Source organism: Camelus ferus, chromosome 11 (assembly GCF_009834535.1).
Source record: "Camelus ferus isolate YT-003-E chromosome 11, BCGSAC_Cfer_1.0, whole genome shotgun sequence".
Lineage (NCBI taxonomy): Eukaryota > Metazoa > Chordata > Mammalia > Artiodactyla > Camelidae > Camelus > Camelus ferus.
The window spans coordinates 19,082,043-19,154,131 of NC_045706.1; the positions used below are offsets into that span (position 1 = coordinate 19,082,043).

The 72,089-nt window shown below is 37.1% G+C and overlaps 2 long non-coding RNA genes across 2 annotated transcripts in view; both read left to right on the forward strand.

Moving 5' to 3' along the window:
* The first annotated feature begins 4,110 nt into the window (after positions 1-4,110).
* Positions 4,111-40,467, forward strand: LOC116667018. The gene is made up of 3 exons (XR_004323795.1): positions 4,111-4,183; positions 13,960-14,020; positions 40,368-40,467. It is a non-coding gene; the product is annotated as an uncharacterized LOC116667018 (long non-coding RNA).
* A 28,461-nt stretch (positions 40,468-68,928) lies between these two features.
* LOC116667019 overlaps positions 68,929-72,089 on the forward strand; it is a 22,172-nt gene continuing 19,011 nt past the window's right edge. The window contains exon 1 of the long non-coding RNA XR_004323796.1: positions 68,929-68,994. This is a non-coding gene — a long non-coding RNA (uncharacterized LOC116667019). The remainder of the gene's footprint in view (positions 68,995-72,089) is intronic.

Below are 72,089 nucleotides of genomic sequence, written 5' to 3' on the forward strand. Positions count from 1 at the left end.
CATAAAAGGATGTTGGTGCTTTTGGTAATTATACTAATTAGAATATTTTAGAACTTTAATTTAGAACTTTAACTTCATAAATAATATGATATTTATCAAGGTACTTTCAGCTGAAATGCTCAGTGGTCATTTCTTCTCCAGGAAAAAAAAATACTGGTTACTTCAAACTTTTTCTATGGAACATTTGTAAGCATTCCACACTAAGGAAGTTTCCTTTGTGAATTATTAAAACACACACCCCTAAAATTATTCTTTTCCATGCTTATGATGATTGTAATAATTTAACCTCGGTGAAAACCTTTTAAATCAATTTCAATTTTCTCATTGGGCTGCAACCTTTATTATTGTTCCTTTAGAAAGATATGATGTCATCAAACATATCTAAGCATAGAGCAAATTTTTCCTTCCAGTTACCATATTTTGAAGGATGCCTAGTGGGCTACTGAAAGGGAAGGATATATTTTTTTTTTGTTATTGTCATGAGAAAGTAAAATGAATCATCAGACTTCTAGAGATATATTATCTCAGAATGAAACTGATTCCCTCTCAAAGACTGTATAGAGTAAGAACATGACCAATACTACAAAGGAAACAAATATTTCCTTTGGATACTTCTTGGGTGAAGATAGAATCCCTCTCTCATGTGCCCCAATAAGACAATACTCAGTGTTCACCAGGAAGGGCAATGGGAAAATTAACTGCAGGAAAATACATGATAATTAATAGGAACTAATCTGGAATAAGTACTGAGCCCAGGTTAGGCTCAGAGAGGAAGCAAACAGAATGAGATTAGTCATGACACCTAATGCTTGTACAGCACTTATGTGCTAGATGATGTTCTCAGTTACCTATGCCATTTACTTCAACCTACCCGTCAGATGGATAGAATCTATTTTATTATGCAGGCATACTTTAGAGATATTGTAGGTTTGATTCCAGACTACCTCAATAGAGCAAATATCACAATAAAGTGAGTCACAAGAATTTTTTTTTGTTTTCCCAGTGTCAATAAAGGTTATATTTATAGTATACCGTAGTCTATTAAGTATACAGTAACATCATGTCTGAAAACAAAGTACATACCTTAATTAGAAAATACTTTATTTCTAGAAAATGCTAACCTTCATCTGAGTCTTCACTGAGTTGTAGTAGTAACGTCAAACATCACTGATCACAGACCACAATACAAATATAATAATAATGAAAAAGTTTGAAATATTGTGAGAATTACCAAAATGTGATACAGAGACACAAAGTGAGCAAATGCTGTTGGAAAAATGGCACCGGTAGACTTGATGATACAGGGTTGTCACAGACCATCAATTTTTGTAAAAAATTGCATTATCTGTGAAGTACAATAAAGCAAAGTGCAATAAAATAAAGTATGCCTGTACCCATTTTGCAAATGAGGAAACTGATGCACAGAGATGTTATGTAACTTTCTCAAAACTACACACATGGTGAGCTGCTAAGTTGAGGTTTGAAACCAGAAGGTCTGATGACAGTTTCTGTGTTGTGATTGGCTGTCTGTTGGGTTACAAGTAAATTGTTACTAATTATAGTTCTAAAAGTTGAGTCAATAAAGTATATTTAATTCAAAACCATCTTTGTATATCACATCCTTTGACCTGCATTCTGATCCATATTTCTACTTATTACATCTATTATGAAGAAGAAAATGAGTTGAATTAACTCCTACTTGTGAAGGGCTCAGCATAGATGTCAGTGATTAGGAATAGTATTTCCCAGTCTTCCTGAGCAGTAAGATTACCTAAGACTCTTGTTAAAAATGTGCATATTGGAGCCTTGATTTCAGAAGTTCTGATTTTAAAGTCTAGTTTAGAGCCTTGCAATCAGCATTTTTAATCATCAACTGAGGGGTTCAGGTTCAGTTTGGAAAGATTATTTTATTAGATACTCTTCCTGGCACCAAGACTGCTTAGGTGGCCCACATATGGCTCTCAAAACATTGACACATTTAACTTACTAGAACACTTTCCACACTCTCGAGTCATTGCTCAGATATCGTCATTCTCTCCTTCTAAAGGCTGAGAACTTTAAGGGCAAGGATTGCATTATACCACTGATGTATCTCTAATACACTGACCCTCCCCCAAATAGGTGCTTAATAGTATGTGTTAAAGGAATGAACTGTAGGCTGTGTAGGATGAATGAGTGAATAAATGATTATGAGATGGTCTTAGATTATACAAAGTGATGAATCATTTTCAGATGACTGGGTTTAGTATGCTTCATTGTCTCACTTTGTTGAATACATGTAGACAAAAAAAGATGAAATATTTGTTTCAATGATCTGTTCTGCTTAACAAACTATCCCAAGACTCATTGGCTTATGTTTCTCTTCTCTCTCTGCTGGCATTGCCCAATTTTAGCCTTTCCTTTCAAATTCAATTTCACTTTGCAGAGTTTCTCAGAACTTCCTCATGAACTAGACTATGGCACTCACTGAAAATGGATACACTTATTTGGCAATTCCTTTGGATGAGTCACAGTTCCAGAATGTGGAATTTAATATTGTTCATATTGGATGGGAGACAGAGTCTTGGATTTTTTGCAGTAATGTCTTCTGTCCTAGCATAGACCTTGATCAATAATGGGTTTACATCATTCATTTTAACAAGTATTTAATAGTTTGTTGATATGATATTAAATATCAGAGAAGAACAACTTACTATGCAGAGGGATTTTCAATTTTTATAGCATTTTCCCATACATAATCCCATTTTATTCTTGACATAATCATTTGGCCTAGATAGAACATTTGACATTATTCTTATTTTAAAAAAAATACTAAGCCTCCGAAGTAGAGTGATTGCTCAAGGTTAAACACCTGCCTAGTGACTCAGCTGGGACTGGAACCCATTTCATAAAATTGGACAGAGAATTCTATCCAGATTCTCTCTCAAAAACTCATTTCATTAAATCAACAAACATTTACTGAGCCAATCCCCATTGATGGGTGGTGAGCTAGGAACTGGGAATTCAAAGATGAAAGATAAATTCTTCTTGACCTTAAGTAACTCAGATTATTACAGGAAAAAGACTTGTAAACAAGTACATTAAAAAGCAACATAGTAAGTGATATTATAAAGATACGAACTGTGTGCAGGTTGCAGAGGAAGGAGTAAAACTTGCCCAGAGCCAGCAGAAAAGTTTTTTGTTTTATTTTAAGTTCAGTTATGAGCATGAGAAAGGCAATTTAGATTTGGGTGCCAGCAGAAAGGGGAGCAGTTGAATGTGGGAGTTGAAATGCTCCTAGGAAGAAGGAACAGCAGGGCAGAGTCACAGCCTTATAAAAGACTCAGCTTGTTGAAGACAAGTGTTGGTTTGTAAACTGGCCCCCTTACACAGAGGGCAAGGAGAGACCGAAGAAAGGGGCACACTGAATGGGTAGGGGGCCAGTTTTATGAGTAAGGGGACTTACATATGAGGCTCGTCTCGGGTGGCCATGAGGCAAGTGGATCTCTGCTCTTGCCCACCAGAATCTTAAAAGTTCATGTACAAGTCTTACCTAGGTCATGTATACCATCTAGATGATCTCAATAACACATTGCTCTCCCAAGACTGTATCCTTTAAAATGGCTCTCATTGTGTAAACGATGGGCAGAGTGTACATTCCAAAAAAGAAGGGAAGAGTCAAGGAACCTTCAGTTGCCTGGATCCAGCTCAGTTCAACCACCAGTCATGTCTCCACCAACATCAAAAGAGATTTTCAGTGCAACTGTACCAGGGCCAGACAAGACAGGATGATGTCAGGAAAAATAAACATCTTGGTGTTCCTTTCAACTAATATGAATTTTCTTTATTCATTTAAAGTGATTCACTGATATTCTTGTAAGAGAATGGCTGAGAAAGAGGACTGTTATGGGACTTCTTGGTCTCTATTATTCTTAACAGTTTGTTTGAACCTTAACTGTGCATTCCCATTTCAGCATAACAGATCTTCAGAAGGAAGGTTAGCCAGCATGTTTTATAACTCAGCTTGTCCTTTGGAAGTGCTACCACCCCAAACAGCTTAGCAAAATACTCTTTTGAATGACATGTGGTATTCCTTTTTCTTAATTAAAAGTATATTTTTGTGCCCCTTAGGTTGGTATTCTGGAAACTTCTTGGCTAAAGGAATCCTCCCTGAAGAAGTAGCTGGAAAGAAAGGTACAGGAAGGTGTGTATAGCCTTAGATGACAGATTAAAAATGACTGGACTTAATTATGAAGGTACTGTGAAACCAAGATAACTTCTATGCTTGGGGCTGTGAGGACTATTTTTTAGTTTTAAGAAGCTATTTCCAGAGGGGATTTCACCTTACTAGTTAGATGAGTCAGAATAGAGAGGCACTGGGATTGGAGAGACCAGAAAGAAAACTGTTGGGGGAGTGTAAGAGACCAGGACCTGCTCAGGTGTTATTGCAATATATTAGCAAGAAATACCTGAATTCAGGGCCATTATGAGACACAGCCAACTTCATTTAAAGATTGATTTATTCTGAGGAGTAAAAGAGGGGCAGGAGTTTAAGGGCAACTCCAGGGTTTCTAACTATGAAGACTGGTTTGCTTGTGATCAACACTGAGACAAAAAGAAAAAAAATAATAGAGGTATGTATCTGGGAAAGAGGATAATGCTTTCTCTTGTGGGCATACTAGCTTTGAGGACCCCCTAAGATATCAAAGTGAATGTATCCAGTATGTAGCTCTGACTACAGGTTCAACCTCTGTTGGTGTTTTAAAATGAAGTAATTTCTGGAATTGCCCACTAGAAGTTAACAATATGATTCAAAAATAGGGGAAATACTTGAATTTACTGATTTAAAAATGTTTGTCCTCATTTTAGAAGATGTTCTGTGTAGATAGTAAAGAGAAGCCTGGCTAAGTGACCCAACCCACTTCTCTGACTAGCCTTTAAGGAAGAAGTTCATTTATGAATGATCCCAAGTATAATGAATAAAGCTAGCTACAGAAGAGAAAGATAATGAGTCTTAATTAAAGAATACATGACTCAGGCTGAGATGATAGCAGGTCTTCTCTGTGTGCACAGATGAAGAGGTTAACATTGTCTAGGCAGGAGTTGGCAAACTATAGTTCATGAGTTGCAAATCACTTTTACATTTATGAGGGGTTGAAAAAATCATAAAAAGATTATGCAGGTCATATGTGGCCCACAAAACTGAAAATATTTATTATAGTATCCTTTACAGAAAATTTTGCTGACTGTTGTTCTGGGAAGTCCGTCTGTTGATTTAAATTTGTGAATGAATGGATGTATAACTGAGTTTTTGCTTATTTTGATGTAACTACTTGCTCTGTTCCCCAACTCATTCCTGATATTTGGTGTTTGGTCTTCTTGCTTCAGTTTGAGCATTCTTATTAATGGGAAATCCCATTTTTCAAGGCCACATCTATCTATCTATCTATCTATCTATCTATCTATCTATCTATCTATCTATCTATCTATCCATCCATCCATCTATCTATCTTCCTTTAGAGTCAATTAAAATTGGCTACATTTTTTTGCACCTCTTCACTTTCAGAGGTGGAGTTTAATTCTCCAGTCCTTAAATATGGGCTGCTTTGAGACTTGATTTGGCCAGTAGAATGTGGTGAAAGCAATTTTGTTCCAAGTTATGAGTCTGGATGTGAAGGGGCTTTTGCGTGATTCTGCTTTTTCTTCTTAAACTTTCTCCACTACCATAATTTGAATGAATCCTTGGTATCCTTCTGTAGAATGAGAGCATACACGTGCAAAGACCAGCTCTCCCAACTGGGCCATCTTAGTACATTCAGCCCTGAGCCAACTCGGGTATTGACTACAAATGGTAAGAATGAGCTGGAACAGGTGAGCCCAGCCCAGATTAGCACACTGCTCAGCTCACCTGCATACTTACGAACTAGTAAATGCTTCGACCCACTGAATCTTGTGGTGGTTTGTTATACAGCCATCCATAATTGTTACAATTTGTGATGTATGCTATGTGTAGAAGGTAAGATTGATGTACATTTTCCATCAATATCGTAATTACCTTCATTTCTTTGATTCTTTCCTTTGCTTTATCCTCTTTCCCAAGTTCACAATTCTAGTTACATAGTGCTGAAATTCATGGAATTTCTTGCGACAGTTGAGACCCATTCTTCTCAAAATTGCAAAGTTGGGCTGGAGGCTGAATGCTCAGGCTTTCTGTTAGTAGAGTTTGTGTCTCTGTTTTCTGAGTCTCATAGTTTGGAACTCTGACAGTCTGTTAGCTTCTCAGTGCTCATTCCTATATGTTACCCTTACTTATGTCATGTACCATTGGTGGGAAACCATCCATGATGAGGGTCCACTGGGCCCACATAACTTGTAGACTGACAAATTTAACACAATAGCAGGTGCCTTTTACCTCTCCCTGGTGTATTTTAAGTATAAATTCAAGTGCCCTGTTGGAGAAATAGAAACAGTCTTAATAAGTGATCAGTTAAGAAAACCTCACCATGGATGGAGCTCATGGAGAAACAGTGGGTACAACTTCCTCTGCTGGTTCTTCATTTGGATATTTTGAAGCCTGTCCCACATGCTTGCCAAATATTGAAGGTGCCACTAGAGAAGGAACAGAGGAAGGTGAGCAATCACACAGAGCCCTCCGCTCCCTGAGTGGATGAGAAATGAACTTTGGGCCCTAGAGGCAGCATCACATATCTTACTGCAATTCTGAGTATTTCTGGTTTCTCTGTATGTGGTTTCTGCCCATAGCAATGGCCCTACTCATGCCAAGGAAGACATAGTGACAATGGCAGCTCTATTTCTAAATCTTGCCCCTATAATTATGAAGGCTTTTGAAAGTATTTGCCTTAAGTCTAGATTCGGAGTCCTCAGAAAATAGCCTCTTTTCCCTTCTGAAACAGGCTAAGTAAGTGATTCACATAGGTAAAAAAAATAATTTTCTGCATGATATTTTGTAGATTAATGACTGTATTGAACCATTCTAATGATAGGGAAATTATTTCCACTGTAACTTAAAGAACTAAAACTGCTCTATCTTAAATTAAAGAGGTCTAAAATTTGTCAAGCTTATCAAAAGTGCATGAGCGATGAAGAAGTGCAAGTTTATAACCCATTATGGGGCGTATTAATTTCTTAACATGCATAATTTTCTGCTTCATTACTATTGATGTGATTCTTGTGGGAAACAGTAATTTTGGAAAAAAAATAAATATAGGTCAGAATAATAGCTTTTTAGGGGAATGCTGAGATTTCTCCACTTGATTAATATGTTGCAAATTAATTTTATTTTCTTGGCATTGCCCTCTTTTAGCCTCTGCTCGCTAAGCTAGAAACATGATCCACTTTGTTCAGTAATGAAATCCAGATTTTAACACAATTCACTAAAAATGTTAGCCAAGTCTGCAAAAATGGTAAACAAATGTCAAAAAAACAGTGAGGAAAAGGTGATATCAAGCTAGGAAAAAAAATTATGTAAGTGAAACTATCTTCAGTGGTAACCCAGAAGTTTAGAAATTTACATGATGCACTTGTGAGCCTGGAAAGGATTATTTCCACGCAGAGTGTTATAAATTGGCAGTTGGCTTTGTTTTACTCCCTATGAAAATTTAGCAGAAGAGAGAAAGGATGTAGCTCAATGCATGTAGAGAGAGTCCTAGAGAGTCCAGAAATTCCCAGTTATTTTTCTTAATACAATTTTTTTGTTAAGTCTAATTTCGTCTGTCCTCTGCTTCCCAGAGAACCTTTTTTTTTTTTTTTTAAGTTAAGCAGAAAGAGACGTTCTATGTCCCAAGAACTGCAGTTAAACATCTAGAATTGTGTCTCAGTGATTTAGGTGGCGCTGGCTTGGGTCATGTGACTAACCTTAAATCAATCACTATGGCCAGGGATATGACACTAAATGATAATTTCATCCTTATATTCCGCTTCCCTTCCAGCCCCTTTTTCAGACTACCAGCTTTTGAGTTGTATTCTTCCCTATCATGCTGTCAGCCTCCAGATAACACAGACAGTCCTTCTGCTTGGCTTCTCACTATATTTCCTACCTCCCTTTTCTGGGCAAACACACATCTCTTTCCAAACACTCCATTAGTTTTGATGTTTGTCTGGGTGCTCTGGTCTGTTTAAAGGATTTCTCTAAGGCCTTCTGACATTTCCTGATTGCTTGAGATGCATGACTTCTGTTTTTCTCCTGGGCCATCACTCATGGAGAGACATCCACTGCATCAATATCCTTTAACACTGTTTGGACTTGTGGGTGTGCATTGAAGCAGGAAGGGAGGCCTATTGAGGTGAGCAGAATCTCACTGATATGTTTTGTCAAGTACCAGGGAAATTTCATGGTCAACAGAGTAGCAGGCTTAGACAGGCAGGCTGCCCCTTCCATCATGGAGCTAATTGGACAGAACTGGTGGGGTAATGGAGGACGTGCTCAGGAGAAGGAAGGGACAAGTGGTTGAGTACATGTAGGTTAGACTCTTACATTCTGTTACTCTGGAAGAACATAAAGTCTTGAATATCATTATCGGAGGATAAAAAGCTGTTGCCACCACTCTACCTCGGCTCTCAGGAAAAGGTAGTATTTGATGTCTATCCCACAGCTTGCCAACTGTTCATTATGAAAACTCTCAGGTGCCCTTGACTGGTACAGGCATATCTGCCCAGACTCATAGGGATGGCAAAGTTCTGTCTCAAAAATGCTTATATGTATATATATATGTATGTGTGTGTGTGTGTGTATATATGTGTATGTATATATATATGTGTGTGTCTGTACACACACACACACACACACACATATAAATATAAAGATGCTGTTATATAGATGCAGTTTTTCATGGCTAGTGTACAGTTCTGAGAGCATAGTGGTAAGCTTAAATTCCTGGATAGCTCCAGGCTGTAGCTCAGATCATTGGCAGTCACCTTTGTAACTGTTGTCACTTGATCACCCTGTGGATTGTAAGAGATAGGATATGTGATACAGTACAAAAGATGCCTCTTTTCCCTTTCGAACTTTCACCAGCTTCTTTTACTATCCTTAGATGAGCCTTGCCTGAATTATCTATTAACATTGGCAATTACAAAATATTAATTTTCTACCACTATCATTCTTCCCATTCTTAAAAACTGCTATTCTCCTTTACAGTGGAGAATTGACTTGGGAAGGTCAGTTTTTAAAATGTACATTATGAAATATTTATATTGTCATTGATGTAAGCATCCTATGAAATATTGTCATGTTTGGTAAATAGCCAAGAAAAGCCATGTGCTCTACAGGCCTGTGGCAAATGTATGCAGCTGAGTGCTTCTCATTTTTGGACAGACAGAGAACAGACTAGAATTCTTTTTTGCCAATTCACTTGTTGATCATCTTTCACCATATTTCTATCAGTACTGTTTCTACTTCTATCCTTATGATGTTAATTCTACTAAATCCATCTTTTAAAGGGTTTGTCACAGTGGGAGTATGGGAGGCTGTTATGTAAATTTCAGCATATTACAGTTCAAAAAGTATTGGACCAGGAGTCTAGAGTCATAGATGCTGCTAACCAAATTGTGCTCCTCAATTTCCATGCCTACACAAAGAAGATTGTGGCTTTAATTCCTTTTTGCCTCTAGGGATTTATTAATTTTTAAATTGCTGTATAATTGACATATCCCATTGTGAAAGTTTAATGTAAATAGCATATTGATTTGATACATTTACGTATTGCAGCTTGCCACTATAGTGTTAGCAAACACCTCTCCTTTTATTCCTAATAATAGTTGGTCCTGGAATTCTGTGCTTCTACAACTTTTTATGAATGATTTGATGGATTCCAGAGGACTTTTTATAAAGTCTTCACTATGTTAAGATATTAAAGAGCATCTCTAAATGTTTCCATATCTCTAAAAATTTTATTTAAAGGGTGGCCTTACTGTAGATGCAAAATTTGGTATCATCATCATCACTTTTACCATCACCATCAACATTTACACCATCACCAACATTTCTTCAGTGTGTTTTATGTTCTAGGCATAATGCTAAAGACATGTATTTTCACATGTAATCTTACAATAAGAGGTACTAGCATTACGCTAATTTCACAGATTAGAAAAATTAAATTAAAAGGGAATTTACCCAAGGATGCAGAAGTAGGAAAAGATGGAACCCAGTTGTCCAAGTCAGTTTCGTCTGACTTTGAAGTGTATGTCCTTCACTGCTACTTTATCACTCCTGTATGGACACGATCAATGAGATAAATTATTGGACTCTTTTTGAGGTCCATTATCAAATTAAGCAGTAGAACAAGGCCATGTTATTCCATTTTATGAATTGATCCCCTATAACTGTATATACTCACAGAATACAATAATACCCATCCTTAAATTTGACTTCTATCCAATGAAAACAGGCCCCAAATTTGTCCATTAAAAGGTTACCCAAACCTGGATTTCAAACTTCAAAATGCTTCCCTTTGGTGCCCCTTTGTTTCAAGTCTGTCTTATTAAGAAACTTTGTTGCTCTGTTTTTAGGTTTCTGTGGTTGAAACTTCATTTCTTCACTTCTGTGTTTATTTCCAGGATTGAATATTCCAGTGACTCATTACATTTTAGAAATATTTTTTCACAGTAATAGTCAAATAAAAAGTCCAAAATATAGAGACATTTCTGTGCTAATGTCCAAGGAAAATTTGCTATTTTTTTCTCTTGCCAAACTTTTGACAATAGAAGCAGTTATTTTAATTTCTTAGTTTTATGTCTTTACCAGATAGTGAGTTTGTTATTTCTTCACATTACCACTCAGAGAGAAAGAGGACAGTTTCTCATGGTTACCCAGGTGTCTCAGGCTACATAACCCCCTTACTCTTTTTCTCCACTCCAATCTGCCCTTTGAGTCAACTTTTTTTTTTTTAAAGATTTTCATAGGCCAGAAATAAAGGGAGGACTGCTGAGAAAAATTTGCATATTTTATGCTATGTGCATATGTTTATTTCATGTGATTTCAAACATCGCCCTGTGACCTTGAGTTATACATTTCAAAGTTAAACCTTTAACATTTCCACTCAATTTGAGGAAGGAAATTTTGCAGGTGAATATTTATGGTGGCCATCATTTTCACAGACCATCGTAAGGAAAACAGTAAAAGAAGTAGAACCTGAGTGTAGGTTATTAAAGCATAGGCCCACTCATCATACACCCATATTAAGTGCCTATTGACCTGTTGTAGTCCATGTCTGGCATTTATAAGATTAGGGCGATGAGAACCCAAACAACAACAACAAAACAAATTTGGGCTCTAACTTTATGGAAAAATATGTAGTTTACTTGGCTTTAAATTTTCCTCACCCCAGCCTTATGAGGCTGGACTAATTATCCCCATATTACTGATGACTCTACTAAAAATAACAGGTACAGTGTATGCAATCCTCAATAACCCACCCCAGTATTTAGTGGGCATAGCCTGTGGAGGATGAGTAGAGCACGGTGGCAGTGGATGGAATTAGATAGCTTCCCTTTAAGTATTTACCCTCCAGTAGTTGTGGAATCAAGAAGAAACATAGCAAAGGTCAACAAAAACCATAGCATACTATTTATTGTTCATAAACCTGGGTCATTTAGACTGAAATAGTAGAGTAAAAGGAGATTAGTGAAAAGAAGTATTTAATGTAGAATTGGGCAAGGAGAGTACCCGAAGAAAAGACATCAAGGTGAGAAGAGAAAACAGTGTACATTGTAGATGTTCCAATTATACCTATCTGTCACAGGTGATATTAGGAAGATGGGACTGGAACTAAAGGGGTTGATCTGGGAAAATATATATTATTATGTATAATATCCTTAAGTTTAATGTATGTTAAAGACTTTATATTAACTATTCCTCCCACACAAGCTCTATGTGGTTTGTATTATTATCCCAATTTTACATGTGGTCAGACTACATTATAGATACAAAATGTACACAATCCTTAAGTTTCCCATTTCCATATATATATATTTCACTGTCCAAGTATGGAACATAGAAGCAAATGTTAGAAAGAGGGAGATACCTAAAGATTTTGTTGAACTCCTTTTTTAAAAATTAATTAATTAATTTATTTTTTATATATATAAACTTTTTTTTATTAAGTTATAGTCATTTTACAATGTTGTGTCAAATTCCAGTGTAGAGAACAATTTTTCAGTTATACATAAACATACATATATTCATTGTCACATTCTCTTTCGCTGTGAGCCTTCACAAGATCCTGTATATATTTCCCTGTGCTACACAGTGCAATCTTTTTTATCTATTCTATATTTTGAAATCCCAGTCCCTTCCCACCCCGCATCCCGCTGGCAACCACAATTTGTATTCTATGTCTATGAGTCTGTTTCTGTTTTTTGTTTTGTTTTGTTTTGTTTTGTTTTTAGATTCTGCATATGAGCAATCTCATATTGTTGAACTCCTTGATCCAGCCTTACCTGGAAGCATTTTCCCAGTTGCTCTGTTTGCTTGTTTTTGCTTAAGGACCTCGGGTATCAGTTTAAATTAGATTTTTGTCATTGAAATCAAGACAATCTTTACTTTAGTGTGGAAAAAATATGGAAGGGACAACGTTAGATTGAAGTATAGCTCAGGGACCCTCCAGCAGAGGGGCTGGGAAAATTATTCAGGGTGACCTTATTTTCCTCTTCATTTGGTGAGAAGAATCTCTATACCAAGTCAATTACCAAATCAATATAACTGATAAATTGTTTTTTCCTGCCTCATGAAGGGGAACTTGTAAATTTCTAACTAAGCTAAGCACAGGGTAAGGCAGGAGAAAATTGACATTTATTATGAAACATCTAAAACAAGTGCTGTTCCACTTTGACTGATTTAGAGATCTTAAAGTGGAAGAAGCTGGAAAGAGATGCGCTTTTCCATACCCAAACAACATTTAATTTATCTGCACTGTCTGCTTTCTGAAGAACTGTTGCCTGCCTTCTTTCTCATGTCTTTTCCCCCCAATTAGTCAATCAGTTGATTTGTCTCTCTGACTCCCCCTTTTCCTTCCCTTACCCTTTATATTTCATCTCAAGGAGACAAACCTTCAGAGACAGAAACCTCTAACCTTCAACTTGGGCAAATGACCCCGTGATGGGTGACTCTGCCAATGATCTTAAAGGCGTAGGATTCAGATTTCATGCATCTCCTGAATGCTACGTTCTCAATTCCTTACCCCATGCTCAAGGAGAAAACAGCAGGTTTCCTGCTTAGAGGTAGCCTTTTCTCATTTCCTATGGTTTCTAATGATCATAACTTAAACTAATATACTTTAAGGTAATGGGTAAAAAGGAGGTAAATTGGGGTTTATAATGAGACTGATCCTTTATAATTCCTGACAGATCTCACACTCTGTGTTGGCATTCTCAGAATAAGGGCTTTAGGACTCATAAACACCTACATGCACACACACAAATAAGGTTTCTGGCAGTAACTGCTCCTTATTCTGGCTAGTTAGGGACTGTGCTCAGCATTACCACTTAGGTGTTCCTGTCAGAAGCTATTTGGAGATCTCCCGTGGGATTAGAGGAGGAGAGTGAGTGAAGGGTAGGAGTTGGCCAGGGTTTCCTGTTAATGGGCAAATTTATGACCTCCAAATTATAAAGAGGTTGGGAGGAGCTACTGCAGTCTCTAAAGTGTAGCAGACTGGATCTCCAAGAGGAGCTGCAGACTGTGGAATTAGTCAAATCATTTATAAGCTGGAGGGAAACATAAATGAGGAGAAGACTCAAGGGAAGGGGTTTATAGAGAAGAAGTTGGTGGGCAGCTGTCCTCGATAGCCACTGAGGTTGGAGCAAGAACAGATGCCTTGGCCACTACGAACTGGGAACAAGTTAGATTAAGCAGCCAGGAAAACCTTCCGGCAGGTGAATGTAAAAGCTTTAGAATGGGTGGTAGAGGACAGATATGGAAGCTTCATCTCTCAAGATCTGGAAAAGGGATTTTTTTTTTCCACCTAGGATGAGAAGTTCTGCAAGGTCCTCACAAGATTTCTTTTCATCGCAGACACCAGGATTTGAGGTGAGTGTTTTCGATAAAGGTAATTTTCTCCTCCTGCTTCTGACTCTGTTGCATAGGAGAGAAAGAGCGAAAGGGAGAAGAGAAGTAGAAAGAACAAGAATTAATGCACAAGGGAGAGGCACGGTTTCAGCAGAAATACGTGGCTGAGAGTAAGACTATGAGCACTATCCGAAAGCCTCATTGTGCATAGCACTATGAGGGCATCGTGTTAAACATCAGGTTCTAATTTCAGACTTCTGATTTAGGGCTGATATCCTGTATTTCTGTGAAGCTCCTTGGTGATGCCAGTGCTGCTGGTCTGAGGGTTACACTTAAAATAGCAAAGATAAGAGAACAAGTGTGTATCCAGGTGAAATATAGGTTGGGTTAAAGTAAACATCAACAGGTTTGAAAGAGAAAAAAAGAGAAAGATATGCTACTAAGGGGAAACCTGCACCCTGAGGGCAGGGATATAGTGAGAGTGAGAGTGTATATCCTCCACTTTTGTCTGTCATCCTCCTTAAAGCCAGAGCTTGGCTATGAGCAAGCAATTGCCACTAGTTACATGAGTTGGCTTTGGCGACATTTGGCAGTACCACCTTCTTCTTCCTCTCTTTTCTCATTTCTCAGCTTTGTTCAGTTCATGTGGGGTGAGGTGGCTGTGATCTGGAGAGTAAATGCTGCACTGAGTAGAGTCACAGGAAAGGTATAACCTAGGATCTGTTTTCCTCTGCCTTTCAGGATGACAGAGACTGTTTCACTGATCACTTCATACTTTTATTTCACACTTGAAAACATTCTGGTTTAAATTTGGAATCTTAGTCTTGTTTTCTTAATGAATTAAAATTAGTTTCTTAATGTGTTTGCTCAGAAGGACACATTGAGAGAATGTTCCATTTAACATACTCTTCAAATAAAGGACCTGATGCTGAGAGCATATGAAAGTTTCCAGTTACCTCGACATAAATTCTACATTGATCCATTTTTCTTTCTCCCTGTAATTTCTACATTTCAGGTTAATTGACCTTCCCATAAGTGAAAGTGGAAATACAGTAATATTTCTCCACACATTAAAAGAAACTGTTGGCTGTCTTTCTCAATTGTCTTCCCTTTCCAGCTGTTTGGAAAATAAATAGTGTTGTCATGTTTATAGTAGTACCTACATGAATCTAGATATTTTATTATTGGAGTCTCATATTGACAAATTTCTGAAATGTGCTGATTTATGTTCCTGTGAATCACCGTGCTAGAGTAATGAAGAATAAGTATTCAGGAGAAGAAACGGGCTTAGCAGATGCTGAAAGGAATATTAGTCACTGTCCTTTTCTTGAAACTTTAGCATCTCCTACAATTTAACTCCCTTCTCACACTGCAGTTGAGAATGATGATATTAGTCTGTGTTTCCAGGAAAGGAATGGCAAGGGGGTTACATCTCATGTACTGACTGGAATCATTTAATAAGTGGCTGTTCAAGAGTATGCGTTAAAAAGGATTATAAGGCCTTCTATAGGCTCAGAAACTTCTTGGTTTGATTACTGCTGATGTGGACACAGGGGAGAAGAGTGACAGGCTATAAGCCATCCTTTCCAATTAAATATTTAAAACTACGCCGAAGTTGAAAACTTATGTCCAGACAAAAGCCTGCAGCACCAGTGTTTATAGCAGCTTTATTTATAATGGCTAAAACTTGGAAGCAACCAAGATGTCCTTTAGCAGGTGAATGGATAAGTAAATTGTGGTTTATTGTGGTCCATCCAGACAATGAAATATTATTCAGTGCTAAAAATTTCATTTCTTTAAAAAGTTCAGAGTTGATAGTTCATTTCTATCAAGCTATAAAAAGACATGGAGGAATCTTAAATCCACATTATTAAGTGAAAGAAACCAATCTGAAAAGGCTGAAAACAGTATGATTCCAAGTATATGACATTCTGAAAAAGGCAAAACTATGGAGTCTGTAAGATTAGTGGTTACCAAAGAGTGTGTGTGTGTAGGGAAGTGAATAGAAAGAGAACAGAGGATTTTTAGGGCAGAGAAAATACTCTGCATGATACTGTGAGGTGGACATAACATCATTATACATTTGTCCAATCTCATAGAACATACGACACCAAGAGTAAACACTAATAACTATGGACCTTGGGTAAGTATGGCATGTCAACATAAGTTCATCTTTGGTAAAAAAAATGTACCAGTCTAGTAAGTTATATTGATAATGGGAGAGGCTATGCTTGTGTAGGGGCTGTGGTTATATGGGAGATCTCTGTACTTCCTTCTCCATTTTGTTGTAAACCTAAAACTGCTCTAAAAAGTAAAGTCTTAAAAAAACAAGAAAAATAGCAGGAAGGTATAGCTGAGTGGTAGAGTACATGCCTCACATGCACGAGGTCTTGGGTTCAATCCCCAGTACCCCCATTAAATTAATAAATAAATAAGCCTAACTACCTCCCTCAGCAAAATAAAATAAAATAAAATAAAATAAAATAAAATAAAATAAAATAAAAACGTGAAAATATCAACCAAGGAGCACATAAGATTTTAAATTCTATGATAGAAATGAGATGACATAGAGCATGGAGACTGGGAGAGTTCTACTGTCACATATTGGCATTGAATCATGAAGAACACATTTGGGACATGTTTTCAAAGACCTCTGCAAATCTTGATCATGTAAATAACACTCAACATTTACTAATCACTTACTATGTGCTAGGCACTCACCCTCTCAGTCCTTACCAGAGTCATTGGATAGGTGCTCTACATACCCTGGCTTATTTACTCTTCACAGCTATCCTGTTTGGGAAATGTGATTATTCATAGAAATCAGCCCTTGGAATCTTTAGTAAATTATCAGAATGATGAATATTAGAATCATAAATACAAAATTACTATATAATGCTAGTTACCTGTCAGCACTATATTTTGAAGTTTAACTTTTGGAAAACAGAGTAGAAGAAAAAAAAGTATAGACTTTTGCAGGTTGTTTTTCATTACTCATGATTAGACCTTTAAATAAAAATCATAACTGCAAAAAAATCATATTTTAGAAAAATCTGCATGCAATGGAGTGCCCTGTTTATGTTTCATTACAAATCAGATATCATCAAACTCCACTTCACTGCAGATAAATATTTTATGGAACTCATTTGTGTTTCTAATTCATTATGAATCTCATTTCTCTTCTGCCATTATTTATAGTCAACTTTAAGAGCTAAAAATAGTACATGAAAATTAAAATAAAGGTGGGGGGGGCTCCTTTTGTCAGCCACTTCTCTCTTCCACCAAGGAAATATGATCTACAGAGTGTGGGTCAGGTTGATTTATTTTTTATTAAAATTTGCTTTGCAAGACTCCCTTCTTTATTACAACACTTGCAGTAAAATTATACATCGGCTTTCAACCCATTCCCTGAAAACTAATACACAGATGGTCGATGGTTCACATAAATAGGTTCAGGTCATGTAAACAAATCTTCAAATTCAGACATTATTATAGCCAGAGCATCTTGGAAATAAAGCCTAAATATGAGTAATAGCCAGCTGCTTCTGCCCATCTTCACCCAAGTCCTGTTTGGAAAGGCAAGAATGTTGCTCTTATCCCCGGCAAGTGTGCCCAGCTATAGCTGTACTGCTGCTTCATCTAAAAGATAGTGAGGTTCAGGGATCAAGTGTTGGAGGGTAGAAGATGGAGTCATTTTCAGTTATTTTTTTTCTTTTAGAATCAAGACGGTATTATATAAAAGAAGAGGTGGTGAGAGGGCTGTCTAGATCCCCAAATATAAAGCATCTAAAACCTCTAGCTACCAGGGTAACTGCAAAATTACTAGAATATAAAGATATAGTGAACCATGATAGAATTGGAATGAACAAGAAGCTCAGACTCACAAAGACCTACTCAAATCCTGTATCCTGTATTCCCAGCTGTGTGAGATTAGGCATATTGATGAACATTGCTGAAACTGTTCTCTCATCTTTGAAATGGAGTACTAGGAAAATGCCCAAAGCTGGTCTTGTGAGGCAAGCTTGGCACCAAGGTGAAGATGGGGCACCAGAATTGGATCTCCTCATTTACAATGTAGACAAATTTTGATCTATTTGTGAAATGGCTAATCTCTTCTTCTGGCAGCAAAGTGAGATGATGTGGAATCTGGAAAAGAGGAAGGAGTCTTGCATTGAAGGATATTAATATTTGATGTTAAATTTTTAAGATTATCCCTCCATTTAATAAACTCTTTTGATTAAAAATTCACAAATCAGAGTTGATCAACTTTGGAACTTTTAATTAGTTGTGAGCAGGTATAAATGTTGCTATAGTGTGATGCTCTTAAAATTAGCATTTTTAAAATATGCTTTTTCTTTTTTGATACTGTGTGAAGTGATAAGAAAGGAGGGTAGATTGCTGTTTTTAGTCTTGAATCTACTACAGTTTAGGTGTGTGATCTAGGACAAGTTCATTAACTTCTCTAAGCCTCAGTTGCTTCACCTAAGAACAAAGATAAGAATCCTAATTCTATAATCTGATAGTTTTTTAAGACACCATGAGCATTTTATGAAGTGATTTCTCCCTGTTCTGGAACATACTACTCCCAGATCATCCTCTTCCATTTCTTGTCTTAGGTCACCTTCTTCCTTGTTGTCTCCTTTGTTATATTAGATTCTACAGTCCTTGAGAACAGGGGGAGTGTCTTCTTCATTGTATTCCTAGCAGTGCTTGTCACATAGTAGATGCTCAAAAATGGCCTTAAGGGAGAGCAGGAGAAAGGAAGGTAAGGAGAACATACTTGTTGATTCAATCCTCAGTTTATACAGTCATTCATCTTAGAAAGTGCCGTGAAAGGGTCAGGTATTACGATGTTTAGCAAAAAGAAAATGAACTTCTGACTTCAGCTCTTCTTACTGAAAGCATTTTGTTTTCATGACTTATTATTATGTTTGCTCTTCCCCTAGGCAAGTAGCCTATGAGTATTTTGCATACTTCTTGTTTTGTTTTGTTTTGCTTAGAAAATATGTGAGGATCTAAAGCAGTGGAGTCCAGGAATGGTTGTCTGGATAGGTAGAAGAAAGATAGGACAAAAATAGATGAGTATGACTGCTTTATAGGTGATGTGGCTCCTTCATAGGGCCTCTTTCTGGGCTTCTGGTTTCTGGCAGAGACAGAGAGAGGATATCATCAGTGAGAGAAAAAGACCCTGGTGTGCTTTGGAGAGAACAAGCATCTGAGAGAGATGACATCCTGTCTCATTGTGTTCCCTCCAATACTTCTCTTTGTGGAGCAGTATTTTCTTTGTTTGCTTGCTTACTTGCTTCTTTGTTTTCTTTAAAATTTGATCATACCACATCTTAATTTGGATCTTAAAAATTAATTATGCTGAGCAAGAAGACTAAAGTTTTCCTTGAGCCTGACATTTTCAGATCTCGTTATTGTAAGCACACAGCAGGACCAGAGTTAATTCCTTAGTCTATAGACTTGGTGACTCTCTATCCAAATCCCAATGACATTCTTTTTAAAAATAGAAGAAAAATAAATTTCATCTGGAACCAAAAAAAGAAACTAAATAGCCCCAATAGTTTTAGAAAGAAGAACAAATCTGAAGGCATCACACTTATGGATTTCAAGATATATTACAAAGCCATAGTAACTGAAACAGTATGGTACTGGCATAGAAACAGACACATAGATCAATGGAACAAAATAGAGAGTCAGAAAATACATACAGATGTTTACAGCCAATAGATTTTCAAAAAGGGTTCCAAAAACATACAGTGGGGAAAAGATTGTCTCTTTAATAAATGATGTCAGGAAAATTGAATATCCACATACAGAATAATGAAACTGGATCCTTATCTCAATACCATGTACAAAAATTAACTCAAAATGAATTAAAGACTTAAATCTAGGATCTGAAACTATAAAATTACTAGAAGAAAATACAGATAAAAAGCTTCTTGACACTTCACTTGGCAATGATTTTTCAGTCATGGCACCAAAATTACAGGCATTAAAAACAAAAATAGATAAGTGGGATTTCATCAAACTAAAAGGCTTCTGCACAGCAAAGGAATCAAGCAACAAAATGAAGAGGGAACTTATGGAATGGGAGAAAATATTTGCAAACTATATTTCTGATAAGGAGTTAACATGCAGAATATGTAAGGAACTCTAATAACTCAATAAAAATGAGCAAAGGACATGAACAGACATTTCTCAAAAGAAGGCATGCTAATGGCTAACAGGTACATGAAGAGGTGTTCATCACTAATCATCATGGAAATGCTAATCAAAACCACAGTTAAATATCATCTCATACCTATTAGAAATGCTGTTATTAAAAAGAGAAGACTAGAAGTGTGTGAGGATGTGGAAAAAGGGAACTCTTGTGCATTGTTGGTGAGAATGTAAAATGGTACAATACAGAAGTTCCTCAAATAATTAAAGATAGAAGTAGCATATGCTCTAGCAATCCCACTTCTGTGATACCAATTCTTCCATGTTTATTGCTGTTTATTCACAATAGCCAAGATATGGAAACGACCTAAATGTCCTTCAGCAGTTGAATGAATAAAGAAAGACTGATTAAATATATACATTATTCAGCCTAATAAAGGAAGGAAATGCTGCCATTTGCAGCAACATGGATGAATCTTGAGGACATGCATTAAGTGAAATAAGTCAAACACAAGAAGACAAAAACTGTGTGTTCCCACTTTTGTGAGGAATCTAAAATATTCAAACTTACAAAAGTTGGAAGTAGAATGGTATTTGCCATGGGGGAAGGGTAAGGGGAAATGAGAAGATGTTGGTCAAAGGGTACAAAGTGTCAGTTATGCAAGATGAATTCGTTTTGGGGATCTAATGTACAGCATGGTGACAATAGTTAGCAATACTGTATTGTATACTTCAGATTTGCCAATAAGATAGATATTAAATGAAGGCTTCTCACAACACACACATACCAAAAATAGTAACTATATGGACATAGTAGATAAGTTATTCAGCTTGATGGTAATACTGTTTTCACAATGTATACATATATCAAAATATCATGTTGTATGCCTTAAACACAAGAGTTTTTATATGTGAAAGATAGCTCAGTAAAGTTGTTGAAATACATTTTAACTTATCTAAATATGAATAACACATATATGTCACACATGTTTTATTTTGTTTTGTTTTCCTGAGAGAAAGACTACTCAGCAAGTTAAAGCCCTATACAGCCAGACTCCATCCAGCATATTGGGTCTTCCCTGTTGTATAGGCTGTTTGTCAGTCAGTGTACATGAAGTTACTTCCCCAGGAGTGCTCATTTTGCTTAACGATCAGGGGGAAATGGTCTTATACTGAATAAACCAAACATGAATAAGTGCAAAATCACTGGTATTTTAAAGATGAATGCACACTTCAACGAGTTGTCTCATTTGTATTTGGCCATTTCATGTGGCTACCTGAGGTCCCCCAAGAGGACTTTAATGAGAGTCACTGGTGTGGAGAACCCTCAGAGATAGATTTTTCTGTGACACTCCATGTGTGGAGAGGTTCCAGTTACAAAAGGATGGCACTTATCCTAGAAGCATCACTCTCCTTAATTATATATCTAAAATTCTAATATAAAAATTTTGTTTCTCTCAAGAATTTGATTAATTCAGACTTGACTATTCACAACTTCAAAAATGCTTTAGTATTTCCTTTGCTCATTCTGTCCCCATGTGCCAGGAAATCATTATCTATCACTAAATTCCTAATGTATGCATACCCAAATCCTTCCCATTCTTTAAGGTCGATTTCAAATTCTATGTCCTTCATACACACACACACACACACACACACACACACACACACACACACACACACACTTCTTTGAAAACTCTATCTTCCTGCTACTTTTAGACAGAACATAAACTCAATAAATACCTATCAAGTCTCAATTCTATAAAAACATTATGCCAGACACCAGGGATACGGCTTTGAACAAAGAAACCAGCTGAGTTACATCTCCTCTGATCTACCCCACTTTTATTTACAATTGTTCATATTTATTTTATTATTTAAAACCCTTTCTTACAATTACTTCTAAACACATAATGCAGTAGAAAGAGCATGAATTTTACAGTTATTTTAAAATCAGAGCTCTGCCAGTAACAAATCTGTGACCTTGAAACAATTGTTTAACCTCTCCAAATCCCAGCTCTTGCATCTTAAAATTTACAGACAATGATACTTCTATCATGATCCATCCATCAAAAGAAGTGTTAAATAAAAAAAATTGTATTTCATAGCCTGGCCTGTTGAATAGTCAATGAACCACAGCTATTGTTTTCACCTTACTCGTGCTAGCCTACTTAGCCTTTCAGGGTAGCATCCCTCAGGGCATCCAGCAGAATGATAACCAAATATTGGAAACAAAATAAATAATAAAGTATGAATATTGATGGATATACTCTAGGGAGAACTGACATAGTCATAGACACTTCCAAACAAATGAAAGGTTGGAGAGTAAGTACGGGGATGAGGAGGGAGCACCACTAAGTGTTTGTGAGGTGGGGTTTGGGGGTGATTCATTATGCAGAAACAGAGAGTTCAAATTGCACCTAGAGAAACTGTTTATCAAAGACCAATTCTGTCTACTGTATCCTTAGATCTGGCTCTGACCTGCCCTTCTCTGTTCTTTGGTGGTGGGGAAAATGTTGTATACATTCAGAACCCTGACCACAATCACATTGCTTTTCATAACTTATCATATCAGTATCATTTCTTTCAGGAGCCCATGGTATTCTCAGTAGGATCTCACAGCTAGGATGGAGAGCGTTCTGTATGGCACCATCATGGGGAGGTTCATTTGTGTCCTCAAATTAGTGACAGGCTTTCAGAAGTTGGATACTTTTTCCTGAGGTTCTCTAAACACACAGCTTCCTCCTTCTCTAGAATTAATTTTTCACCTGGTAATACTGATTATTATAGCTAAATTCTCTTTGTGGTCATATATATTATACTGAAAAAAACTACCTTCAGATCAAGAAAATATAAAAGAGAATAGAACAGTAGCCTTAAAGTACTGAGCAGATAGGGTCATGGGTTGGAGCTAAACTAATTGGCTTTCTGAACAGAACCCTCCTCCAGGGGCTCCAGTGACCTTTCATTTTAATGACTATTTGCCAAGATTAGAGACCTCTCTAAGCTACAGCCACCTAGGTACAGCGCAGAATTGTTAAAAGTCTAACCTAGAAACATTTCAATGAGTCTGACAAAGAATGGAGTATTAAGAAGATAATGCTCTTATTAGAGTCTATTAGTGTTATTTTAACTTTCTTTATCCCCCCAAAGCTCAAGAAAAGTAGTTTATTTGCATTTTATGAATAGTATAAACTGCACTTCATAGTGGTTATAATTTGGTTTTTCAATCAGTTTAGTGAATTAGAACTCATGATTTCTGGACTCCACACTAGAATTTCTACCCATTCACCAAGTCATTAATAAGTGCTTGTTGTTTTATTTACTTTTATCACTTAGAACGTGTAAATTGCCTATTATTCTCTCATTCTTCCATTAAGTATTTCTCTAATCATTTGTATTAGAGGAGATGAGTAGAAAACATTTGAAGTAGAGTTCTTGTCCTTGAAGACTATTCTAGTTAGTTGAGGAGTTGATATGTACACATAAAAAAATAATTAACATTATATGTGTCAGATTTGTCTTTAAAAATACCTGCCTCAAAATGATCACCAGTGGTGGTATGAGAAGGATTCCTGGAGGAAGTAATGATTAAGAGAGTTGAAAGAGAGTTGATATAACTCACTAGGGCATATAAGGGTGGAAAATTGACTAAGCATTCAAGTCTGGGGATTAGTATCTCCACTAGCAACTGGTCAACTAGTGTATGTGCAGCACTACTGTAGACCTTACAGACTGGTGAAGGACTTTGCCTTGTCCTTACTTTGCTTCTTTATGTAGCTTACATATTGGGCACATTAGTTGACACTCAACAAATATTTGCTGCCCTGAGGCACAGCATGGCTTAGTTAAAAAAGGACACTGAATTAAAAATCAAATAGACTTTTGAATTTATCATTGACCATATGTCAAAGAGAAAATGAAACACCCACCTGGGACTGATTTTCCTCTGTTGATGGGGATGCACTCTCTGCCTCATTGGCCTTTAAAGATCTCCCTGGGCAGATGCATCCATGTGGTTGGCTTCTGCTTCCATCTACTGTGCTGAGAGCTTCTATACCTGAGATTCCAACATCTGAGACTCTTGCTTATTTGCCTGACATGGCCTACTTGACATCCACAGACAGATCAAAATAAAATAAAAAAAGAGAGAGAAGAAAAAAAGAAGCATTCTCTCTTCCTGTTCTCCATAGGTCTCCTATTGCTCTTATACTCTTTATTGCAGTGAAGAGTAACCTCTTTATCTCAAAAATTCAGTCTTGGAAAAAAAAACCCTGAGAAATGCTTAACCCTCAAATAACTGAGAAAAAAAGACAAAATAAAACACAAATTCACTCCAGTAAACTAAGTATGATTAAGTCTATCATAGTTGCCTCTTCCAAAGGTATTTTTGTGACATCATATATATATATGGACTCCTTTTGTTTGGATAGTCTAGTGCATTCTATATAATTTCAGAGGAATTAGTGTTTATACATTTTAAGTATCAGTAAGAGGTTATGGAGGAGTAATGGAGATATTTTTCCCCATTTTTGGTTAAAGTATGATTGATTTACAATGTTGTATTAGTTTCTGGTGTATAGCATAGTGATTCTGTTATATATGTGTGTGTGTATGTGTGTGTGTGTGTGTGTGTGTGTGTGTGTGTGTGTGTGTGTGTATTCCTTTTCATAACAGGTAATAGGCTATTATAAGGTATTGAATATAGTTCCCTGTGCTATACAGTAGGACCTTGCTATTGAGGTATTTTTCAAGTTAGAGAAGCTGTCTGGCTTCAATGACTTTTTACACATCACTTAACCAGCATCTTTTCTAAAAACTTGGGGTGGCCCTGGTACCTCCCACACTCATCACTTAGTAGATATTTAGTAAAAATTTAAAGTGAAGGTATAAATGAGTGAATAATTGAATGAATGCCCTGTGTACAGTAGATCCACTAAAAGCAGACATCCCCACATGCTGGCCTAGAATAGCTGTCTACTAAACCACAAAACTCTGGAATGTTACCTTGATGCTATAGACTGAGGATATTGAAAATGGCATTTGACTCAGGAGACTGAAATGAAACTTCCTTTAAACTCGAGACCACCTTATTGACACCTTTTACTTGTGAATCTCAAATCAATAGCAGGGAATCCTAGCTTTACAGATTCTTAGAAATCATATAAAAAAAACTCCAAAAGCAAAGATGCAGAATTTTGAGAGAGAACATAAATTTGAGCTTCATTTCAACAAAACAACACACGTTCAGCCTTTCTTCTGTGTTTGGAGACCTTGCATAAATCCTCAGGGCATAAATTTACAAACTTTGTATCTTGACAATGAAGACATGAAAGATTTGATTCATGGACTATGGGCCTTTTTAAGTTTACTATGTCCCATAACACTTTCTCCACTTTGAGATACCTCACTTCAGAGAACTCTTTATTTGATTTAGAATTGATTCTAAAACAGACTACTCTCCTAATTTCAATAATTAGACTTCCACGCTTTTACTCATTTTGAATTGATTCTATGTATGTTTATATACAGTATACTATATATTTATATAAAATGTTATGTATATACATGCTATGTATGTAACTTATATATATAACATACATGTATATATAACATATACACATACGTTTAATTTTACATGTGTAAGTGTATATATATATATATACACATACTTTTTTAATAACAAAGGACAAAGAGTGGAAGTGTGGCTCTGGAATTTTTGCTCTAGAGGTTGTCTCAAAAATTACTGAGCTGAAGGTTTTTGGAGTTTCTTCTGCTGTTATATCTGGGTGCTACTGTGTTTGCTTGCATGTTTAGTAGCTTGATTCTGAGCTGATTTGGGTTTTTCATGCTTGGCAGTAGTTATGGCAGAGCTCAGCTCTACTGCAGAGTGACTGAGACAGCTTAAGCTGATGGGTGACTGGTTGCCAATCTTTAATCATCTCACAAGAAAGGGAAGCTTGACTCTACCAAAACTGAGACTTGTCTTAAGGGAGACCAACCCTAATTCATTCTTGTTTTCCAGTTTATTAACTATGTGCAGATTTTACTGGTGGTGAACTTGGAGCAGTAAGTCATGAACACATGATAATATCAGCCTGTTCTGTACTCTGGAAATACCAGAAGTAGAATCAGAATCTGTCTCAATATCTTTAACAAGCTCATTCTAAAGGAGCTGGTTAGTCAGGATATCGATGAGAGACTCTTTCTAGCAGAAGGAGGGGGCAGCTGTAGAAAACAATGCAGAATTTTTAAAGGATATGTTTATGTGAAATTAAAGGAAAATCCTTCCAAGAAATGAAACCACATTCTCAGGAAAGGATATGAATTGAGGATAAATGTCCATTTGAAGCATATGTTCGGAATTGATTGAATACAGAGAGCCAAGCATAAAATACAGCCTCTTTCATTTACTCCAAAGCTTTTGAAATGCTAGAAAGGATATTCAGAAAAATCCATAAGCATTCTTGAATATAGAAGGATAACCTTCAATGGATGAGTAGCTGTGAAGAATCCTAAACAAATGAAATGCAAAATGAAATAAAGTGAAAAAGGGTCCCAGAGTCCAGGCATGCACATCAGAGGACCACTGCAGGAGAGGGTGGGGACCTTCTCTAGGAGTCCTTCAAGCCTAGAACTTGACTTATTTCATAGATATGGAAATTGAGGCTCAATTTAAGTAGTTTGTCCAAGTGATATAATAACAGATATATTTCAAACCCAGAAGTGTCTCACTCTTAAACCTCTGAATTAATTATTCTTCTCGTTGCCTCTCTCTGTCCCACATTTGATCTACCTCATTGATTCCTCACATATGAGTTTTCTCCCACTTTACAGATGAGGAAACTGTGTGTGGACCTTGGACTAGTTATTCCAGTAGGATTATGCTTTCTAAGAGTCTGCTCTTAAAATCTTTTATTCATCTTTCTCTCCATAATAATATTATCAAGGAGCCAGATAAAGATATCAGGAGTTCTAAACCTACCCTCTCTACTCTTTTAATTGGAGAAGTTAATCTTTATTCTGGATTTAACACATTATTATAGATGTGGGCCTCATGTTGTCATATTGTAATCTCATTTCACTGGAGGAAAGAAAAGAGTATTATTGTTGTGAGCATTTATTTGTATCCTTGTCTGGTATCCTAGCCTTTGGCCCTGGCCACTGGGTTCACAGTTATAAAGCCTGATCTGACATAGCTTGATATGACAAAAAAAAAAAAAATCAATCTGAAGTATAATTATTATGATTTTTAGGTAGCACTGAGGATTTAGGAAATGAGTTTTATATATTTAATTTTACAGGGTAAAATGATGGCTGAATGATAAGGAGAATCAGCATCCAAAGATCAGGGATGCAAAAAGTCTAACAGGAGGTTACTTGCTTAGGGAAACCTAGGATACAGAAAGCGGAGTTACAAAGCTGAGGCAGTAGTGGGTGGTTATCAAATTTTAAAAAGATCTGATGTATAATGGAGTTAAACTGGGAGGCTCTTTAAGTGGGGGCTTCAAGTTTTTAAGTGTTGGTTTTTAAGTGTTGGTCCATGGTCAAGCAGAGGATCCAAGGGAGATTTAAAAAAGCATTGTGCTAAAATTAAACAAACTATTGCATATAGAATATAAATTTCAAAGATGTTGTAATTTTGAAATAATTGATAAAAAGCAGGATAGGAAATGCTTTTGATTCATAACAACCTCAAAATATCAATTGAGTCTATTGTAGTCAATGACAAGAAAAATGAGTTTTTTCTGACACTTCCATACTGTTATCAGTAGCCTCTGCACTATTTTACATTTGCATTAAAAGAGTACAAGAGTTTTAATTTCTCCACATTTTCACCAACTCTTGTCTCTTTCTCTCTCCCTCCCTCTCTTTTTTGATAATAACCATTCTAACGGGTGTGAGGTAATAACTACCATATGATACAGAAATTCCACTCCTGGGTATTATCCAAAAGAACTGAAATCAAGGTCTTGAAGAGATATCTGGATTTTATCTTTATTGCAATATTATTCTCAGTGGCTAAGATATGGATAAAACCCCAGAATCCATTGACAGATTAGGAAATTGTAGAATATATGCAATGGAATATTGCTCAGCCTTAATCCTGCCATTTGAGACAATGTGGATGAACCTGAAGGGCATTATGCTAAGTGAAATAAACCAGTTATAGAAAGACAAAACTATATCATTCTACTTATATGAGAAATTTAAAATAGTCAAATTCACAGAAGAAGAGAATACAGTAGTAGTTACCAGGGTTCTGGGGTGGAGGGAGAAAGGGGGAGTTGTTCAATGGATTTAGAGTTTGAGTTAGATGAGTAAGTTCTAGAGAGCTGCTTACAACAGTTCCTATGTTAACAATATAGGTGATGTGCACTTTAAATTTTGTTAAAAGGATAGATATTATGGTAAGAGTTCTTACCAAAAAAAATAAACAAACAAAACAAAGGGACACAAGGAAACTTTAGGAGGTGCTGAATATATCTATTACCTTGATTATAGTGATGGTATCAGGGTGTTTGTATGTGTCCAAAATCATCAGATTGTACACATTAGATATGTGTACTTTTTGTATATCAATTATACCTCAATAAAACTGTTAAAATTGGCTAAGCATAAAGTAACATTTTTATTCATAAGCTAGAAAATGGACAAGTATAGGGTTATATTGGCTTCTGACATGACTTGATTTGGGGATTAGATGATGCCATTAGTGTACTTTTTGTATCAGAGGTCTACCTTTGTGTTGGTCTCATTCTCGGAGGTTTTTACCCTGACACATTATAAGCCTACAGTGGCAGATCTGAGCTATAATCACTATGAATTAAATCCAAGAGAAAGTAAAATCAAGTCTTCTGGTGTGTTCAACCAAGGTTTGAGATGAGCTCTGATTGCCTACATTTGAGTTCCTTTACAAGCCTTGAACAATTGTTTGTGTCTAAAGGGTTGCACTGTGCTGATTGCCTTAAGCCTACTTCACATGCCCATTTCTGAAGCTAGATGTAGGGTCACTTAACAGGTTTGATTTGAGAACCCACTAGTAAAACTTAAAAAATAATACAGATATGCACTATGGCCAGCATGAGCAACGTTCAGTTTTGGTATGGAGTATGCGTAGTCAGGTGATGACGTGATACACAGATCAGCATCTAGGAGAAATGCGGATGTTATCCTTACACTAGAGGTGGGATGGGATCTTGGCCTTGCTACAAGATGTAGACAGAGCATAGACATAGGCACAAGTATTTCTTCCAACATGACAAAAGCTTCCCATTACTTCTGGCATGTTCAGTAAGGACTCTCAACATATTCCTTATTACTTCCATCTGGCAGTTCACATGTGTGTCATGCACTGTCTCAACACCTGATGTAATCCCAGAGCCTGTTGTGATATGAAGGATGAGATCATTTGGCTGAGGATTGGAAAGAGAATATTCTTTTTTTCTTCCTTGTACGATTAAAAATATAGAACAAGTGTTTAATCTTCTGTGGGTTTTCTAAGTGAACTGAGCTATAGTTTAAGAATTATTAAATGCAATCCATGGCCCTGAGAAAGAATGTGATTATGTTTTAGACTAACTTAAAATGTGTGAGGCTGCCTGTTCCCATTTAGCTACAACAGTGTGCAAAACTAAGTTGTATATTTGCTCCTGCTGAACATACAGATAACCAAAGAGGTTCCATTTGGCTTTCTGTAGTTGGGTTGTAGCCCAGGGAGACCCAACTGGAGAGACAAGGTGAAGTAGACAAGTCTCTGAACTTTCAATATGTTTCTTTGTATTTTTTCCCCTTTATTCTAACTTTTTGCTGAATTTCTAAGGATTTTGGTTGCTGTCTCAAATGGCATGTTCTGTCTTTGCTCAGTTGTCATCTCCTTATAGAAATTAATCTAAACATTTCCAGCTGAGTCTGAGGTGAGATGACAGAGACTCTGAGAGTTAAATGCTAAGTTCCTGATGTTCTAGAATTAAATAGATGCATTCTAGTATGGATCCAGTAATTTCATTTGATCTAGGACACTGCAGTGAAGCTTTGAAATCCTGTGCCTCAGATCTTGCTATGCTGCTTCTTCAAAGACTTTGTGAAGTCTTTGTCCTCAATTTGTCCATCTAATTTTTCATTAACCCTATATACTATATTTATTACCACTTCCTCACATTTACCAATATTTACCTTCCCGTCAGACAGAAAACTCTCCTCAGCCACACATTTATGTATATTTTAAATCTTATCAAATTACTCTTCTCAGATAATTTGGTTCTACCCTTGTCTCACCTATCCTTGAAACCCTTTGAGTACTTGTCTGAATTACTCATGTTAATATTTAATCATTCTTATCCTGTTTCATATTTCCAAGTATTTTATATGCCTAAGAGCTTGGTCAACAACTTATATCAAGAGGATAGGAATAATACTCTAAATTTCTTATGTACCAGTTGCTGGAGTTAATCTAATTCTTCCCTCATCACTACAGCCATTTCTCAAGTTCTCACTTGTATCTCCCCCTTGATTTCTTAATACATATGAAATTTTGGTTTGTAGCACTTGTTAAAATGTCAGATTCCTGGGCCCCAAATCAAGAGATATGACTCAGTTGATTTTGGGAGAATTCATAAATGTATCTTTGTGATTCTAAGGAAGGTTAGTCAAATACCAAACTCTGAAAGATGCTTTCATAGATCCTTAAATCCTCTTCTATTTGAAAGTATAAAAAAGCAATGCCTCAAAAATGCCTAATCCTTGCTACTCCAGCTTGAATTTTCTATGACCACACAGCCCCCAAATATGACACAAGATCAAAACTGAGAAAAGAGTGAGATTGTTGATGAAATTATCCAGTCTGCATAAACTATGCCTGAGACTGGGACAGGTGAATGGCCCAGATTTTTGGAACAAATAAATTTTCCAGCTTGATGCTTCAGTTGTAGCAAAGCCTCTAAGAACGCCCACTCAGGTGTTCAATCATTTATTCAAGAATTAATCAGAGTTTGAAAATAACATCAGCAGTAGTCCAAACCAGTTATTGATTTATTTAGAAAATTCCTTAAAAGATGGGGCATGTAAGTCATAATGATGATCCAAGCTGAGATGTGACTGAGTCACCGATTATGGAGTGATCTTCCTAGTATCCATATAAGAAGATTTGGGACAGAGAGCTTGGGTTGGGGCAGGATCTTGGTACAATTCAGTGGGAAGACTAGTGTTTGGTTATGAGTCAATCCTCGTCAGCAGTCTGGTAAGACATTCACTTTGAGAAACTTCAGAAACTGGGAATTAAGAAGTCACATGGCACAGAGTGAGTGTAAGTTTTATGCAATGGGAGGAACCCCACACTAGATGTTGGGGGTCTAGGTTCTAGTGCCCAAGTATTAAGAATGTCAGTGGCAAATATTTGTTAAGTACTTGCCACATACCAGGATCTATGCTAACAGTTTTATTAATTACCTAATTTAATCTTTCCTGAAATGCTCTCAGTTGGGTATTATATTTATTTTATAGACAGAAGACATCAACTCTCAAAAACATCAAATAAAATGACTCACCTATGTTAATAGCTAGTAAAGTGGCAAAATGGGGATTTTTAAACCAGGAAATTTTACTCCAGTAATGCTAAACTATTACATTCTCCTCACCCTTTGCTGGCACATGTTGATTTAGGTATAACTTTATACACATCAAAAATACATATATATATATGATTATGCCATTCCTTTTTTATTTCATAGGATTGACCTAAATTTTATGTTAAATAGCAGATATGAAAGTGCTTGTAAAATTTTGCAATACTATTCCATAGGGGCTTGGCAAACTTAAGTGTCTGCAGAAGCCAGTCAGGAAATACAGTCCCAATTTAAACGGAGGTTAGATTGCTGCTATGTGGGAATGTAGACCCAGAATTGCAAGATTTCTATTTTTAAGGAAATCCATGACTCCTTAGTTCAATTGCTATTTTTTAACTATTAAATATAGGCTTAAATTAAAACAACAGCAGCGAAAAAGAACTGAGGTTATAAAGGTCAACAAAACATGCCTAGAAGCTGCTGACTTGAGATAGCTGTACCATCTAAGTAGGAAATCTTTTTGTCATAAACCGTTATTGTAGTAGAAAACAAAATAAAAAACACTAGTTACAAACTAAAACAAAATAAAAAACAAACTTTGCTAAGGCATATGATTCTCCTAGTTATCTCAGCTATAAACTATTCTCCCAATGCCCTATACTCTACTCCTGCCTCAAGTCTAAAATCTCAGATGATCACAATAAAACCCATGGTATTGACTTCGAATAGTTCATAAGATGGTTGAGGAGATGTAAAACACTTAGATTAAAAACAATTGAGGATTCTTTTGTAGCAGATGACGGATAACTTCTAATGGGCCTTTATATGCATCTTTGGTCTCCTCTTGCCAAATGAATATGATTATATGAAGTAAGTGCAACATTCCCAAAGTGTGCCAGTGATCAGAACCTAGAGAATATTCAGGCAGCTGGAACTCTAGCAGTAGGACGTATTTGGCAAGGATTAGATAAACATGAATTTGGGAAATGGGGATTGGCAATTTGTTGAGCAATATATGAGTATAGAAGAAAGAAAATGTGGGGGACAACTATGATTTCAAATAGATAAATGGCTATTAGACACAAAGAGGTGTTGATTTTTTTTTTTTTTTTTTTTTTTTACTGCATGACTCTAGAGGTTTGAATTTGCATTGGCAAATGAGGGATACTAGAGAGAAATTTTGCTTGGGTAGAAAAAATCACTTCTTAAAGCTGTTATATATAGACATAGGTGCCTCAAGAGGTATTTTGAGTTCTTTATTTAAGTATTTAAGCAGAAGTGACAGAAACACTTGGGAGCAATATTGCCAAAGGGACTTGAGCAAAGGAATTTAGGGTGGGATGAATAAGATAGTGGTTTGCAACTGTGACTACCCACAAGACTCACCTAGAAAGATCTTTCGGCATATAGTAAACATAGCATCTAATTCACTATCTGTGGAGTAGAGAATGAAAAAAATGTACTTTTTATCAAGCCATTCCAGATGATTCTGTTGAATCCACCTGTCTACAGAAACACTGGGGTAGATTTCCTTAAGCTTTTTATAGCCCCAGGAATATCAAAAAAGAAGAAAAAATCATGAACATCTATTGAGCAGATGCTTTGTTTCAGGTCTTGACTACGTGCATTATATTTATTTCATTGTAAGCTCACTCATCCCTACTGCTTTGTAAATGATAAAAGTGGGGCTTCAAAAAGTGCAATATTGGTAACCGTGAGATTATGCGGTAAGTGAAGGAGCAGAAATTTAAAGTTAGAGGTTTACTCCAAAACGTCTTTAACTCGTAGATACATTCCCATGGTGTGTTTTACTGCACCATTGAATCTGCTCTTGGAGACAGGGATGTGGTGCAGCTTGGGTGGGGTGATACTCTCAGGAAGAGACTAACACCTTTGCCAGGTATTCGAGCACCAGCATCTGTAATGTCTTCTCCCTGGAACAAAAAAAATTGAAACTTTCATCTTACCCCTAATCACTGAGCTAGCATCTATGATTTTATGAATAAATTAAATCAAGGGGCAAGGGCAAAGAGGAAATTAAATGAGGTAACAAGAAAGTATTTATATTTTCAAATGGAATACTGTTTATCTGACAGATGCTCTAGGCTGACTGTCCACATTTAATCAGCGCTGCTTTTAGAGCCACATAGAACTCTGTAATGAATATGAAAAAGAAAACTAACTTAATAATATAAACACAAGCCAGATGACCTGTTTCAGAAACAGGGGCAGTGCCTGCAGTGTTAAATATTTTAATTTTCAATATCTCCAGTGCTGCAGCAAGGAAGAGCACTGTCTATGTGATTAAGCAGAGAATTTTGTTCACTAATTTATTCATTTCTCCAGGTGAGGACAAGGCAAATGTGAAACGATTTCTATTCCTAACAAGAAGATCACATTTTGCTAAATGAAAATGGTCGCCGGACTGTAAAAGTTGGCCTTAGCCTTGACTGCTTTTATTTATTCTCACCAAATCAATGTCCAGTGTTTGTTGCTTCCAGCTCTTTTAACAGAGATGCTTGAAGATGCCATGAGAAATGGCCAGTGATGCATATAATATGCTGCAGAATTGTAAATGGCAGAGGCAAGTTCAACACACACGCATACACACACCACACTCACATTAACTAAAAGCACTAGAAATATATTGCATATGATTACATAAATTATTGAATTTAAAGATGATGATCTTTCTAGATTATTGCTACTTGATTATTAATTGTTTAGAGCCTACAGTTGTAAAAGTGGTATCAACAAAGAAATCAAGTTACTCCTAAGACACACCATATTTCTTTTTGTTTGTTTGTTTGTTTAAGGTCTTAGGATATATTGATATCCTCTTCATGGTGCAAAATAAAATGTTAGCTCTCTGAGAGGTCGAAAAAAATCCCTGCTAATAAATGCAATATACAGGGGAAGAGAGCAATATACAAAGAGACCAACTAGGCAATTGTCACCATAGGGTAGGAGTAGAAAGGGATATATGCCTGTCAGGCTCAATTCAGAAACAGGATTTCTTCATGTCACCATGCAAGACACATAAAGCAACATTGATTGGGAACCTTTTTTTTTTTTTTTGGAACTGAATTAAATCTAGCAACTGATTGGATAAGGGAGAAGTTAAAGCTGCCTTTAAGTTGAAAGCCAACATGTTCATGATAGAGGACCCAGAAAGGGTGGAGAATTGAAACTACATGAAAGCTGGTGATTTGGATTTGACTGTTTGTAAATGCTGCAAAAATTCAGATAAAAACACAAAAGAAGGTAATTAGTGACAAATTGTGAGATGTCAGTATTGCAACAAAAAGATGATCTCAATGTACAAGGAGTACAGATTTTTTAAAATTGGCCCTCTGGTTGGCACTTAGGTACAAAGGAATGAGACATGGAGCCACTCTGCCTTAGTAGTCTTCACATCCACAAGTCACCATTGCTTGTAACAGTGCATTGCATAATGCACTAAGTTGAGGGAACTGCTTTGTCCTGGAAGAGAAAGACCTAGAAGTCAGAGCTGGAAACCATACATATGCCTCTTAAAGTTAGGGGTCAGTTTTACTGTAGTGATGTCTATCAGCAGAGTGAATGTTTCATTCTATCAGGTCTTCTTGGACATGTTGTCTACTGACATTATTATCATCCCTTAAAAAAGTCTCAGACTTTCCAAATGTACAGACTCAGAAATGTTACCTAAGGGTAGATTTATGTAGAAATGGCTGATGTGTTTGATTTAGTTCTTGTTTATTTAAAGTCTTTCACTTCATGCACTTCAATAATTTTAATGAGAAAATAGAGACAAATCGATACTTCTGATTACCAGGTATTTAATGCTCCTTTATTTTCTAATAGCTGGTATCTTAAATAGTTACCTAAGATTTCTAAGCCTGAAATCATAATTGTACCTTAGTTACAGGCATGGTGGTTGTAGGTTACCATGTCTATTTCTGACTCAGAATGGTTGGGTCTCCTGTGTTCAGCCTTCTACCTACAGAAACTGGATTACTGGTAAGCCTATGTCATGGATGGTGAGGTGAAGACGCATTTGACCTTCTCTTAGTGGTCCAAATTACGCTCCTTGAAAATCACATTGTTTTCTCTCAACTTAACTCCTGGCCTTTTTTCCAGAAAAAGTCTAAGAAAGAGAATAATATTCGTCTTAGACAATTCATGTTTCTTTTAAATCATTTGTTTAGTTTAGTGTGCCTGGTTAGTTTATTCTTTTGGGTGTATAATAAAATGTTAGCCATTCATTGTATGTTGTGTTGTTCCAGAAAGGACATATTTTTGATTCATGCCAATATGGATTTCTTCCCTAGACTCTCAGTTAATTAATGGCTTTGCTTTCGTAATTAGATCATCTCTTTCCATGGCTTTTCATGCTTTTCTCGAAAGCAAGTGTGTGCTTTCCTGTTTGGGTCATGGAGAACATTTTTATCCTGAACTTAGTCATCTGATTTCTTGCACTCATTAGACCATGTTGTGAGATCAATTTCAAACTGTTCTTGCTGTGCCATATGTCATGGGACATAATCTCAGTTACCAAGATACTAAGAAGTGCAGGTTATTTGATTGCAAAGAACACATACAGATTGAAGAGAGTCAGGATGGCTGGTCATAAAGGAGTTCCCCCTTAACAGTTGTTTTTCTTATTTTTCCAGAGGTAACATTCGGTCTTCTCAGAGAATGCCCTTTGAAGTTGGGGATCTGGGAACATCCCTCAGTACCATCTCTGTTTAGTCAGCTAGCCAGTGCATGCCAACTATTACCAACTCTCTCATGTTTTTATGACCTTTGATTTTAGCACTATTTCATGCTGAGCAGATACTCTGTATTCCTATCATATAGTATTTTTATCCTTGCATGATGGAATAGTTTCATGTCCACAGATGCCTGATTGGAATCAGGCCCTTCTACCACCAGGAAGCCTCACTATCACACACTGTGAAACAAAACCACAACGTAACATGGAATGGGGAATGACTGGGAATTTATTGAATTTACTTTATAACTGGCTTTTCTTTCTAAATATTTTCATTATTTATACTAAAATGATGTTTGAAATTCAAATGAATAAAGCACCCAATTTGTCCCATGAGTCAGTGACTATAACAATTCGGAATTTGTTACTTGGGTATCTTACTGCCTTAGAATCAGCACACTCTCCTAGGGGCAGTGATAATATGTTTACATAAACAGCAGTTCGGTTATCTCTGTCCATATGAAAGATTTTACAAAAGTTAAGTGTTACATGTTACTATCTTCATCCTCTGAATTAAAGCAACATGGGAAAGGGAGTCATGCATTTAAGTCAGATAAAAAGGGAAGAAAAGAATGAGAAAGAGCTAGGACACTAATCAAATTGCAAACTGACAGTCAAAATCTGAATTTCAGTTGTGTTGCAAAATTTGCACTAGTAATTGAAAGTTCATCCTGAGGAATCCAAAGAGAAATGTCATTGTCTAAATCCTAAAGCATGGATTAGTGATGATGGTCCTTAATGGGAGAAATAATTTTTCTGAGAATCTGGGAAAATTTTCTATCTATCTACCTACCTTTCTATCTAATCTATATGGATTTGTGTGTTTGTGTGTGTGTGTGTGTGTGTGTGTGTGTGTGTGTGTGTCTTTGAATATGTACTCTTTTATGTATTCTCTAATTGATTCTTAATTTTATCATATTCTGAAAAGAAAATTAAAAAAAGGGAAACAAATCTCTACAGTGGCAACTTAGCTTAAAACTGAAGAAGTTCCTTCAAGGATTAGACTACCATGTTCTTAATTCTGGCTGTAATAATCTTTCTTGAAAGAGAAAGGTGATCAAAATAATGAGAGACTGCTTTGAAATTCCAGATGGGAGAATCACAGTATGGCTCACATTCAGAGTGTTGCTCTGAGAAAGGCAGAAAAATGGGCAGATTCATCAAAATGAGGGCTTCAACTTTCTGTCATGATTTTGATGAGGGTAACTTCTCATTTGGAGCCAAACTTTTACCTTCTCAGTGGCAGGTTTTCCCACAATAATTAATCAGGTAGCATGTTTTAAGAAGAGTGCTATGTAGAATTTTTTGAGGGAAAGTGAGTTTGTAACCACATTACAAATCAGCTGTTCTTGTTATGAGCCAAGGCTTGGCTAGATCATGGCTATTTAGATCCAGGATCCTGGTAGGATGCCTGGGTTACCAGCTATTTACGTTAGTCAGAACTCAGCTGGCTGGCAACATATTCCTTGCAGTCACTGACTTGATTAAATAACCTTAAATGAGCCAAGAACTCTCCATCCTTGACAACCTTTCCCACTCCGACTATTTATTTTCTTCCCTACTAAATCTGGGCCTTGATTTCCAAAATACACAAAAGGAAACATGTTCACTGAACGTCTTCCATGGACTAGATGCAGGTACCAGTGATTCAAAAGTGAACTAGGCCCAGTCCCTGCTGTCAAGATGCTTATAGTCCTCTGAGGGGAGACAAACAGATAAGCTATTATCATGTTATTGGTAAGACCTACTGTACTGCACGCCCAGAGTATAACAGGGACAAAATGCCTAGGGTCAAAGATGTGGCAAACGCAGTCAGCAAAGGGTCTTCGAGAATCTGTGGTCTGTAATGTTGAAAAATTAATGTGGGATTATAAGATGAACAAAAGAAGAAATGAAAGTATTGATAACAATAGCCAACACTTGTGGAGTGCTGGCCAGGCCTAAGTTATTGCACTCAATACCCTCAATCACCCTATGGATTTACTACTATTAGTATATCCACTTAACAAATTTTTTAAAAAGTAGAAACTTGGTGAGGGGAGTGTAAATGATGGATACAATATTTAAACCCATCCTGTTTACCGAGGGTTTACTCTTTACCAAGGTTCATATATGACAACAGAAGGGAGGGAAATCAAGGTAAAATTGACAAGTTATAATTGTTTATCACATTTGTGTAGTAGGGACACACAAGAAAGTAGAGAAAAATGATAGAATAATAATGGTACTGAACAGGTAGGAAGGGGATGCATCAGGTGGCATCATCCAAGCTGCACTACAGAGCATGGATTTTACCTGGAAGACAAGGAGGTGTTTCACTGAAGAGTTTTCAAGAGTGTGTTCCACCAGGCTCAGTTCAGCTAAAGTGTTCTACTGTTCATGGATGAGCTGGCTCACACGTGTGGGGACAGATTGGCTGCTGGCTGATTTAGGCTAACCTTGGCTAGGAGGAGAGTAACCTGAATGCCTACATTTACTTCTTACTCCCCAGCACCCAGTCTAGTCATGTTCTCACTGCAAAGGCAAAGACACAAGGGCACAAGTGGAAATTCACAGCTGCTTTTACACGATTGTGCTAACACTCTCCAAAGCAAGTCAGATAGATGAGCGTAGAATTGAGGGGCAAGAGCTCACACTTTGCCTTTTGATGGCAAAGGGCATTAATAAAAGGTGAGGTGAATAAACGAGGCCAGCAATGCCATTGATCTGCAATAATTGTTTTCCGAAGTGGGCCCTATCAACTTACAGTCCCTCCACTGTTATTTGAGAGTCATAGTATCTCTTCCTTACTAATATTTGGTAATTTTTGCTATTTAAAATTATTCTTCCTTTTCTTCTTTTCCTCCTCACCCTCTTCTTTTTCTTCCCCTCTTCCTCTGCCTCATTATTGTTATTATCTTAGTTCTTCTCGGGTATGCACAGATATTTGACATTGTGGTTTTGTCTGCATTTGCCTAATCATTAAATAATGCTAAATGCATTTTCATAGCTTTATTGGCAATTTAGATACCCTCATTTATAAAGTAAAATGTCTATATAAGTCGTTTCCTTTTGTTTGTTTAGGTGGCATTCTTCTCCATTTTCTCCCCCTTGAGTTGTATGTCTTTCTTTACAGGGCTGAGTATAAGTTTTATTTATAGGGCTAGATATAAATTGATATTCCTTCTCTGGAAAACTTTATATATATTAAATTATGCACACATATGTATACACATGCGCACACACAGAGTTATTCTATTTTTCTCACATTGACTTTTCATTCTCTTAATGGCATCTTTAATGATACAAGTATTGAATGAATCCATTCTGCACTGCATCAGGCATTGCTATTATTTTGCTCAGCCCTGTGCTGGAAGATGCACGTGACCCTGAATGGAAGAGAGTATCCTTCCTCCATAAAGATTTTGTGGTCTAGGTTAAGAGTCAAGCGTAACACTCTTCAGAGGAAGCAACATAAAACCAAATAAAATTTTGAGCTACTGGGGCATTTAAGAGCCTAATTTAGAACCCTGGATTTTTGGACTAGCTGTTCAAATGTGTATGATTCACTTATCCTCCTTGAGTTTCAGATTCCTTGAAGAAGGCATTGTGTTCATTTCTCAGACCTAAGACCTTATCAAGCAAAGGCGATAGTTTACCCGTTAAAGTCCTGTCCCAGTTTGGGGGGGAGGGGGAAATAGCTTCATCTTTAAAAAATGCTAGAGTGAAAGAGTAATATTATCTATATTATTCTGTAGTAGTTCAGAAAGAAATAGAAACACACATAAAGCTGTTTGGAGCAAGGCTGCATGTTTTGACTTACTATTTCCCAAGAAGTGACGTTTACTCTGTTAAAGTGTCCTGAGTTTTTGATGAACATCTGTACATCTGTTTCATATTGCAGAGCAGGGAAAGAAGAACCTCCAGGGGAATATTATTGAGAATTTTACACAATGGAAATCTATCAGGAATGGCCCGGCCCATCCATATTAAGGAGAACAGAACCTAAGAAAAATTGTTGGAAGTCACTTCACAAAGGTAAGTTGCTGTGTGCAGAGGAGAGAATTTGAAACCAAGAGCTCCTAGAAAGAGGAACATTCTAAATATATGCACAGCCGTCTCACCCTCAGGTGTGAGATTTTTCTCCAAGGCCAGTTTCAAAGTGTTATTTTAAATGAAAGTTTTATTCAATCTGTAATGCATTGAGATTGCAGCAGGTAGAGCTCAGAGAGAGAAAAGTCTTCCTGCAATAACATAGGATTTATTCATCCACATCTCTAACCTATTTAATGGAAATTGTCCATGGGATTATATCATTAATTTAAAGCTGCTCCAATTGCAGGGTTTTTTTTTTTCTTTTGATCAGTATGTTTTTAAGCAATGTAATAGTTGGAAAAAACTATATTTGAAAAGGTATGTAATTATTTTCATTTTGCCTCTTCATATGTATGGTAGACTGAATAATAACCCCCTCAAAGATGTCCATGTTCAAATTCTGAAACCTAAGAATATGTGACCATACATATAAAAGAGACTTCGCTGATATTTTTAAATGAAGGATCTTGAGATTGGGAGATTATCTCGTTTGCCCCATGTAATTGGAAGGGTCCTTATATGTGGGAGGCAGTAGGTAAGAGAGAACATCCAGAAGGAACCAGCCCTGATAATACTTTAGCCCTGTAAAACTCTTCTCAGTCTTTTGACTTCCAGAACTATTAAGAGAATAAATGCATGATGTTTCAAGCCCCTAAACTGGTAGTGGCTACCAGGACTATGAAACTAACACAATATATAAAAATCTTTATGGGTGAGATAAAGAACAGAGTCAATCCACTCTTAGATGTATCAAAATCTGTCATTCCCCAATCTAAACCATCCAGTGGAAATAGCAACCAGCTCTAACCAGAGAATCCTGAGCCATAGCTTTGTGTAACTGGATCATTGTGAGAGAGGAAAGGGCTCCAACACCCATGCTAAACGCTGCTCTGTGACCGGTCACCTGCATATGTCAGGGAACTCTATTAAAATTAATGTACACCTCAAATAATGAACAGAACTCAAGTCACTCCTCTGAATAATGTATGAGTCTGTTCCTATTGAGATATGAGCACATGCCTTCTGGGTCTGAGAATGATGGAGTACTGGTTATCAGAATTAACCTCCCACCCTAAGTAAATATGACACTGCATATAATACATGAAGAATTTTCTTTTAGGTATTAGACAACAAACAGCCCAAAGAAGAGAAACATGTGAGGTGAGCTCCACATTCATGTGAGCTTTGTGCCGGGAGAATCTCTAAACAGGGAGATGTGATGCCCAAACACAGAGTAGCGGTCTTGCTGGACAGAAAAAACAAAGGTGGGAGATTAGAACTGAGATACTGGCTGAACTTTGCCGGTATAAGAGTTGGACCAGAGAAAGTTGCACAGAGAAGTAGCCTCAGAAGTCTGTGTCAGGGTCCCCTTGCATCTCTGGCTGAGTACTAAGCTTTGCATGCGTAGGACAAGGTCCTACAGGGCATGATAGAAAAGAGCTATTGGGAAGCTGTGAACCTATTGGAGATTCTGTAGCTCACACATTTAACATCACGCCAGGTGATGTTAAAATTTCCATCTAGCCAGAGTGGAGAGACATCACTAAGTAACCGAGGCACTTATTTGAAATTCAAAAGCCACGTTTTAGGGGGAAGTTTTCTCTAACCCTCGATTAGCCCTGTGCTAGATCCACCATAACCAAGGCTAAAATCAAACCTCACCAGTGTCAAACCAAGCCCATTTAACTGTCATTAGAACAACACTTAACGATCTTTAGGACAGACAGCTTAATTCAGACTCTCGACAATATGGCATTCATGGCGTTCAGAATGGCAGTCTAAGAAGTTCACCATTAAGGTTCCCCTTCAAGAAATAACTTGCCACCCAGTACCTTCATAATCCAGCTCAGCTTCTGAGCCAAAGCTCTTGCAGGTCAGGTTTCAGCAGCTATAGGGCTCTCAAATGAATGCTTGGGTTTGTAAGTGCTGTCTCTCTACTCTGGCTAGCTGGAATTCTGTTGTTGGCAAGCACTGTGTGACCTCTGCACCCTCCAGAATCTCCATTCTGCTAGCACCATCCAATCATCATTAAATTCTTACTTTCCATCACTCTGAATACCAGATAATTTCCAAGTATGGTCACTTCTCTTTCCCTAGTAGCTTATCTCTCCGACTGCTTCTAGTGACACACAAACCTTCAGTTACATAATCTTCCCAGTTTGCTCCCTCATTATTTCCTAGATTATTGTGAAAACATCATGCCTGGTCTTTAAAAATGCCTGCTGCTGTTCTGTATTCTAGAAATCTAGGGCTTTTCTAGTTACCTTTATCCAACATTTTCTTTGGAAAGTTTCAAACATCAGGGGAAAAAATTAAATAATTTTTCATTGAATATCCAACTATCTACCACCAGTATTATGCAATTAATACAGTACTTTTTTCAGATCCATTTATCTATCTGCTGATCCATTATTTCTTTTACTTTTCATGTATCAGAAATCAGTAGTTAGATATCTAAGTATTTTATTTAACACCTATCATTAATTAGAGATCAATATTTTACAGTTCCTTTTTTCTTATGAGATAAAATTTATGTCATTAAAGTGCACATATTTTGTACTTTTTCTTTACATCATGGAATAACAATAGTTTTGGGAGGTGATAGGGAAAAGTAATGGCAGAATAAAGGAGCAAAAATAATGATTTTCCCCTGTCAGCCGAGGGAGGCTGACATGGGGTTCTAGGAGGTGAGCAACCCAAACGAAAAAATGCACAAGGAGTTGCCATACCGCTGGACAGACTTCAGCCAGAGACACCATGGGGTTAACAACACTTTATTGCCACAGGGAGGTGCGCGCCTATGATGCACCTGTCCTGCTTTTATCTGTTTTCTGCCAGCACATGCGCGATCTGAGTTTCTTTGTTCATTAGGCTTACAGAATATCTCTAGCACATGCGTACTTCTATTTCCTTTGTTCTAAATCTTATATAATTGAAGCATGCACGGAGCAATTATTCACTGCATACTATAAACATGCTCTGATTGTGGCCTTGGGTCCCACGGCCTTAACTCATCTCAATGCTCTGATCATGGCCTTGGGTCCCACGGCCTTAACTCATCTCAAGACCAGCTCACATTCCCTTATACAAAAATCATAGTTCACATATACTCATGCAAACACATACATGAAATTGTTTGAAATAGTTTTGAAAATATTGGTTACAATACTGTGGTAGTAGATTTGAGGAGGATTTTAAATAAATTAATTTATTTAGGTTACTATTTTATGTTCTTTTCATCAAAGTCTAACTTATATAACTTTTTCACAATAAATTAAAATACAAAGTATTGAACACACTGACTTGAAGGGAATGAGCATGAAGATTTGAAACACAGAAACTAGGAGTTTAACAGAGACCTTAGGATAAGAGATACAGGATGGGAGAAATGCTTTGCTTATAAATGCCAGGAAGAAGTGTTGATGACCAACCCATGCATGCTAATTTATCATGCATGTTAATTTAGCCTACTTACTTTGCAGTGAATATTGAGTATTTGAAAGATGATGTAAGCAAAAATTACACATATTATAAGTCTCTAGAGGTAAAATAGAGGTTTCTCAATTATATTTAATTATATTACTACTCTTAATATTATCATCACTGCTATTACTATTGCTAGCACTTTTGTTTGTCAATATTTATTGAATTTTCCAGTTTGTCAGTTTGCAGTACTGAATAGATCTATAAATATTATCTATGGGTTAAAATCTACAGATAAGAGGCAATTCTATAGACCCCACATTCTTAAACACTATAAATATTATTTTATTAATAAATTGCTTATTTTGTTACATTACCCCTAAAATACTCTTACAAATATCATGTGCACTTTTAAAACCCCAAAGATTTGGGTTTAATCACAGTTGCTGAGAAATCAAGCTATCAGATGTTCTAGATGAGCTAGCCAAAAGTTACTTCGTAAATAAAACCCTTGAGTCCCCAAATAGTGAATAGCTTTGCTCAGTTAATAGTGGAAATGAGCTGGAAAAGTTGTTCAGTTCTAAAGGCAACGGCTTTTCCCCTGCCCCAACTTGCCTCCCCAGATTTTTCTTAGGAAACTCAGATTTTTCTTCTAAGAAGAATATCATCACATGCCCAGGGCAGCCTGAAGAACTTCTTGTAAACCTGAGGGCGCTCCCATAGATCACTGCCTTTAAGAAAGAGACACAGAGAGGAAACCGTAGTAGGGGAAAAGTACCATGGAAGGAAATATGCTTTCTTCTATTTTTAAAATAGCATTAACTGCCTTTAAATAATTATAAAAGTAATTGATGTTTCATTTAAACAGTTTAGAAACTACAGACCAAAAGCACATAAAAGAAAAGAGAAATCATTATAATCTCACAAAGATGAACACCTTCTGTTATAAATATTTCTGGTTCTGTATATGTGCATATCAAATAATGGATAATATTATGATATGTAATAATAGTCTCCACTTTCCACCCATCTAACTAACATTTTTAGAGGAAAAAAGAGCATAACTTAAATTATCAATAGGAGTTATTATAGTGATTAATTTGAATTCCATTTACCCACACATATACACCCATGCACATGTGTACATATTTTTTAAGACTTTATTTTTTTAGATCAGTTTTAGGTTTACAACAAAATTTAGAATGAGATAAAGAGATTTCCCATATATCCACCCCCACACACTCATAGCCTCCCCCATCATCAGCATCACTCACAGTGGTACATTTTTTACCAGGAAACAACCTACAGTCACATATCATAATTACCTAAAGCCCATAGCTTACCTTAGGGTTCACTCTTGGTGTTGCACATTCTATGGGTTTGGATAAATGTATAATGACATATACCCATCTTATAATATCATGTCATATAGAGTGTTTTCACTGGCCTCAAAATACTATGTGCTCTGCCTATTCATTTCTCCCCCTGCCCCCAGCCAGCAAACATTCATCTTTTTATTGTGGCCATAGTTTTGCCTTTTCCAGAATATCATATGGTTGGAATCATAATATATAACCTTTTCAGATTGGTTCCTTTCATTTAATAATATACATTTAACTTCTCTCCATGTCTTTTCATAGTTTGATAAACTTGCTTCTTTATAGCACTGATTAATATATCTTCTAATATATATGTATGTATCATTAGGGAAAAATTCAACAATGGTATTTTTTCTAATAGAACACATTAATAATAAATGTGGTTGTTTAAATTAACATATTTTGTTAGTGAAAACTAGTATTAACTATCTTTCCTTGTCATATATTTAGGTATTAACCTATTATAATATTTATTTTTCCTTTTTAATAGTAGGAGTGCTTTATATATTTAGTATAATAAGTCTTTTCTCTCCTATAATATTTCAAATATTTTTATCTGATTATTTTAACATTCATGTTAGTAAAAGACACTGTTTCTATTTGTTTATATATTTGTTTTAGGGATGGAGAGTGATAGAATCATTTTTACTAAAATAATTATTTACAACATGAAAATTCAGGGTTCACCTGCCCATAGCCCACATTACTATTTTCTTACAGAATTCATTCCCATAGAATAGAATTGGTGTTTGATTGTTTTTACCCTCCATCACGCATATCTATGCCAAAATTTAAAGTTCTCTCTGCTCAACATTTAAGGAGTTTGATGTTCTTGCATGCCAAACAGTAAATTTATAGGAAAACTGCCCATAAAGTCTCTTTCAAGGTGCTTAGTGAGATAGGCTTTGGAGAAATAGAAAATTTGACCTGTATTGATTCTATGTCCTTTGAGAAACAGGCACCTTGGACTTGATTAATGAGCATTTCCCATCTCATTTATGTCTAAGATCCCTGAAATTGATACCCGAAAACTTCTCGTATATTGTTCCACAGTGAATTAAGTTGAGTGCCTTGTGGGGGTATCTCTTTGCCTCCAAATGGCCAAGTGCTGTATTATTAGCCAGATAGACAACAGCCAGTCCTGGGAAGAAGCAAAAGAAACAAAAACAAAACAAAGCAAACAAAAAACCCTGAGATATGATAAATATGCTCAAATCTTAGACCACAGCTATACTGAAATATTTTTTAGATGATTTTTCTTACATCCCTGGACTCCCAAAGGACTTTTTTGTTTTGGTTTGGTTTTATATTTAAAATACAGTAGTAATATCAGTATGAGTTAACCAATAGGAGACTGGAAGTTTTGTCATTACTCTGAGATTAAAACTGCATGTTCTGTTTCATGAATTTATACTCCAACACCCACACTGACATTTACAATTAAAGAATCTCAGAAATGTAAGGGATCTTACAGATATGTTAATGGAGTGATTTCTGTAAAAGGATATACATTAAAATCATCTGGGAATTTTTTTCCCACAATACATATGTTAGGCTTGTCTACTAAATAGGGATTGGTAAAAACGTTGGAAAGAGCCAGATACTAAATATTATAGGCTTTCTAGTCCATTCAGTCTTCATGACAGTGACTCACCTTTGCTATTCTAGCCAAAAAGCAGCCATAGATAATATCTAAACAAATAGATGTATCTGTATTCCAGTAACACTTTATTTATAAAAACAGATGGTTGTAAAGATTTGGCCCAGGGCTAAAGTTTGCTGACCTCCGCTCTACAAGGTCAGTCAGATGTGTTAGTGATTTAACTGGCTGATGGAAAAACAACATCATTTGTTTTCAGAGGACAGTTGCAGAAACCAGTGTCTCTCTGATGCATCACCCACAATGTCTTGAATAAATTTTAAAAATACTGAACATGAGAAGAAAATATCAGACAGAGTGAAGAGGAATAATACTCTAAGAGATTCACAAATTGCTCAGATGTTGAATTAACAAAGCCTTTAACATAACTTTGAAAAGTACGTTAAAATACACTGGAAATGATGAATATACAGGTAAAGATGTTAGAAGTTTCAGGGAAATGAAACATAAACAAGAATCACATTTAATTAGAACTAAAGAATACAATAGATGAAAGAATCATAAACCTGACCAGACAATAGAGAACCAAATGGGTCTTGGGTGAAAGGCAGGTGGGCATTCCCAGCAGAAGAGACAACTTAAGCGAATTCATGGCAGCACTAAAAAGAAGTGCAGTATGATTAGAACTGCACAGAGGCGGGGTGGCTTGTCCAATATCATGCAAGAATTCAGTGGCACAGCTTGTTTTTCAAGTTCAGTATTCTTTCTACATCTTCCTCCCTGGTTATAAGTATCCAGGTTCTGCCTAACACACTGCTTCAAGCTTCTTGAGTGTAATACTTGCCTGATTAATTTCCCTCCGAATAGGTGCTCAGAGCAAATTGTCATCTTCACTTTATATTTTGCAGCCACAGTTTTTTTTTTTTTAAGGGAAGCCATTTATCCATACTAGCAAATTAAAACAGTTATGATCATGGTCATAACATCATTTGAATAATCAAATGCAATTGAAAAGTAAATGTACCAATTTAGGCTGGACACGAGCTATTGTAATGTGCACTTACGTTTAATGTCCTTTATTTTTCCCTAGGTACTGTGATGAACTGAGCTCTGCAATTTAGCTGTATAGGCAATTTTTCTTTCAACCGCCTCTATCCCTACATTTGAAAGAGAGAGAGAATAATCAACCTGTTGTAAACTGATTATAAACAAATTATGCTAGGGCTCAGGTAATGAAAGACAGGCAATTATAACTGCATTCAAACTACTCTCACTGGCAGAGCTATATTGGACTAGTGTAAATAGATATGAAATAAACTGGACTTAACAAAGCAAATCTATCCTTTTGTGTTGCTGAATACAGTATATTGCAAAGTGTGGCTCTTTCCATTTTGGCTGCTCTATAAATTCCCATGTTAGTAAAAGATAGTGCACAATGTGTTTGGAAGTTGGAACGCCAAGACTTGTATTGAAAAAATGTTGCATATCAAAGACCTTGCTTTTATCTGCCTTGTGTATTTACTTGAGATAGCTTGGGGCTCAAGAGCAGAGTGTGACATACTGTAGTTACAGCTCTCCTAGGTCACCCTGTATGTGTCACAGGTTTTGGAGACCAGCTTACCCTCCCTTCCACAGTAATTGAGCTGTATGTAGAAACATATCAGGGATCTGTTGATCAAACCAGGGATGGCACCTGGTTCTGTGACAATTTGCAATCAATAAATAGGGACTCGAAACCTCCTTTCCAGGCTTTGTTGTTCTGTATAGAAAACAATAAATAGAGCCCGTCTCCATTTCTTTTCCGCTCAAGACCTATTACACACTTCAAAATAAGTGTACTGCAGTAACTAATTTGCTGCCTAACCACTTTACATAGTGAAGATATGCAACTTAAGGCTATTAGAGTAACAATTATGCAAACTGAAGATGTCCATTGAATTATTTATATATAATTGTTAAAAGTATTGAGATGGCCTTAGCTAAAGCTGATTAAAACTTGTGGGCCTCTGACAGAGGGTGTGTCCCTTGATGTAACCAGGCCATCCCTGTGGGTGGAAAGGATGGACCACTCTAGATTTCCCACCCTGTAGATTCTTGATATAAATAACAAAGTGAAACAATTACACATTATCAACAAATATGTCCTCATATGCTCTACTTTCATCAACTTTAGGTAAATTTTATCCCTGTTAACTAACAGGTGTGAAATAATAATTGAGGTTTAAATATTTGGCATTTCATTTTTCTAGAAGATTGCTCAGAATAAAAACATTTTTGTGCCTGGTCTGACTGATAATTAACCCACTAAACTAACCTCTGAGTCCATAGCCAACAGAGATAGAAACCCAAATTAATGACTATTATCAACATATATTATTACGTACCCAGCACCAAGCTGAGCATCTTACAAACAAACTTACTTGATTTTAACAATGGCCCCATGACAGAGTTACTACTATTATTCCAATTTTATTGATGAGGAAACTGAAGTTTATACATATTATTCAAGAATTCAGTTGCTCAAGAAAATAATGGAGATAAGAGTACCAGTTCAAAATCTATACTCTAAACCAGAGATCTACAAACTAGACTGAGGGTCAAATCTGACCCACTGTGTGTTTTTGTATGGCCAATGAGCTATTTTTAAATGACTGAAAAAAATCATATATATATATTTCCTCAGCCATGAAACTTATACTAAATTCAAATGTAAATGTCCATAAATACAGTTTTATTGCAATTCAGCTATACTCAGATGTATTCTCCATGCCTGTTTTCCTGCTATAATGGCGGAGTTGTGTGGTTGTAACAGAGACCATATGTGGTACTGTCATCAGCTTGCACTGCTGCTTGGCACACTAAAACTTGAGAAACTTGAGGGATGTAGTTATAACTTGACAATGCTTTGGTGCCTCATATGTGACATTCAAATATGGCACAAAATATTAAGATATTTTATTTATCTTTTTATTACTAGTGCATAATCAATCATGTCAGAATAACAAGAAGAAAAGACTCAATTGTGAGTGTGGTTTGAGCAATTGAGTGTGGATTATATTGTTATTGAATTAGAAGTCAAATATACATTGACTTTAGCAAACTAAGTGCTTGTCACGGTATTCCTATGTACAGGAAAACAATGTTTAGAAAAATTAAAAAATTTAAAACAACATCTCATAACAGCAGAATTTCTTCACAAATATAAAAAAACCACAACTAAAGGATCTGAGTTACTCATTTATTAGCCAAACAAAGAAAATTGTTTAAAAATTGTGAGTTAATTACACCATCTTTGGTTACAAGAGCAAAAGATATGTGTCCAGAGAGAAACAAAATTGTTAAAAACGACTTTGCCTTTATGTGGGAAAAAAAAAACAACCGAGGAATTGCAGCTATTAGGAGTAAATCAGTCATCCATGAAAAGTAAACAGGATGATTTTGAGTTGTTTTCCTTGACTATTGATGAATTAACAGATTTTGCTTTTTCCCAGGAGTCAGTACTGAGTTTGAAGTGATTGAAGGATTAACTTTTATGAGTAGCCTGCATGGAATGACTACAGGCAAGACTCTTTTTAAAGAAGTTGAGAAAACATTAGTTCATTAAAACCTGAAGTGGAATTTGCTATAATGTGTTATAACGGATGGTGATAAAAGAATGGGTGAAGCATAAAAAGACTCCTTTGGACAGATTTACAAAGATTATGAAAATGTAAGTTGTTTAAAGGTATGTGTATATATTATATTATCCATCAGCATGTACTATGTGGAAAATATTTTAATCATTTGCGTGGTGTTGAATCAGCAGTATCGGTGGTGACCTCCATCTGCTTTATTAGAATTAACATTATTATTCTATGAATTTTCATCAGAAATAGAAGCCGAATATCATAAGTTGGCTTGTGTTATCCTAACACAGCTGGTTGATGGTTTACCAGTGGGGAAGTTTTATTTTGATTTTTGATGTCAGAGCCAAAATTGAAATTTTTTTGAATAGGAAGAACCACCCTCAATCATTATTTTTAAACACTGACTGGCTTTAGAAACCAGCTTCTGTTGCAGATGATAATATTTCTTAGTGAATCGATCTAAAATTTCAAGGTGAAAATAGCTTATACACAAAACCTACATTGGTTTAAAGTCATTTCCATAAAAACTAATGTTATTTGAAATGCAAGTAATGTCAGCCGCCTTATAACCTTCTCATGCTGACAAGAGTTAAAATGAGAAGTAAAATTGTCATTATCACGTAAATTTTCGGTACCCAATCTACAAATTTCCAAGCTTAAACTACAGTTCCAACAGTGTGTTTCAAATCTCAGACCAAGTGAAAAAAAATTTTTTCTATATTTCAAAATCAATTTAACCATGAAATTGAGTAGCTTCCACCTAACCTTCAATTGGAAATGATTAATCTGCAATATTATGGCATGTTAAAAGGACGATATCAAGAGAAAAATCTAATAGAATTCTATAAATGTCTTCCAAGCAAAAAAATATACTCAGTTAAAATTGGAGACTGACATCACCAGGATGGCAATGTAGGAGATCCCCAGCCTCTGTTCCTCAACAAAGATGGGCAATTAGACAGTAATTCATGAACAAAAACAGCTCTGGGAGAACTCAGACGTCCACTTAAGAAGCTTAAGCAGTATAATGGAACAAAACACCTGAGAATACTCACTCAAAAAGTGGAGGAAGAACAGCTACATTTTGCCTCCATCATCTCATCCCTCAGGCCAGCACTGCTTAGCGCCAAGAGGAAAATCCCCAGCTAGAAAGAATTCCTCACACTGGGAAAGAGAAAGTCAGTGAGTGATCAGCTTCCCCAATCTTTTGGGGCACCAAACCAAGTACCTGCTTTGGTTCCACCACAGTCAGGGACCAGCAAAGCTGAGAGGTATAGGGATAGCTAAGTACAAGAAAGAAGAGCAGGGGCCACTGATATCAGCCGAGCAGCAGAAGCAGCTGGAGCTCCCAGGAACTGTCTCCATGGGAGATCACCATAGCCTTTGCCATTGAAGAAACCAATGGGCAGCACAGCCAGAGTGGACCCCCTGCAGATTTCACCAGGTTATGACCTAGAGATATTCACGTTCATGAATGCCAGCTACCAAATTCCCTCCGTACTCCCTCCTCCCATCAGAACCAGGATCCACAGGGGCCGGCAGCTCAGGCTTCTGCGGCTGCATGAGTGTAAGATGCCAGGGCTGACTCCCACTGCTGTGTGCACACTTGGGGGCTAGCCCCTCCAGCTGTGCACCTGTACACCACTGGCTTGACCTTGGTCACTAGCCTCTACTGTGGTGTGCACATCTGTGGCAAGATCCTGCTAACAGGAAGTGCATGCCAACAGCCAAAACCTCCATGGCGGCTTGTGTGCTCAATTCAGCCCCATCACCAGTTACTGGCCTGCAACACCAGGCTCACCTGCAGCTAGCACTCCCAGCTGTGCTCTCAGCTCTGGCCTCTGCTCTCATGTGCCTGTGGCAAGACCCTACAGCGATGGTGCTTCACACCCACAGCCAAGGTCCCGCAGCTACTTGTTGGCCTGGCTCAGGCCCAGTCTCCTATCACTGGCCTGAGCAGCTGGGCTCACCTGCACCTGGCCCCTCCAGGCCCAACTCCTGTCATAGGCCTCCACTGCTGTGTGTGTACCCAAATTTAGACCCTGCAGCCACAGGTATCCAGCAAACAGTCATGGCCTTCACAGCTGCCATTGCACCCAGAGTTGGCTCTGGCCCTTGCTGCTGGCCCTGATCCCCACCATTACATGAGGGTTTGCATCTGGCCCCTACCACTGCACAGACACCTGCAGCTGCTCCCACAGCCAAGAGCGTATACTCTGCTGGCTAAAGCAACCACTGCTGCCTGCCCTGCCTGACCTCTAGCCACTGGACTCAGAAGTGTCTCATTTATAAATGAAAAACAAAAGAACATGAAAAGGGATATATGCATGTATATGTATGACTGTAACATTATGCTGTACACCAGAAACTGACACAACATTGTAAACTGACTAGACTTCAGCTTAAAAAAAAAGGAATAAAAATGACAATGATCTTGGGGACAGCACCCCAGAGGTATTGATTCATCAAAGATATAATTGCTAGTCTCAGATGCATTCCCCATAATAGAGTTTGCTGAGTGACCAGGGCACTCTTCTCTGGAGATACAACATGAGAGTCACTGGGCAAATGAGACATCGGAGTTGAAAGAGGAGTGTAGGGCCAATGCTTAATTTCAAATGTTCTGTCCTCCTGAGTTGAGGCTTTGTGGAGTTGCTGAGACCAGACCAGGCCACCATCTCTACCAGGCGTTCACCGGGAAGTGAATGGTATTGTGCTTTGCTACTCAACCCTGGTAGCACTGTGTCTTACTTTCCCAAACCGACTTGGATTAATTGTCTCACCAGGCAGTACAAACAGATGGACCCAGCTCCTACCCACTAGCTCCCAGTTTGTTCTGATTACAATTGTTTGTTAAATAGGATCTTATTCATCTAGATGCTTCAGAACTTCTCATTTAGGCACTAAATTCTAGCTGGAGAGGTTGTGCAGACTCTGCACCCCAAGCCAGATGGCTGATTCATCATTAGGAAACAGGAGTTTATCCAAAATTACTTACTTTCTCTTCTTTATTCCAATCAGCTTATAAACTAGCCTGCCAGAGGCTTTTAATACCTGAGCTATGAGGAGGATAAAGGAGTGAAAGGTAGTATTTCCCCAAGGGAGAAACCTAAAATTTTATTTAAAATTTAATATTAATTCCTATATATTACACCATTAGAGAATGATTCAAGGAATTGTCTTATCACAGGCTAAAGGATACACTTTTTTTAGTTTCCTACCCAACCCATGAAGGCTTGAGTCTCACATTTCCTAGAACCTCTCTCAACTCACCTACTTACAAGGGTGCATCCTGATCTATTGAGTTGATTGGTAGAGTAGTGGACATTTGAACATAGCTGAGCTAGTAAGAATCTCTATCTCATTAAACTAGAATTCCTGTGAGTTTCTGTTGGACGCTTGAACTGAAATGATATGGAAGGAGTAAGGCTAGGTCATGGGCATGGTGTAGCACAGAAAACATGTGTGAAAAAAAACGAATAAATAAAATGTCCGTAAGGAATTAGAGATGGGAAAAGACTGGAGGGGGGGGGGAGGGAGGGGAGAGAGAGAGAGAAGTGTTCTTAGTTCCTGAAAGCTTCCAGATCATGTTTCAAATCCCTCATAAGATCCAGACGCTTTACCTGCCTTTGGATTTGAAGAAATATCCTTGTGTCCTTCAAGTACATTTCCTTCATTTGCAAAAGCTAGTTGAGTGGTGTTTGTTGTTTTCAGTCAAAAGGAGATGTGACTAAGACAAGTGCAGACTAATAAGCATTTGTAGAGAGGAGGGGTTTACCCAATCTCGAGCAGTGAGGGAAGCCTTCACAGAGGGGAAGAGGGGGCTAGAGATGGACCTTAAAGACTGAAGGAAATTTACATTGAGACGTAAAGAGGGCATCAAACATGGTGAGAACAGCATAACCAAGAGGAAAAAGGCAGGAATGGACATACTATGTACAGGAAACCAAGGGAACCACCTGGTTAATATGGAGGATTTATTAATGGGATTATAGTATATTTATACTTGAAAAGGAGGATTTATTGAAGACTATGTTTATTGTCCCATGTAATTTTTTTTACCTGAAAAGTCAAAGATGCAACTATTTAAGAATCATTTTTATTTCTTAGCTAGAGTACCCTCTGTTTCTCTCTTTGTAACTCTTATGTATGCTTTACCTGTCATGTGTTCCCTGCCTTGGGACATTTTACTTTCATAGTATATGATATTAAGGGTTTGACTTAAACTTCTCATCTTGGTGCTAGGAGATCCCACATTACATCCTGTTTGCAAAAACATGTTTAGGTACTGAACAGCCTTTTACAGAAGTGATAAAAATATTTGCTGAATTTTAAAATTTCATTTTTCCTCCACCTTCCACGCAATTGTGGTATAACTGAAGATTTCTATCAGCATTTTAATGGAATTTCTTCTAAAAGAAATAGGAGAACTGTGACCCATGCTCGGGTCTGATATCTCACATAGAATTATTTTTGTTATAAACTTTAAAAACCATCAGATAAAAACATTCTGTATTAAAAGAAAATATTTCCATTTTTCTTCATCTAAATTAATCTCTAGTTTAATACTAAAAATAGACTTATTATGGTGTATTTGAAAGTCATATATATTTATATGTAGGTTCTAAGACAGATTTGCATGGCATGTTCATTTTACAGTACAATAAATTGTAGATACAAAAACTCAAATTGATGCTTTCAAGTTATCATCTTAGTGCAAACAAAACTTTCCTTTAAAAAAATAATTCTTTTAAAAATTTTATTTTGAAAGATGCTATTTTCTACACAATTTTTAGAAGACATAAATATATCTTAAATATGTTATGGCCCTAAATCCAATAAACAGTGTCCATATAAGCAGAGGGGAACTTGGATACAGAGACACACAGAGGAAGGAAGGCCATGTGAAGATGGAGGCAGACGTTTGAGTGATGCGGTTACAGGCTGAGGAACACCAAAGATTGCCAGCAACCAACCCCTAGAAGTTAGGAAGAGGCAAGAAAGAATGACCCTGCCAACAGCATGATTTTTAGCCCCCAGACATGCGAGGGAATAAATTTGTTGTCTTAATCGACACAGTTTGTTTTCATTACAGCAGCCTTAGGAAACTATTAGACAGTCTGTAACAACAACAACAAAAATATAGCAGATTAAATTAGTTATCAGAAACTTCCCCAAAAGAGAAGCCCAGGATTAAATGGATTTATTGATGAGTTCTATAAAATGTTTGAAGGGGAATTAACACTAACCCTTCACAAAGTCTTCCAAAATTGAAGAGGAGAATACTCTTCCCAACTTATTTGATGAAGCCAGTTTTCACACTGATACTAATGAACAGACAAAGGTGTTACAAAAAAATAAAACTACAGACTAATATCCCTTAAGAATGTAAACTCAAAACTCCTTAATAAAATCTGAGCAAACAAAATCCAGCCAAATATACAAAGGATTATACACCATGACCAAGGGATCAGTAGAGCAAGGAGGCTTCAATACACAAAAATGAAACAATACAATATGCTTATTTATAGAATAAAAGACAAAAATCACACAATCCTCTCAACTGATGCAGAAAAAAGTATTTGACAAAATCAAACCGCCTATGTTAAAAAAAAAAAAAAACTCAATGAAACTTTGAATACAAGGAAACTTTTTCAAGCTAATGAGAGGCATTTAGGAAAAACCCACAGTTAACATCATATTGAAAGGTGAAAGACTTAAAGCGTTTCTCCTAAGCTCAGAAACAATACCAGAATGTCCACTCTATTTGTCATCAGAGGGAGAGAGAGAGAGAGAGAGAGAGAGAGAGAGAGAGAGAGACGGAAATTCTTTAAATTCCTAATCCAACAGCATAATAATTGCATAGAATGAGTAAATGGGTGGGCCATTTCCTTAACATCTAAGATGTTTTAATGACAATGAGATTTCACCCTGAGTTCCCCAAATGTTCTGCATCTCATGGATGGGACCGTTTGTCTTCAGTAACATCATCCTACCTTTGCTGGACTGTAACTTTCTAATAGGCAGAAGTCCTTTTGCCATTCATCCCTAAATCTTTAAATTATTTAAATCCCTGACCTTCAACTTGAATCCTAGTCCTCCCAGTTGGCCTCAGCAATGCAGCAAATAGTCTCCTCTAAGGCTTTCTTTCTTTTTTTTTTTTTTTTTATCACAGTCTTAGTAACTGTTAGATCAAGAAGTAACCTTGAAAATGTTTGAAAAGAAACGACTTTGTGGGAATGTGCTTGGGGCAGGTGGCTGTTCCCCTTGATATCTTCTGAGATGCCTCTGGTATAACCGGAGGCACAGTGATTAAATAACTCTTCCAAGTGTGCACAGCAAGGAAAGAGGGAAGCAAAAATTCTGACCTGGGCCAGTCATGAATCTAGAGTTCAAACTCTTAACTTCTAAACAATCTAGCCTTGATAATAGTGTATGGAAAACATTTTTAAATCCTTCTCATTGTCTCTGCCATTAGACAGAGTTCTGGTTCCCAGTAATGCAGACATCTTCAATTAAATTACTGCATGATTTCATTTTCCCACTTTTTATTGAGCTGAATAAATAAAAAGTTCTCAGACATTCACAATTTCTAATAATTTCAATATAGAAAAAAAACTTTATGTGCAAGGTAAGGAAAAGGACTCAGACTACCTGGCTATTTATTTCTGACTGGGTTGTTTTTTAATACTACTATTTTTAAAATAGCCTTTTATATTTCACAAAAATCCTTTTCTCCCCCTGAAGACAAGTCTACAGGACTTTTTTACTTGTGTAGCTTAAGACTTCACAACTCCCTTTTTATAAGAGAAATGCCTGAGACATGTGTGGTAACCACTATTTCTGCATGTAAGAATAACTCCTTGCTTGACCAAACTTCGGTCAGAGTCCTGAACCTTCTTCTAGGCCCATCTGTGCATTTCTTTGTAAATCTAGTTTTAGCAAAAACCCTGCTAAGGCAGTTTAACTAGAACCCTTCCTCATATTGTTACAGAAACGACAGGCCAGTCAAGAAACAAGCACCACTCGGAGGGTTGGAGTACTCAGATGTATTACGCCAGCGGGCTTAGAGGGGCTTCTGCTCCGAAGCTCTGAGCACCTCCAAGACGTGCGCGTGAGGTTTTATAGGGTAAAGTACAAGCTTGGGGTATTAGGCCAATAGGCATGGAACAGCTTTAGCAGCATTATCATCACAAAAGTGGAGGTGGGGAGGCAGCAAACCAACATTCCAAAGCCAGATATGTATCTTTGAAAACCCAGCTGGCTAGCAAAAAACCTAAACAGCAAGCCAACACTAATTAACTTAGATTTACAAGTTAGTCCAGCAGAACTCAGATCAGTATTCCAATACTTAGACTTGTGAGTTATCTTGTTAGCCCAGCCCAGCCTCTGCTTCACATTCCTAGACCTGTGAGTTACCTTGTTAGCCCAGCCCAGCCTCTCCTTCACATTCCTAGACCTGTGAGTTACCTTGTTAGCCCAGCCCAGCTTTTCCTTCACAACTTAAGTCACAGAAAAGAAATATATCTCGTAATCTTAGGTTATAAGCTGCAGGAGGAGGTATTAGATGAGAGAAAAAAATATAGTTTATTGGTTCAAGTAATTTTTCACTTCACAGATACCACAGAGAAATGAAACCCAGATCTGTCAAAATTCTGAAGAAATAATATGTAAATTTCCTATCTTATTAAGAATCTTTTATTAGAAAGCAAAACAAAAAAAAGTCAGATAAAAATGTAATTGAGTTTGTGAGCCACTGTAGAGATTTTGAACTTGCAAATTAGTCAATTGCCAAGAGAAAATTATACATGAAAGAAAAATCTAGGATATTACTATTTAATAAGTCAAGTGAGAAAATTTTGTGCATGTAATATCATTATGTTTATCCCACACTCAATGTGGATACTGAATCATTCACTTTTATTCTTTAAAGACATTTTCCCATTTTGATTTCTGTGCAAGCAGGGATCATAAATCCACTAGCAAAATAAATATTACAACATATTTTAGCCTCATCTATATGATAATTCTAGCAGTCATACGGCTGATGTCACTTAAGAAACAAGAATAATTAAAATATAGCACTCGGGCAACAGCTCCTAACTTAGAGTGGAAGAGTCTCCCTTTCAACATTTGGAGCAAACCTTTTCTTTTTGCTAGTACAATTAAGAATCAAAAATACTGTCATCTGCTTTTTCATTAACAATGATGAAATGAATTAAATATACAATTATAAGAATTGTGAAATTGTGGAATTGGTGGCAGAGGATTTTTGCTGAACTTCTGTGAATGAAATAGTGAAAGGAAGGGTATGCCATCCAGAGAAAGACAGAAATGGAGCATGTAAGTGGAGCATAACTAGTTTTAAATCTCTCTCCTCAGCTTTGGTTGTTTCTGGAATGTTTCAAATAAATCAGTGTTCATCTGAAACAATTTAATAAACAGCCATCCTAATTCCCATTGTAGCCAGAGTTTGCATAAGGTTTTTAGATTTTCAAAAATGCTTAATTATTCCTATCATTATTATTACTTGAGTTGAGCATGTACCTTATAGGAATACAAGGAAGATATGGAGAGAAAGAGAGGGAGAGAGAGAGAAATGTCAGTTAAGACAGACAAATTAGGATACTTGCAAAGGTCATACTACAAGTTAATGGCAAGATCCAGGACTGAATTTACTATTTACTCATTAATTTTGGGGGTAAGCATTTCATAAGTTCTTACATTATTTTAAGATAATTTAGTCCAGCCTGTAATTACACAGATATGTAAAAGCTAAGTTCTATAGAAAAGGTAACAGACCTAGAGCTTCAAGAAAGGACTAGGTCAAATATGAAGAGCTGAAATTCATTACTGCATATTGCTCTTGTGAAAATACTCTTTAACTTTACAAATGATTTTGGAATTAAATTCACAGTTAGTGTTTCCTGCTACATCTTCGCTTGCTGTGGAACAGGTTTCCATTTGCAGACATGGTGTAGCTCTGCCTCTCTAGACAGCTTGGAATTGAAACAAATTTCTTAAGCATCAATGCATGTGAAACCAGTATGTTGTCAAAGGGCAACAACTGACATCATCAAAACACAACTTTATTTCTATTTTCCACCACCCCTATAAATTGTATTCAGGTCATTTTTCTCTGCCCTTGGATGAAAACTTCCATGCCAATGTCTTTTATGTTCACTTTTTGGCAGAGATCAGAATGCCTAGCCCAAGGTATTCATTAAAACTCTGAATTTTATTGCAGTAGAGCTTCTTCTTCAGTGAGAACTCCAGGGAGAAGGGAAGCCTCTAAGAAGAACGGGGAATGAGCAGCTTCTTGATTCTTCATCTTCTCTTTTCTGCCCTCACCCCACCTTGCTGGGCACATTCTGACACCTACAGAGTTGGTAAAGGGTGAGTGTGAAGCAGTCAAGTGAAATCTCTTTTATTAAAATGGTATGATAGTAAGTTTTTTTCATGGTCTCTGGGCCTCAAAGATGTTTAAAGCTGATTCTTTTTTTGTGGTGCTGCCAGAGACTCAATATTTCATGGGGTTTTATCCCAACTGCAGTTCATGTGACTTGGGTGAGTAGATGCCTCATTTTAGGGATGACTGTTTTTTTCTAAATTAAGCAATCCCTAGGAATACCTCTTAGATTTTTTTTTTTTTTTACTGGGATTTGTGTATCCCTGTGGTGACCTAAGTGGACAAGACCCATTATGAATTCAGGCTGGTTTACCCCTTTACAGTTGGCCTCCATCCATTTGTAGGAAAGACCTACACATCCCTTGTTCTGACCAACTCTTAGAGGTGGGCTGATTGCATAGTAGCACCTCTCTCCTGGAAGTTCAACAAAGTAGCATTTCTTGGTCCTTCTTTCTGTCCATTGTGGTAGGGGTAAGGGGCTGTCACACCAGCCTAGACACAGGGTTACTTCCTTCACTAAGAATGAGATGAGACCCTCCTTCAAGGCAGTGGGCAAATCAGAGTACAACAGCTCTTTCTAAAGAAAAACCCTTCTCAAGTATTTCTTACCAGAGCCTCTCTTCTTTCACTTGCCAGTCCCTTTTGATATATTTTATCTATTTGAGGAATCCAAAAGTTCTAGAATTGATTTAAAGAATTGCCTTTTAGCATCTGTTTAGACTAATTTGAAACCTAATTTTGGAAATTCTCATGTTTTGTGTATTGGTATCTGGTTGAATTTCATTTTTAATATCTTTCGGTGTTTATAGTCATGGTTGTAGGGATGAGTCTTAGACAAGCAGTTCCTGCAGCCAAGGGGGTATTTATTAGATGTTTATTAGATGTTGAGATAATAAGTAGATGGATAAAACCAAAACTGGCCATGCTGTTGATCATTTGTGAGCTGAAATGGAAGATTTTACCCCCAAACTGGCACTTACAATGGAGGTGATGGGGAGAGGGCATGTATTTACAAAATCTCATGTAGAGATTGCTCAGTCATGGTTTTGATTTACCTCCCAAAACTTGTACAACTGTAATTCTCTAATCTGGTGGCCTCCTTGAAATCAAATTAAAATTTTCAGGCATTTATGGTCATCCTTTAAAATTTTCAAAATAAAATGTTAAAAAGCAATATTTATTTTGTTTAACTTGGGATGTCTTCACATGAATATGTATTTACCATTTGATTTACGACTTGGGAAAAAAGTGCTCTTTTTTGAAGCCATCATGTGATACCACCATTATTGATTACAACTGCAAATACAGTTTACCGATCAATGAATTTACAATCTTCTTTTACCCATCACTATTCCTTTTATTCCATTAAGCTTTTCTAGAGTCAAGTGAAGAGCTATAGTGACAGTGATAGACAAGAATATTTTGCACTTTGTGAATTCAAATAAAATCTAAGCTGGTAAATGACAAGCTTTTTTTTTTTTTTAGGAAGGATAAACATCCAATGATGTATATACAAAAAAAGACCTGTGTATATATAATCACAAGTAGTGCTGATAGTATTTTAAAGAGTATTCTTTTTAAAAAAAATGATAATTTCTTCAACATGATTTGAATATGTCCAGTATTTTTATTCTCCTCAGTTTTCTATCATTGGTTGTATTTGAAACATCTTTGAAATACAAAACTTTTTATCAGTTGTATGATGTGACTGGGTGCAAGATAAGCCAAATTATCCATCAAGAATGGGAAGACCTATGGAGAGGAAGGGGAGCAAAATGAGAAGGATGTCACCTAACGCTCTCACTGTAGAATTGTACTGTCCGTGGCCATGCTCTTTCCTTGATCGTTGTCCTTTCAACACATAAGCAAATTGAAATAACAAACACATTTTTTTCTTCAAATACTTTGTACAATCAGATTTGTTTGTACAAAATAACTAAAAATGACTCAGAATACTTAAAGCAGGCTGGAAATAATAACTGCCCAATGGTTGTTATGTGAGAATAAAGAAGCACAGATTGTGAGAAAGACTACCTGGGTTCTAACCCTGCCTTCTCCACTAAGTGGTTATGTGACCAGTGCAATTTAACTTAAATTACTTCAAAGGTAGTGTTACTTAAATAATAGTACTTACCTTAGGCAGTTTTTGTAAAAATGAATAAGATAGTACCTGTAGAACACAGAGCAAGTTCCTGGTGCATAGGCAACATTTGATAAATATTAGGTAGTGATATTTCTGGAGGCTGAGCTTCTGTACAGGTATCACTCGATCAGTCCACCATTCTTTAGTGACCATCGCAAGGGGGCCAGATAATGAGAAGCACTGGGATCAGAGAAGATTGACAGGCAGTCTCTGTTCTAAAGAGCTTTCCATCTGATAGAGAAGATAAGCAAAACACAGGGTCAAATGAAATACTTGCAAATTATAATACATTTCACAGACAATAAGAGGATGAAACAGGAAAAAAATTGTATTAGAAATGGTGTTAGAAAAGGTGTGAGAAATGATATCATTAAGAAGGCAACATTTACTATTCCCAGTGATCAACTCAAAATATGAGAGACAGCTGTGTAAAGAATGGGAGGACATGCACTTAAGCAGGTGACCAGCATCTGCAAATATAATGAGAAGGGAAAATGCTTGGAACAATCAGTGTAAAACTGATAGACTTGGGAGTTGAGACATATTGTGAGTAAAGGGGGCATCATGCCTGGAGTATATAGTCAGGGTTCAGCTCAGTCAAGATCTCATAGACCATTGTAAGAATTTGGGGTGTCATTGCTTGGAATGGGAACCCATTGAAAGGTGTTAAGCAAAGGTATAACATGACATAGTCTGCATTTAAAATATCTCTTCCACTGCTTTCTGGACAAGTATCTCCAGGTGTTTTGCATCCTAATCAGTTAGTGGAGGAGGCAGAATTTGAACCCAGGTAGTCATCCTCACAACCATGTGCTTAATCATTGGTGCAATGCTGCTTCTGTTTCTGTAACTCTTATGTCTAGGTTCTCTGGTAAGCACTTTGTGTCATTTTTTAAAGCTACTTTGTATAAACAAATCTGATTGGACAAAGAGGGAAAAAAAGAAATATATCTGCTATTTCAACCTATTGTGTTGGAAAGAACTAATATGCTAACTATTCATGTAATTCTGTGGTGTGGGCATTAGGTAACATCATTTTCACTTTGCAGCTCCTCTCCCTCTTATAGGCTGTCCTAGTCTTGATTTGGCTTCTTCGTCTTGCACCAAATCACAAGTGTCTTGTAATTACAACAATGTTTTTATAATAATTAACAAATACTTGGCTCCCAGTGGGTACCAGACAAACTGTCTTGCATTTCAGATCAGTTTCACATAGAACCAGTGATAGGAAACTGGGGAGAGTAAAGATACCAGATGTGCTTAGACAATATCATAGGGATGGCAGACTTTTAAAAAAATACTCTTTACAATACTCTTAGCACTACCTGTGATTGTGTATACACAGGTCATTTTTAGACATAACTGGATATTCAACCTTGCTAACAAAATAGTTTTCCATTTACTAGCTTGGGGTTTATTTGACTTGATAAAGCACAAAACATTCTCGCCCATCCCTGTCATTATAGCTTTTCACTTGAATCTTGAAGAGCTTAATGCAGGAAGAAGAAAAATGATGATGAGTAAAATGATTACAAATGTAATGATCTAAAAACTGTTGCAGTTTTTCAACAATAATGATGATATGATTCAAGTGACTTCAAAAGAAAACCTTTTTCTTTACCAATTGGCAAATAATATTGCAAATATATTCATAAGAAGACATTACAAGTTAAATAAAAATGTTTTTAACGTTTATTTTGAGAACTACAAAAAGTAACCAGAAATGATGAAAACTTCAGTTTGGTTTAGTGGGGATCATCTGATTAGAGACATAATTGTGTAAGCTTTGAGAAGTAACTCAAAATCATGACTGAGCAATTCCTATATAAAATTTGGGAGATATGTTTCCTCTCCCAATCCATTCCAACCCAAGTGCTAGATTGGGAGTTTGAACCTACCATTTTTAAGTTATATATGTACTGAAGTCATCAAATGAAATAATTAAATATTTGAAGGTTAATTTGAGTTTTCTCTTATCTTTTTTACACAAAAGTAAATCTACATAAAATATCAATTATATTTATCCTGAGTTTATTGCCCTGTTAAGATAACCCATATTGGAGATGATTGTACAGAAAGAGGATTGGTGCAAAGTAATGATGGAGGCAGATGGTGCATCAGTGTAGCTACTACAGTTGTCAATTATAATTGAGGATAGATTCAACTAGGGTGGTGGCAATTCTAACGGTGAAAAAACTAACTTTAAGGTATATTTTTCTCATGCATAATTGACAGATCCATTGTAGGAATTGCATGACTATACCCACTTCTTGGCTCATAGCATCAATGGTTTTCCTATTAAATGCTTATTCATTTTAATTCCACCAATTAAGTCTATTGAGAAAATTTAGTGGGTTTATGGATTAAAAACACATCTAATTAGACTAAATGGGGTTGATTTGGAGAATCTGTGATATTTTTATTCTGTTTATTGACACAGGTCAATGGGTGGTAAAAATGTATAAAACTAAATGTAATAATGTCAGAAATTAAAGTGAACTTAATTGACATCTGATTAGCCCTTTTCTCAAATGAATACCTAACGAAAGGCTTTAAAAAAACTTCTAGGTCTCAGTAAATTGACATCAAGTTGATCTCAAACACTCCTTTTTAAGAAAATTGGTGTCAGTGTGCCTGGGAAAGTGTGAGGTCTAATCTTTTTGGAGAGACCAAAAAAATCAGCAGTGTTTTTAATTAATGAACAATTTGGGCTTATGCAAGGTTAATAATAATCTAGGATTAGATAATTAAGTGCATTCACTCAAAATTAGTTTTATCCCTTAGCATGGAAATCCACTGACATTTTTTTTTTCCTCTTGTCATTTTTGGTCCTATATTTGGATAGGAATCTGTTTATGTTTTAACGTCTTCCTGCCCTTGAGGAATTCCCACTAACTTATTTAGACTGAGAAAGAAAGTTAGCAAAACTTGGAGAGAGAACCTTAAGCAAATAATCCTGCAAACCTTTGAAAACCATTCAAAGAGAGAGGAATGACAGTCCTGGTCTCCCACAGAGCCTTTTTTGGTCCTGATGGAGAGAAGCGGAAAGGTTCTTGTTCCTCTTTTTTTAATTTAGAGACCACAGCTAGTCAGGAGGTGTCACTTTTATATCAGGGTATAATCCTGGGTTCCAAGAATAAGTCATAGGCAGACATGCCTATGAACTTCCCAGGGTCCTCTGATGACAGGACATTTTCTCATTCTTTCTTCCACCTGGTATCAAAGGCTTACCTGTTTTTTTTGTTTTGTTTTGTTTTGTTTTTTACATTTGCATTTGCAATAGTTTTGGGAGGGAGGATTGTTGAATAACCGCTTTGTGAAGGTTTGTAGAACAATTAAGTGTATCAGTTTTCTATCACTGTCACAAACCAGCTTCAAACTCAGTGACTTAAAACAACATTCAGGTTGCTCAGGAATTTGCCCTTGGGTAGAGCCTGGCAGGACCAGCTTTTCTCTGTTTCTCTTGACATCTGCTGGTACAGCTTCACTTGGGGCTGAGCATCCCAGTTGGAGAGGCAGCCTGATCACAGTGCTCAAACACTTGCCAAGTTACCACTGGCTGTCAGCTGGGAGCTCAGCTGGGGCTAGGTTCTGGGGGCCTGTGTTCCTCTTCCTTATGGTAGGATGGCTGAGCTCCAAAGCAAGCGTCCGAAGAGAACCAGGCAGAACTTGTATGGTCTTCTGCCATCCTACCTCAGAGGTCACATAGTATCACTTCTGTCACAGCAACACTCTGCCCAGATTAAGAGAAGGGAATGTCAAAGTCATATGACAGGTAGAGCATGTGGGATGAGTGAAATTGTTGGAGCCATTTTCAGAAAATATAATCTGTCATAACTGATTTCTCAGATATTACCTAAAAGTTTTCACTTTTTATGATTAACAATTACTCAATCTCAGGCATTACTGTCAGAGGCACAAGGGCTAGATTTTCTGTAAGAAAACAAAGTATCCTGGGAGTAGTATTACTTAATTGTTATTTGTATTTTTGGCATTACTCTTTATCGATTAAATGGAGATATTTTAGGATTCTAGGAGCTGCAAAGACATTAGCAAGCATTTCAGTTTGCTACAGGCAAACGCGCACACACACACACACACAGGACCTCACATTACCCTTCCCCCCACTACAAGCACACACAGACTCTGCTGCTGCTTTGCATTTCTGGGAGGTCCTTCAGGCTGGGACACTCAGATTGTGCTCTGGATCAAATCAAGGTGTCAATTTCCAAAGACCAAGTACAGAAAGGACGCCGTCCCTACCTCCTGTACTCACAATAATAACATTGACAAAGTTCCTGGAGCCCTGAAGACAGGCTCCTGGCGGAAACAGGCGGCAGCAAAGAAAGGAGAGGTAGGGTAGGTTGTGGGACCAGGTGGCTGCAGCACCTGGGAGAGGTGTCGATGGGGGCGGCGGCGCCTGCGGTCCGTGAGCAGCCAGGTCCGCAGCTCCCTCGCTCCCGCCAGCCCGCCAGCCCGCCAGCCCGCCAGCCCGCAGCCCGCAGCCCCTCCGCCTGTGCTTTCGTCCGCCTCCAACCCCCTTGGCCCTGGGCGGTCCCCTTGAAGCGGCCGCCACCAGCGCCAGAACTGTCTTCGCCGATCCTCTTCCAACTCGAATGAAGTCGGGGCCCTAAACTCCCTCCCCTAGGATCGCAGCTCAGGGCAGATCGCTGCAGCACGATTCAGGTTTGGAACTTCTCCGATTCAGCGTGGGGAAAAGGTGGGAAAAGTTGGAAGGTAGCGGCACCACCTCTCCAGTCCGGCTGTGCGCCTGGCCGCTCCGGTTCCTCTGCGCAGCGGGAGGTGGCGGCTTCTGCGGCCTCATCCACACCCGGATTCCGAGCTGCTCTGCACGGTTCAGGAGCGGTGGCGGGATTTCAACTTGGGGAGGTGAGGCAGGGCTCCTCCCACGCCTCTGCTCCACCCAGGGAGCCCTCTAGAGGGAGCGAGTGAGGAGGAGAAAGGGAGCCTGAGCCGGGGGTAAATGCCCTGCACAGAGGGAGTGGGCTGTGGATAAGACCACTAACTTCCTGATGGAGGAGCTAAGGCCCACCGGCAGTGGGTTTGCTCCAACAGGAGACTCAGCACCAGAACAAACCATGGTCCACTGGTCTGATTTAAAGAAAAAAAAAAAAAAAAAAAAAAGGCAGAGTGTGTAGAGACTGGTGATGGGCCGGGGGGTGGAAAGGCTTCAAGTAAGTGGGGGATCAAAAGGAGAATGGGGTTGGATGGGGGCTTTAGGAGAAGCTATGAACTAGACCTTACACCCGTATTCCTTGGAAATAATAAAATCTACTGGAAAACTATCTCCATCCTGTCTCTTTCCCATCTCCTTCAAAATCCAAGTGTCCAGGAAGCTTCTAAACAAGAAGACAAATGTATTTCCAGTTTATTTTCCAGAAAATGCAGATTATCCAGCCTGGTACCTTTACATGTGTTTACAGGTGTAATGTAATTGCCACAAGCCTTTTCAGAAAAGTGCTACTCTAGTTAGCTGTGCTCATCTTTTTAGGTTTTAAGCTGTACACATTTTAAAGTAATAATCTCATTTTTATTTATCTGTTACATCAGTATACATTATATTAAGGCAGATCATGGTAAAAGCATTTAGTATGATGTCATCCACAGGGCTTACCCTACAATTCAACCTTTATGTCAGAGGTTATGATTCTACATCATTCCCAGGATTGGTTTAATCAAACAATTGAATCAGATACTATTTCCATTCAGATTTGAGAGACCTTTGCCTTTACTTCCTAACTTAATCACCATATTTTTCATGTCATAACCCTGAAAATTAATCCTCCAATTTGAACTTGAATCTTTTTATACTAATTGAATAACCTCCCTGCTGCTTTATGTAATTAATCAGAGTTCTATATTTAAGCAGAAAGTTTAAATTCTTGAAACATGTAAGATTTGTTAAGCCAAGATTCAAAGAACTTTGGGGTTGAATTTTTTCTGCCTTTTCATATTGTCCAACTTGGAAAACACCCCTTTGATGTCTATATTTGTTTGTATCTTGAAATAAGTATCTTGGAAAGACTGAGGAGAAGAGAGCACATCTTTGTCAAATCAGAAACTTCAGTTAACAAGAACAAGATTAATGGCCACCTTTGAGAAGCATGTTTCTCTTTACTTTGGATGGGAAAGATTCTCAAAAGTATATATGAGAAAGTGGAACTTACTATGTAATGTTTAATATGAAAGAATGGTATCTATTCTGAGGTATAGGTTAGGTAAGGTATAGGTAAGAAAAATAGGATGTAAAAGTTCTATACAGGAAGATTCATTTGTTTTTCAGGTTCTTATGTTGAAATAATTTTAGATTCACAGAAGAGTTGCAATGAAGTTGGAGATAGTTTCTGTAACTTTCACCAGATTTCACATCCTACATTTGTAGTACAACTAATTTAATTAATCACAGTTTGCTTCCCTTTCTGAGATTTCCCAACATGATGGTTGATTTTTCTATTAATTTGTATTCCTCGTGATATATACTGTTACATGAGTTTTGATAAATGCATAGTCATGTATCCACCACCCAGCACTGTAAAGAAGAGTTTCATCATCCTAAAATTTCCTCTGGGAAATTCAGAGAAATTCATCCTAAAATTCAGCTCTTCCTCCTTCTCTCAATACTTAGCATCCACTGATCATAGTTTTATGTGTTCTTTAAAGTCACATAAATGCAGTCATGCAACATATAGCCTTCTGGGTCTGACTTCTTTTACTTAGCAAAGTGCTTTCAAGGTCCATCTATGTTTCTGTATGAATTAATAGACCATTCCTTTTTTATTGCTGAGTATTATTCCATAATATTGTTTGGATGCACTACAAGTGTGTTTATTACCCTGTTCAAGGGTATCTTGGTTGTTTCCAGGTTTTATGAAGATATCTTCTATAAACTCTCTTCGGGTTACAGAGATGAAGTTTTTGTTGAGTCTAGAAGACTGAATTGCAGCTCACCAAGTAGAAATGCTAAACAAGAGGCTTGGAGGTTAAGAAACCCTTGAAGGAAAATAAAAGAGAAACTTGAGTTCCAGCCGAACTTCTATCACCCTGTGTTGGGAAGGACATTCTGAGTCTCTGTTTCATTATCTGTATAAGGCTATTGCATTAATCAAGGAAGATACTGCACATGACACATCTGATATGTGGTAAGATGCTATACTGTGTTGGCCATCATCATGACTGTAACTGAGTTCATTGAGCACTTTTTGAACATACTCAGTATGCCAAGGGTTGTGTCGGCAGAGGTGGCAAGAACAGATGACCCAGTTCCTAGGTCTTTCCCCATATTTTATGGAAAGGGAGAAACACAGAAGGTTTAATAGGAACACAGCTGTTACAGATGTACAGATGTTAACGACAGCCTCTATTGTGCATGTTGGGCTAGCCAGGAGATGGAGATGCATGAGGCGAATATAGAGATGTCAGTCCTTAGAGTTAGTGGGTGTAGTGAAAAAGCATGGACTTTGGGGTTAAAGAGAATAAGTTCAGTCTTATTATTCATGTGACCATTAGATAAAACAATAGTCTTGAGCAAGCCATGTTACTTCTCAGAGCAGAAGGATTTGCAATTATTCATCAAGTATAAAAAGTACTTGACACATTCACTAATTCACTCTCTCATTCATTCCACAAATATTAACATTGTTTAATGCAATAAATTAGATAGACAAGGAGAGGAAATAAAACCATAAATACATGAAATGAATAATTAATTTTGGATGATGATAAATCAAGTAAATTTAATAAATAGGGGGATGTGATAAGGAGTGACAGAAGAAGAGACATTAAGTTGGGTGGATGAGGAAATACTTTCTAAGGAGGGAATATTTTAGCTGAAACATGAATTATGACAAGGAGCCAGCCATGTTCAATGGGCTGTTACATAAACATAACAAAAGATCATTATAGAGCCGTATTTTTTATCTTAAAAGGTAGGTATCAATTGTCAGATCAGGAAAGGGTTAGAGAGAATCATAACCTGTGATTGTTTTAGCTTTAATTTTGAAGGGTTTGTTAAAATGCAGATCCCAGGGATCTAACTCTCAGTCGCTCTCTTAGCCCAGCACAGAGCCAAGGTCTAATTTCTAAGTTTGGTGAAACTAGCCAAGTCCAACTTTCTTTCTAAGGCATCATCCTATTTGGGTTCCAAAGAGTCAACAAATACACTGTTATTGTGCTTCCAGCAGCCTAATTAAAGGGAAAGCTGACAGGACCCCAAGGTCCTGATGAGTAGAATCAGAAAGAAAGTCCTAAACTTATGCTGGCTGTTGACCATGAATCAGGCTTCCAACTGTATCCATTTCCTCTCTGCTCTCCTCCCTGATACTTACAAAGACCAAGTCTAGGAAAATACCATGGATCACTATTGATCAGATAGTTAAAAAATGATCTCACCTGCTTGGATCTTGCCTTTTATCAATAATGTCACTATTAATACCATTGATTTAATCAAAGGGATTTGACTGGCAAGGCCCTTGTTACATGTTAGATTGCTGCTGAAAAAGATTGGGTCAGATTACATTATTGCCAGCATTGGCTCAGGGTACCAGTAGACCCCAATTGTGAGTAAAAAGGTTTTCAATCAAATTTTTTTTGCTTACTTTATATGCACACTTTTATTTATGCCCAACTTCATTTTATCCCCTTCAAGTAGCTTAACAAATTTTTGAGATATCGTTCTTGTCTTTTCTTAGGCTCAGTTCTCCCCTTCTCTTTCTCCCACTACCTGAGTTATAGAATTCCCTGCAGTTCTTTAATGCCAGCAGCATGAAAAATTATAAAGCTAAACACTGAGAGGGTTAAGTGCAAGTGTGAAGGTGGTCCCTATATTGGGAGCTTTTTACTAGGCTGTGAGAGGGACTGTCCCTAAGAAAATGCACTCTGAGCCCCCTTCTCTCTGTTGCCCTTCCCTTCTTAGCTCCCTAACTATGGGAGATGCTGTCACAGCAACATTCAGAGCAGGCTCAACAGAGTGAAAACGCACTTAGAAGTTGTCAGTCCAAGGCAGCCAGAAGGCACTGAGGAGGATCCAATATCTCCCTTTTGCCTAGAGGGTAGACGATGTTCACAGATTATCTGTTCTCAAGTGGACCTTAGCTTGAGAGATAGAGATGGAGAGAGAGAGAAAGATAGAGATGGAGAGATAGAGAAAGCTAAAGATGGAGAGAGAGACAGGGAGGGAGGGAGGGAGAGAAGGGAAAATGTTTTGTTAAATTAAAATCATAAAAAGGAATATACTGAAGTATAAAAAGTAAACATTATTCCCCTTCCAAGAAGTATCAGGATTAAATTTAGAGTGTTTTTATTAGCTTTATATTATTTTCTTCTAAACAATGAAATAATCCTATCATATGTAATGTATTCTAAAGTAACATAATGGGCACTAGTGTACTCAAGAACCCACCTTTGAAACATTTTGCCATATTTCAGTTTTTTCTGTGCTTGTTAAAAAATACACTCACAGTTAAGCTGGTTGTAATCATACCGTTCATATTGTTCTGAACTTGCGCTTTTTCTTCAATAATAACTCACTTTTTAAATCAAGTTAGTATATATAGCATCCTATTTCTCAACCTAGGAGGCACGTTAAAAGCATTTGAGGAGCGTTGAAAACAACTCAGCACCTGAGGATATTCTGATTCAATCAGTCAGGGAGGGTTAAAAGTCCCCAGATGGGCAGCCAGACTTGGAAACTATTGAAAAAATAGTTTCCTTAAAAAAAAAATACTGCTGGATGTACATGGGTTACTGTTCTTGTCTACAACCTACTGATGAATATTTAGGTTAGGTTAGCTTCCAGCATCCAGCATGGTTATCTTTTCTCCTATATATACATACGAGCCCTAAGTAGAAGTGCCCCTAAAATTATGGGACACAGACCTAATTTGCTTTGGCTTGAAGCTAGTTTTGATAATTAGGAATCCTAGTAAGTACAGT